Genomic DNA, 72089 nt, shown 5'->3' with positions numbered 1-72089 from the left:
TCGCCGCTTATTTAACTCCCGTAGCATACAACGTTTGCTAGGTTCCACAAACGCTTTCAATCAATCCTTCCTCCCCATCACCATAGAGGAATAGAACATACTTCCCGAAAGCGTAGTTGCCGAGTCTAATCCCTCTAAATTTAGGCAATTACTTACTGATCATTTTGACCTGCCATAGACATCTTGCGGTCCAATTATTAGCAATCCGATTTTCGTGCACTGTTGTGTCAACTGTTGCCACTTTTGTTTATTATAGTTGATTTTACTACATATCGTTATTTTGTTATGCCTTGCTACATGGTTATCTGTATTTTGTGTACACTGTATCGGTTGCCTTCCTTTTCTTCTTCCCTTAGCGTTTTTTTTGTTTGTTTTTAAAATTTGTTAATGTTATGCATTTTTGTATTTTTTTCCATTGTTTTTATGCCAATGTATGACACTTTCTCACCGTTGTCTCCCCCTCCCTTTATGTAATGTCCCTGATAGGGATCTTTAAGGGAATAATAAATGATGATGATCATTTAGTTTCCCCTGCGCTGGCTTGGGGACCTTCCGCGCGCACTATCATCGTGGTTACGGCCTGGCGACGCAAAGCGGGCCCTATACGGTGATGGGGATCTGAACCGATGGCTTGGTGGCGAAATCTCATCACTACAGAAATAGTTGTCGATTTCTTGCGGTCGTTCACCTGGGTGTGGTCGTGAATCGTCGACTGCAAATCCGCGGAGACCGATTTGTCAGTAAGGGCAGTGGCGCAGAATGTGGCCGGCATCACCGCAGGGGAAGCATAATAGGCGGTTGTTACCAGTCCCCCTGGCGTCGCACTTCCTGGAGCTTGGAGGTCATGGGTCGACGTGGTGGGCGGAAGCCAAGGGGTGGCTTTCAGGAACAGGACGGTACCGTCGAGGGTCTTGAAGTTCACGTCGGGATGCAGGAAGACGTGATGCAGCAGCATAATTCATGGTACTTCTGGCACTGGAGCAGTCGGAGCCGGTACCTGTGGACCACCCAGTGCCTGCTTCAGTTATTCACGAACGATATCCGCAGGCGTCGCCACCTGAGGTTGTCGGGATGATGGCAGCAATCAGCGGAGCTCCTCTCGCCTATTTTCCGGGATGAGGTCCCGAAGGCTCTCTCCGCTCGCAGAAGCGCTGATTTAGGGTCTTGCGTAGACCGGTTCGAGTGGTCATTCTTAGTGGCACATCCACGTGTCCAACGTCTTCTCAATGGTAGATGCTTCGATTTCAAATTCCGCCACGGTTTTTGGCGAATGCCTGAAAAGCCCTGCAAACAGAGTCTCTTTAACGCCTCGCATTAAAAAGATCACTATCTCAACTCATGTCATATTAGGATCGGCTTCATCTCCTCAACGTACGCCAGGGCAGGCTTGTTATCGAGTTGGTCTTGATTTAAGAAGAACCTGGGCGATTTCCTTTCTGACGACACTTGCAAAGGCAGTCAAAAACTCTTTCTTGAAAATCTCCCAATGCTTCAAAGCTGCCTCATGATGTTCAACCCATACTCGGGCAGATGTTTCGTTTCGTCGTTCCAGGAGTTGAAAGTTGCCACGCGTTCCAATGGGTCGAGCCAGTCTTCCGCATCGTCATCCGGTCATTCATGGAGCAGGAGGGCTCATGGGGTTGGAGGAAAACAACCCGTGCTGTAGGCTGGGCTATTGTCAGCGCTGATGCCTTTCGAGATCGAACGGGGTCCGGCATCAGACCGTGTTCGGGTTGGCGCACTTGAAGTCGGCAGCTGGTTCGGTGGCCTGTTGGCTGTTCCTCCACAATAAGAGGAACATCACTGTTGTCTTGTTTAAAGGGCTAAACTGAGACTCGATGGGCAGCATCCCCTCCAGATGTCACCTAGTAGTGACAAGGCCGTAGACACCAAAAAAGGACACAGACGTGATAGCACTGAAATTAACTCATTATAGCGCAAAAGAACTAAGCAACTCGGCGGCGGCGATAGCAACAAACGTGCTCGTCGACCATCGAACTAAGAATGCCTGTCGCACACGTCAACGCTCAATTTAAAGGTGGCTCAGAATCATCTAGATAGCGTCGCAAGCTGCTACTAGCACAACCTCGAACATTGTAGAAACAAACGCCAGTGGCCTTAATCTTTGAGACAGATCTCGACGCATCTTGCTCGACAATGAAACTGAAAAAGGTGTCTCGCGACATCGAGCATTAACTAAAAAAGAAGACAGATTTATATGCGTGACAGAATCACAGCAGCATGCCGACGGATGCTAAATAATAACAAATACAGTTTTGAAGGTTTCGCAGCACTATGAACATAGCATGGAGAAGCTCTCGCCTGTGCCTTTAACAATGAACAGTATTTTAGGTCCCTTAGCCTGCCCTAGGCAATAGTGACTTGCAATGAACTTTTTTGTTACGCATTTGAAAGAAATTGGACTTCTTGACAAACTCTAAATTCACCTTGCATGTTACCCTCAGGCTTCTTTCATACTGTGAACTCTATTTATAAGCACATTTGTCGGATTATGCATTGCATCATTTCATTTTATGCCATTAAACCACGATGCCTCTTACAACGCATTTAATAGCAGCATTTTATCTCCGCTTTCATTTCTTTTTTTTACTCACTATTCTTTTTCAATCTTTCCCTTCCCGATTCCCCTTCCTACGCAGAGTAGCATACCAGCGAAATCTAAACGCCGGCTATATTTTGGTTTTTAATAAAGAGTCTCTCTGTCGATCTCTCTCTTTGAATTCCAAATCTGATATAGGCAGCGCTGAATTAGGGGTGTCCGGCGTTCACACGGGCGAGCTTGCTACCAAATTGTCCATTCTGTGGTTGTAGATAGCATCCTGTGCACATGTTTTGGCAGTGTCTTCTTCATAAAGCGCTTCTTAATCGTATAGCTGACCTCTTCCCTCTCTCGGGTATACCGTACCAGACTGTGCGATACCGAAGTCCATTGCCAGGCGAAGCCGTTAGCCAGTTCGTCCTCCCGCTCGTGGAGTGAACGTACCAAGCATGGCTGGTGCGCTGTGCAGCTGCATACTGCAGCATGGTTCCGGGCCTCCGTGAAGTAACTACAAATGTACGCAAAGAGGTCTGCTTGCACCTGGTTCGGAAACGTCGCATCCTCGGCGAGCGGAGGTTCTCGAAGATTTGATGTAGGCCATCTGTAATTTTCTCGATTACGGATGGAACACATTCTCATTCGATATTCCATCTCAGGAAATGGTCGTCCTCAGTAGAGTTTTAGTTTCACGGACTTCGGAGCTTCGCGTACGTGAAGCGCCTACGTGTGACCAGTGCGCATGCGCAGAACGTGAAGTGTCCGCGTTAGTTTCACAGACGTACGTGAGATTCGGATTTTCCCGTTGGCGTCTTCACGTTGCTGGCGCACGTACAGTTGACACCATGGCGACACCCTGCCCGCCCGCTTCACAGCAATAACAGCTTCGCCGCTAATTCCTCGGCGCGATATCGTGTTCTAAACTGTTGTATTCGCTTTCAGCTTACCCAATCTTACCCTCGCGTAAAGTTTCAAGTGACAAATAGCCTTTGTTTTTAGATAGAAGGACGATTTTTCAGCTGTTAAGCCTGACGCAGAAGCGCTTGTTGTCGTCATAGCAACTATCTCGCGAGATCACACAAGACCAGAGTTGAGCGAGAAGTGGCTAGAGTGCCAGATGCAAGCCGGCAGCCAACCAGAGCCAATTCGTTGTAGGGGGAAGGTTGTGATGTTGTAAGCGTGAGTTCTGTTGGTTCTGTTGTCCAGCGAATTCGCTTTTCCAAAAGCGACGATCTGGATATGCTTCGCGACGTGAAAGAATGCAATCTATTCGAAGACTGCATGCGACACGCAGTGCGGTGGACGCATATAGGTATGCGCCTGTCGGAGGCAAAAAACAAAGCCTTCACTGCCCGCATTGTGCGGGAGCGGACGGATCTACTGCTCTCGCAGTATGCCAGATGTGTGCAGCCCAAATAGTTCCTGCAAGTCACACCACCTGCTCGGGTATGCAAGGCGTCGGAGCAGAAGGCACATTGCATCGCGACTTGGCACGGTCACTTTCTGTGCGCTTACAAACTGATCTGGCAAGCGCAAAGCTCTGACTAGATCATGCAAATATTTTTTGAGCAATCTAAACTGCTGTCTGAACAGAGTACTTTCAATGCTATCAATATCGAGCAGTCCGAAGCGGGGACGATACTTGAAGAGTTCGTGCTCCCTCCGGCGCCTCACATCATACTCGATGTCATCGAGTGTATAGTCTCCTTTCAGAAGCCATCGGTTCCTTCTCGTCAACAACAGGTCGTCAATTTCATCCCATGTCAATCGCGACACGACCTGATGATTGCACTAAATACTCGAAGGCATAGCGCGAACTGCTAATTGCTCACTGTAGAGCAACGACGTTGAGAACAGCAATTTCCAATTCGACCGACTCTTGGCTACGGCCGCAGCGTGGTTCTGCTCAGGGCAGCTCGACTAAACAAAATTAGTTTTGTTCATCTGTACTAGTGGCGCGGCATAACACGTACGCACAGTTTTTCGAGGCTTGTATGAAAGGTCCATACATTTTGCTTCACGTACACCACGTACGTGAAACTAAAAGTAGTCCCGGCGAAATGCGCTCAGCGCACGTAGACATCTCACGTTTGCGTTCGCAACTCTGTACGCACGTGAAACTAAAACTGTCTAGTAACACATGTTGAGTTGTCACGAAGGTCCAACGCCTCGCTTGCCCAATGTCGCGACAGGCCGTCTTCACACTTGATGCAGGCGTTTTGGTGCCATCGCGCGGCGATCCCTTCGCCCGAGTAGGGCTCTCACCTTGACCCCAAAACGCACCCTCAGACCCCAATTGCGCAGGGGGAGCGAGGGCTACCCGAGGTGTTGGAGATGAGCACACTTTCAGATGTCAAGTCCCCTTCCCTATCTAACAATAATACTGTTCTTTCATTGATGATTCAGGCATGATGCCTTGTATGCGTCTCAGAGGCTGCGAAGGTGACAGGTTGAATCCAATCATTGAGCGGACGTTGCTCGCCACCCAGCTGCCTCAGAGACGGTGAGAAGCGAGTCGAGCGGAATGTGGCCCCGTTTTCATTTTCTTGTTTATTTTTAGCAGGGTTAAACATCTACCTATGTTTTGGTATTGTGGTGCTCATCGAAGACGTTAAAACAAATTTGATGACCGCAACCTTCTAAAAAAAAGACATTCGCGGCTTCTCATTTAGCTCCGGAAAAGAGTTTACTTGTAAGAAACATTTTGATGTCATGAACCTCGTCCGGTACGACGAGTTCATAGTGAACGAGAACTTGTGCCCTGCAGTGTAATGTAGAGCTTGCTTAAACTACCGCGGCTCGAAGCGACCTGATTTTGTTCGAATGATCGCAGCCGTGTGAAAGAGCTTCCATATTGTTCCTGATTGCTGTAGTTAATTTTGCTGTCGGTTCTCGATGGTGCTTTGCTACCTATAATTTCAGAGTGGCAGATAGCGGCACATTCTGTTCTTCGTTAATCGCCAAGCACTTCCCTGCTGTCCCCACCGCCGAGTGTATGTACTTTTAAAATTCATTTTGTTTAGCGCAAAAGGCCAGAACACACTGTAAGAAAACACGTACAACACGAGCGCTACTCACAACTGCTTTATTGAAGCCTAAAATGCGCATATATATAATCGTAGGCCTGCGCAAGCACAGCCCAGCAAGTAATTTGAGTGCAGCATGCCGAAAGTTCTACGTGGAGCGAAATAAATTCAATATCTGCATTGTACAGAGCAACTAAGGTGTCATTAACACAATCTTTACCCGCTTTTCTGATAAAAAACGCCTCCAAAGTTTCACGGGCAGTTGTTTTTCTTACTTCCGCTTAGAATCTTAACCCTACGGAAACAACGTCTGCAGTTGGTGCAAGCGGGGCAGTGGTCAACAAGATGCATGACCTCCCTGTTATTCAGATGTTTTGCATGCTCCCTGAGTCGGTCGTTCTCGCAACGCCCCGTCCGGCCAATGTACTATATATTTGCCACAAGGTAAGGGGATCTCGTACACAACGCTGTCCATGCTTCTTTTTACAGCCCTGCTTTTTGTCTTCGCAAGAGATGCGACGGCTCAGCTGAGTGAGCTCTCGTCGGAAGCAGAAAAAATCCATCGGCACGTTCAACCGTTTAGCCACCTTTAAGGCTGTGGGTGACTATATGCATATATGGTACAACTTGTGGCCTCTGGTCGCCCTCGAAAGGCTTTATTGCATGCACCGGGCTTCATTTTCTTCATCTGCGTTTCAGCAACAGAAATAACAACTGACCCAGTGTAGCCGGCGGCAAAGAGCCTCTCCAAGCGGTAATTAAAACTCGCTTGCATCTCGTACAGACACGATCGCCGGAGCGCAGACCCCAAGCAAAGTGAAGCAATGCCTCTCCTTACTACTTTTTAATGGGCCGAGTTGTATGGCAAGAGCTCTTTTTGTGCACGAAGAGAGCGTGACCAGCACACGTGCTTTTACTTGAACTTCAGGCGAAAATCTAGAAACTGTAGCATGTCTTTCTCAGGGAGATCATAAGTAAAGGTTAAGCCTTTTCCACGAAGTTTAAAATCATTTAGTACACTCATTAGTGTAGCCTCATCCGACTTGCTACTTTACGGGTGAAAGTCAGGCCAATAAAGTGTTTCTTTTGAAGCGTTTTGATTTCTTCCTCAATCGTGGACTTCGAAGACGACTGCGTTACAATATATGAATATATTGTTGCGGGCGAGGAAGAAGCGGGCAGTGGGGCGGGTAGGTGCGCTCAAGCTAGGCCCGCTAACATTCATTAAACGTCATGTGTTATTCCACTGACATCTCTCCGTTTTCTTCCTCCCATTTTCGTCGGCTTGCCGCCCTTCAGCATTTGGTGGAGGTGCTGGCTTATTCATCCATCATCCTGGCCCGGATCTTCGGCGCACCACGTCTGTTTCCGTTGTCGATAGCGGGTCACGGGACGCATCGCTTGATTTTTCCCCAGCCTGCTGGACTCGATGCGAACTCGCCGTTCCACCGTCCATTCCCCCATCATGACTTACAAGACCCGATTGGTGACAAGTAGCTCACCGAGAAGACCCCAATGGTCAGAGCCGCCACCAACACTTGAGGACACATCACAAGACACAGCGAATGTAAGGCCCAACAAAAAGATCCGACCGACCCAGGACGCCGACAGCAAGCCATTGCCTTGCTGTTTCCTCTTCTCTCTTCAAGCATCTAGTCACGCCCATAGTCATGCCATGGATCTCACTGATAAACTTCCTCGTCTCGGGATGATCGCTCGTTGGCCGCGGGTAATTTTACGGATGAGGAAGAAGCGGGCAGTGGCACGGGCAGACGCGCTCGCGCTAGGCCCGCCAATATAATAATAATAATTGGTTCACAGGAAGGGAAAGGCGCAGTATTTGTCATGCTTGATATGCCGGGTGGTGCAGTGGTAAGACGCCCGACTACTGTCCGGAGTTCCCGGGTTCGAACCCGACCACGGCGGCTGCGTTTCGATGGAGGCGAAACGAAGTGGCGCTCGTGTGCTGTGCGATGTCAGCGCACGTTAAAGATCCCCAGGTGGTCGAAATTACTCCGCAACCCTCCACTACGGCTCCCCTTTCTCTCTTTCCACTTTCACTCCCGCCCGTCAATATTCATAAACCATCCTCTGTCATTGCCATTGGACGTCTTCTAATGGTTCTCCTATTTTTATCGCCTTGCTGACCGGTAACAATATCCTGCATTCCCTAAAAAGCATTTGCTTTTTTTTTGCGCATGTGCACAATTGATGGCAGTGATAGGTAGTTTTGAAATAATGATGTGCATTAGTATGTTAAATATCATTGCATGCTGTGCCGTAATACGCACTAAATGACGTCAAGATTCAGAACGCTGTTGTTTGATGGGTGTCGCGGCATCTGCAGCGCGTGCATTTTCGCTTTACAAATTGAACCTTGGCGGAGAAAACTAAACCTATGTTCGCCAGGTTGCAAAATTTAAGCTCAGAAGATGAAGACGTGAGAATGCTTTCTGTTGTGCGCTTATCGTGAGCCAAATCGATTGCATCAGTGCTTTAGAGACGCCAATGTCGAGCATATGGGAGCAACCAGCCCGACAACGCGACAGCGACTCGCACAAATCTTTGTTATATCTGACTTAGCTGAGATACCAGCATCGCCATCGTCCTGTGCGGTCGGAAAAATCCTTAAGGTCGATGGGGTTGTGGCGTTAAACCTCGCGCGGTAACTCCAAGCATTCCATGTTCACACAAACCTAACGAATTCGGGAAGCTTCAAAACAAAGCCAAACTTGACGAGGAGCTTCCTCTAACGGAGGTGGCTCAGAAAAATAGAGGCGATTCATATGAATCGCATCTTTTAATATTAAAAGAAATCTGTCTCTTATGCTCTCTATATGTAGGCAGCGGGAATAAAGACGATGGAACAAGCGCAACATACACGGGCGCTAAACGGTCAACTGAATCTTTATTACCAAAGGCACTTATATGTTTTCGCACAAACCTAAACACGCACACAAATACCACTGTATCGTAATTCTCATACAAAGTCTTTTCAAGAAGGACAAACCAATGACAACTTAGTTTTTAGGATGCACACGGAATACCCCTTGCCCTTATCATTATGATACAGTTCTACTAACTATCTTACTGTCTCAATCTTAAATTTGAAAACGACAGACAGCTAATGCAGCAATGGGGTGCACATGGGCTCAAGTTGTCTGCAGTGCTGAGGTAAATTCGAGCTGCTGGCTTTGTACAAACATTGAACCTCATGCGGTCGTTCAAGCAGCTTCTCGTTTGTCCAACATACGCTACGCCTCAAGACAGGGTAGCTCGGTGCACAGCGCTTTTGATGCAGATGGCTCTCATTTCAGTATAGTTAACGGTACACTGAAATCAGCTCTCCTTCCTAGAAGAGACTCACGGCTTCGTTGTACAGCTGGACAAATATTCAATTTTCCTCAAGAGAGAAAACACAACGTCAACTCTCCTCGTATGCCAGGCGGGCACAGATGCATAATCCTGAGGGGTCGATGGTATCCAGCATGTTAGAGTGGCACCTCGTGAACTTGGGGTGCGCATGACTTGTAACCTGTGTGTGGGACGTCGAATGAAAAAGCACTCTCAAAGGCGCTATTGCGTCTACACTTCAGTTGAAGCTTTTAAGCGTCCTCTTAAATTACTTTCCTCAGTGTAAACTATTTCTCCTGTACATGTTTTCTCAAATATCCGTTGCTTAGATATTGAAGTACTCTGATCATAACATGGTAAATATCATCTCCGTTATATGCTGTCTTTCTTCTTGTCATACGATATCCTCAAATTTCAGTTCAGTTCAGTTCATTTGTTCAGTGTTGTCCTTCGTAACCCTATGGACCACTCTTTGTGACCCTATGGACCATCCCTTAGGGAAATGCCATATCTGTACTTATAAAAAAATCCTAATCAGGTATATCAGGAATTGGGCAGATATGGTATATTAGGACAGATCTGAGCCAGATAAGGCATATCTGCCCAATTCCTGATTTCGAGTACCAGATAAGGCATATCTTTCTAGTCAGATATGCCTGATCTACCTAATTCCTGATTTAAAGATCTAGCCCGCAATACATGTAGGTTTTGAACTATAGATCTATATATCTGCATATCAACATAACACTTTATTACAACACACAGAAGACAATTTCAGTATACTAGCTAAACGTCCCGCACGCTCAATCAAGTTTGCCAAGGAGAACCTGAATTTCCCCTTTTATTTCAAAACTTACAGGAAAACAGCTTTCAAACCACAGGTTTTTTTTCCCCTGCCTATATGGAATTGCTCAAAGACGGGCCTGAATTACGTGGGTATGCAAGGGTCAAAGACATGCTCATCCGTTAGCAAATATTGAGATTCTACTCATTTACGCGCGATACTCTAACAAAGTAATGAGGTATGTGAACAGAATAATGGACCTACCTGTTTACACGAGAAGCTAAGGTGAAATACATTAGCCTATTAAATTAGATATTACACTTTTGTTCTACTCTTTTACACACAAAGCTTTCCCCAGTAAATGCTTTTAATTTGAGCTCGCTTACTTGCGAAGCTAAAGAAACTAAATAGAGAACGGCTATTAATTGAACTAGACTATTGAAATCGAATTTAAAGATTTATCGATACCCTGAAAAGGTACCGCTAAAGCGTAGGGCGATAAATCACACACTGCTGGCCTGCTGAAAATAACTAAACCTTAGTAAAGTACATATAGGCTGTCAGGAAGTACTGGTGTTACTGTAAGCAGAGACTGCAGTGCAAAATGAGCGAACGCGCCTAACTCATGGTTGCTTTTGAAATTAAGAGAGAAAACAAATAAAAAAACATATCCGATGGCGTTTGTCATGACAGCGACAGCTCTGCCCTTAAACCAAATCAAGCATGAAGCTACTTAGGTAGTGCAGATAATAATAAACAACGAAGGATCCTATCCACCCACAGAAATTTGTCAAAATTGCTTAAGTGAAAGACAAATTATCAACTACATGTACGAAAAAATATCACATACTGGCAATTAGCATCCAATTTTTGATTGCAAAATTCGTTTTTTATCAAATAATAAAGTGAACAATATCCTGAGGCTGGCAAGTGCTAGTTCCCGACAAGAAGTCTCACACTCACGATTTTGGTGATCGGGCGTGAAGATGAGGCGACACGATGAGGGTGCGATCCGCCTGCAGTTTCTACGCAACGGTGAAGATTTGACCGGGGCCACACAGGGCAGAAGTCCCGAAAAGCTCAATCGACTATCAGGTTCGCTGCCCAGGCTGGAGAGGCAGCTTCCACCCTCAGTGGGACACAGTAATTTCCTCTGTGCCGACAGTCAGACTGACGCTCTTGTAGCTTTGCTGTCGCATTTTTCTCGCATGCACAGAACTAATGGCGAACAGGCTCTGGTACACACACACGCCAGCATACAAAACATATGCAGCACGCCCGCCAACTGCACCGAACTCCGATGTCGGCCACCGAAAAGGAACGAGACACCAAGTGTTTAAGCGCATGCAGTTGAAAGTGGGAGGGGAAAGAAGCAAACACACACAAACTGAGAGCTCGCGGCCTACGCGGTAGAGCGTGGCAGCTAGGAAGAGAGATAAAATGCGAGTCCATGCAAGGACCGCGCCGCTGTCTGAGAGGGAAGAGGGGAACGCGGGAGAGGATAAGTCACTGTCTAGCTAGTGCGGCCCTCGACGCAGCAACCGCCAGCTGTCTCTGAGGGTGAGTCACCATCTAGAAAGCGCGGAGGGGGCCGTATACTGAACTGCCGTCATTTTATTGATATTTTGAATCGCTCAACTTAACCGACCATGCTTTTGTTCACCAGACTGCCGCCGCATTTTAAATGCAAATGCAAGGAAAGAGGAGCATGCAGCCATAACTCAGCGCCCTCCTGGATTAAGGAACACGTGGTATAATATAGTGCAGCGAAATCTGCAGAATATTTGAAATATTAGGAGTCGTAGCAATTTTCTAAATTGGATACAATTAACACTAAGCATGTAGGCCATGCTGAGTGTAGAAAAATTGAAGCTCGACCACATGATGCCAATATGGGATATTTGCAGAAAGTAGACGAAGGCCATACATTGCTAATATACAGTGACTATGGCGCCTACATATTTAAGGCCCCGATGAGGCTATATAAAGTCCTGTTAACGCCAGGCAGATGGCCCTGGTCTGTCTATATAAGGTCATGACGACGTCATATATGCCCTTTATCAGGCCACATAGGGTTGCGAGGACACCATATTTGCCCCTGATCAAGCCATATAAGGTTCCGTTACACGTAAAAATATCGATTATATGTTGCATGATATGGACAAATCTTAGCCATATAGGGCAACATTTTGCACATATCTGCAACATATCTTATATATCTGCTCCAGATATGAAATTTCCGTAAGAGATATCACGCCATGTTTTGCGGTCTCTCACTATGTTCCTAACATCACATGACTTCATCTGCATCGCCTCGAGGATGCCATCTAACCACGCGCTCGCTGCCTACCCCTTTTCCGGTGACTCTCAACCTGTCCTAACATCAAATCTTTCTCCAGCGACTCCTCTCTTCTCATCAGATGACCAAAGTAGCTGAGCTTTAACTTTAGAATTTGACCCTCCAATGAGCAGGCAGGGTTTATGGTCGACAATATCGATTGATTTCATCTTCTGGCAGTGCAAGGACCTCTCAAGAGTCTCCGCCAGCACCACAATGCAAACGCGTCAATTCTTCGGCGGCCAGCCTTCTTCACAGTCCAAGTCTCGCATCCATACATCACAACTGGAAAGACCATATAGCACGAGTTATACGGATCTTGGTTGGCAGACTAATGTCTGCTCTTTACTAGGCGGTGAAGGCTCGTCATTGTTCTCTTTCCCAGAAGCAGGCATCGCCTAATTTCATGGCTGCAGTCTCCTTCCGGGGTAACCTTGGAGCCCAAGAAGAGAAAATATATAACAGCTTCCACTTCTTGTCTCTTGATGCACCAGGACTTGATATGCAAAACGCCATGATATTTATCTTTTTAATGTTCAGTTTAAGCCCAAACTTCTCACTCTCTTCTTGTACACGCATCCGAAGTCTCTTGAGTTCCACTTCACTTTCTGCCATTAAAGTGATATCATCCGCATATCTAAGGTTGTTGATACGTTTTCCAGCAATCTTCCCTCCAGCTGAACATTCGTCCAGACCGGCCTTCCTCATGATGCACTCCGCATATAGGTTAAATAGGCAGGGCGACAGTATGCAGCCACGTCTAACTCCTTTCTCAATCGGAAACCAATTAGCAAGACCATGCCCAGTTCTGACTGTGGCCTCTTGCCCTTCATACAGGTTCCTGAGGAGACAGATGAGGTGAACTGGAACTCCCATCTCTTGGAGAGCTTGCCCCAATCTGCTGTGATCTACACAGTCAAACGCTTACGCATAGTCAATAAAGCAGAAGTAGATGGGTTTCTGGAACTCTCTTGCTTTCTCCATGATTCATAGAAGGTTGGCAATCTGGTCTCTAGTTCCTCTGCCCTTGCGAAACCCAGCTTGCACGTCCGGAAGCTCCCGATCCATATACTGCTGCAGCCTAGCTTGGAGGATTTTCAACATCACCTTTCTAGCATGCGAAATAAGCGCGATCGTGCGGTGATTGAAACAATCTTTGGCACTGCCTTTCTTTGGAATGGGGATGTAAACTGACCTCCTCCAATCCTGTGGCCACTGCAGGGTTGTCCAAATCTTTGACATAATGTATGCAGGATGTTTACAGCGTCATAGTTGAGGTTTTGAAGCAACTCACCTGGAATGCCATCAATTTCGCTAGCTTTGATCTTAGCAAGGCTGGCTAAGGCCCATTCAACCTCACTCTTCAGGATACCCGGCTCGAGATCAGTAATCACAACCGTCTTACCTTGGGTTTGCACATACAGTTCTTATACAGTTCTTCGGTGTATTCCGGCCACCTCTTCTTTATCTCTGAGGCTTCAGTGAGGTCCTTGTCTCGTTTGTCCTTTATGACGCCCAGCTTAGCACAGAAGCTTCTTTTGATATCTTTGATTGTCTTATACATAGCTCTTGTGTTCCTTAATTGGCTGTTGTCCTCAACAGCTTGGCACTGTATGTTCAGGAAGGCATTCTTATCTCTTCTTGCTATTTTCTGAAAACCCGCATTGAGAACCTTGTATCTTTGTCTTTCCCCCACAACTTTTGCCATCCTACTTTCCTCAGCTATTTGCAAAACCTCTTCAGATACCCAGTTTGCTCTCTTGCATTTCTTTTGCTTTAGAACTACCTTAGTAGCAACTTCTTGGATTCCGAACACCAGTCCCATCTCTACAGGCTTTCTGTCTTCTAGATCTAATTCTTGAAATCGATTCCTCACTTCCACAGCATATGCTGATGGAATTTGATCCAGATCATACCTGAAAGGCTTTCTAGTTTTCTGCGTTTTCCTCAATCGAAGCTTAAATTTGGCAACAAGAAGCTAATGATCGGTGCCACAAACGGCCCCAGGCCTTGTTTTTACTGCTTGTATAGCGCTTCTCCATCTCTACCGGGAAAGAATATAATCGATCTGATTCCTGTACAGACCGTCTGGTGAAGTCCATGTGTATAGGCGCCTCTTGTGCTGTTGAAAATGAGTATTCGCTATAGTCAGGTTGCTTTTTTGACAAAACTCTACTAGCCTCTGCCCAGCTTCATTTGGCTCATCAATACCAAACTTGCCTGTAATTCCGGATATTTCTTCACTCCCCACCTTAGCATTCGAGTCGCCTCTGAGCAAACGTAAGCCTATTAATGAAGTGCGGTCTAAAAGGCATTGCAGGTCCTCATAAAATCTCTCAACATCAGCTTCTTCAGCAGTAGTGGTTGGTGCATACATTTGGATAACTGTTATGTTGAAAGGGTGACCTTGGATCCGAAGTTAAATCGTTCGGTCGTTTTTGGAGTTGCACCCTAGCACTGCTTTGCCCATTCTTCTGTTCACTATGAGAGCGACCCCATTCCTTCTCCTGGATTCGTGCCCACAATAAAAGACATAATGGTCACCAGAATTAAGTTCTCCCATTCTGGTCCACTTGAGCTCGCTGATACCCAAGATATCAATGTTCAATCTGTCCATTTCTCGCTTGATGACATCCAGTTTACCTTGCGTCATATATCTTACATTCCATGTTCCTATGTGATATATCTCTTTGCAACGTCGGACGTTCCGGTCGCTTCCCGACACATCCACAACTGAGCGTCCTTTTGGCTTTAGCCCAGCCGCTTCCTTCATCCTGGAGCTACTAGGAATCGCCCTTTGTTCATCCTCAGTAACATGTGGGACGCCTTCCAACCTGGGGGGCTCATCTTCCGGCACCATATCAATAATGCTATTGTGACTGGCCCTAGGGTTTTCTTGGCAGGAAATACTGGAGTGGGTTGCCATTACGTTCTCCAGTGAATTACATTTTGTCAGAACTCTCTGCCGCGACCTTTCTATCTTGGGTGGCCCTACATAGCAGAGCTCACGACTTCATCGAGTTTCGCAAGCTCCTCCGCCACGACAAGGCAGTGATCCATGAAGATTATCCTCAAATTTAGCCATGGAATGTGTAATTGTATCATTCATTTTAATTTCAAGTAAAAGTACGAGATGTTTGGTAGTTCAATACTCGATTACAACCATTGCAAAAGCAACTATGACAAGGGTCATAACTGTTTTTGCAAGTTTTCACAAGGTAAATTAAATATATGGCATATATCGAGGAGACAAGTAGGGTCTCAAGTAAAACCCCTTCAGGTACACCCGAGTAGTACACGACAAATGCTAGAGTTCGCATCATTATCTTTAATAAATTGCAACAGGGTTCAGCTGGGTTTCAACCAAGCCGCGCTCATAATCACAAAGAATTGGCGAGCGCAAATTCGCCCATTTAGCTAGCGTTACTTCCACCATCCGTTTAGACCGAAATCATGAAATTAACGAGTGTCATGTGCATGACAGCCGAGTCCCCAGCTATGCGTTCTTTCTCTCGTGGAAGGGCGCCTACGTAGCCGCTTCAGCCGGGGTGGCACTTATTTGGCGTCGCCTTCCTTCGGGGTCTTGGGTTTTCTTTTGTCTTTCTTGGACACTCCTTCCATAGGGGCTTTGGATTTTTCGTCGGCTTCCATGGCGTCCCCTCCCTTTGATGCTTCAGATATTGTTTCAGCTTTCTTAGAGCCCCCTTCCATCGAGACTTTGGATTTGTATTCGGCCTCTATGACGTCGCCTCCCTTTGGTGCTTCTGATTTGCTTTCGGCCTCAGTGCCTTCGCGGCTCGCCTCTCCCTTCTTGCCGCTGCTATCGCCAGTAGTCTCAACCCCTGACTGCGCGGCGCTGACCTTGCTCTTCTTGCTAGAGTTGCTAGAGCTGCCGTCCGCATTGTTATGAGTCTTGGCGCCGTCCTCGGTCTTAAAGATTTTAGCACCTTCCTCATTCTTGGAGTTTTGGGTCCCAGCTTCTTCCTTGGAAGTTTTGCCTCCTCCCTGCGCGCCGGAGAAATGACACATCGACTACCGTTACCAGGAATGCTCGTTGCCGTCTCACCGAACACTTCTTCGTTATGGGCGTTTTAGTAATTTTCTCGCGCATTAACACCGCTTTGCACAGAACTGCGGTACAGGATAATCCAGGGAGCAGCAAAAGAACTTGTAATGCACTGCAGTATTTTGTCTGCCAGTTTTGCAAAAGGAGGGCTGCTCCAATTGTCCAGCTCTGACCATAAAGCTCGCAAGGGAAATAGTCCTCTAGAAATGAACACAATATGCCCAGTTCAACTATTTCTGACCAAGTTAGCAGGGCCTCGCACGTTAATTATACGGGATATTCGGGCAGGTTGAATTGCAAAAGGTTTGTCGTCTGTGGGGTTTAACGTCGCGATGAAACTCAGGCTACGAGGGAAACCAGAGAGAAGTTGCTAGTTGTGGATGCTAGCAGTGCCTCTGCTTTGCTAGACGTTTTCTGAGCTAAACGTTTAGTAAAATTCTGACGAATTCATATTAAATGTGAGAACAAAAACACCTTTCTAAGTTGTTTAGCAAGGGATCATTGTCTCGAAAGGTGCTCAAGCAGTGAGCCCTCTTGCAACCTATTTACCAGTGCATCTGGTTGACGTGTACGATGCCATTTTTCACAGTCTGATATATATATATACACATATATACCGGGTGTCCCAGCTAACTTGAACCAAGGGTTACAAAATAATATATTTGAGGTAGGTCAGTGAAACCAGTTGCATACAACTACCAGCCTGCTTGCGCACTACAGACAATTTTTTGTTTTGCAATTAGTTAATTGGCTAATTATGTTAATTTTTCTAATTTAATAAATATTCACCTTAGACCAAAAATGTGAATTGGAAAGTTGTAGAGCACCTTCAGAAACCCCCATTCCATTAATTGCGATAAAGTCTCACGTGTATCTTTTTTTTCCGGGCTCAAAAGAAAGCCCGCGAAATACAAATAATACCACGTGACTAGCACATTTGAGCGCAGCGATCGTGGTGCTCTCAGTCCTGGTTTGAGCGAACGAAATCGGCTGCAGCCGTGACCCGATGGTCCCGTTGCGGCAGGCAGAAATTTTGGCGATGGTTGGAGCGAGCTCGAGCTCGCCCGTCGTCACCGCGATCTTGGCCAGGCTTGTGCACTGCAACAGCCTACATCACGACAGGCGGATGACGATAAAGAACCGGCAAATGAAGGTGCAGCGCTAATTTTAGCCGAGTCACATGTCATCTCGCCCCTTTACCCAAGCCTGTATGCGCAGATTCAGTGGCTGATACCTTATCGCTCATCCGTTTGCCGTAAAGTCCGCTGATGGGAGGCGAGAAGGAGGGTTTGTTAGAATCCCGGTGGTGTCGGCTCGCCGCTCTCGGTGCTACTTGCACCATCACGTGGGCGGGCTGTCGGACGCGGGCGAAGAAGCCATCGCAGGCATATCGGCCTGCCGCTTTAACGGGGCAAAGTAGACACGGCCGCAGCTAATTTCGTTCGCTCAAACCACGACTGAGAGCACCACAATCGCGGCGCACAAATGCACTAGTCACGTGGTATTATTTGTATTTCGCGGGCTTTCTTCTGAGCCCAGAAAAAAAGATACACGTGAGACTTTCTTTATCGCAATTAATGGAATGGGGTTTTCTTAAGGGGCTCTACAAGTTTCCAATTCACATGTTTGGTCTAAAGTCGATATTTAATCAATTAGAAAAATTAACATAATTAGCTAATTAAGTAACTGCAAAACAAAAAATCACCTGTAGTGCGCAAGGAGGCTGGCAGTTGAATGCAATTAGTTTCACTGACCTTACCTCAAATATATTATTTTGTATCCCTTGGTTCAAGTTAGTTGGGACACCCGGTATATATATATATATATATATATATATATATATATATATATACAGGGTGTTTCATTTAAGATTTTACCTATTTTTTAAAAATAGGAAAATTAAGTTTTATTGTCGATTCTTCTTTTAGCTGTTGTATTAAAAGTAGAGAAAAATCAGGAGCCTTAAAGGGTACTAATTAGCTTAAAAATTAACTAAGAATAACTAATTAACTTTTTCTTTATACGAGCTAGAAGCTACTTTTAAACTGCAACAGTGAGCTACCGGTGTGAGAATGCCAAATGGTATTTTAAACGACAAGAAACGTGCATTTCTTAAGGTCTGCAGCACTGGCAATTCTGGCCACTTTCGACGCACGAAAACGAAACCTAGCAGACGAAGCGCGGAATTGTACGCGCCCATGAGTGACGCAGTCGTGACGTCGCCGGGCGAATCAAGCCGTCTGAAGGCGGCTGCTGCCGCTCGTGAAGTACTCGTCTGGCGCTGCGTCATCACATCCAGTGGTGCGATATCTGTGCATGTACTGATTTTCTTTTTATTTCACCCTCTGGGAGCCAAAGCTTGTAGTCGAAAGGGAGGGCTGATTTGCCCACACCATCAGCGCTACGCCCGCACCATGACAAGCTTCGCCCGCAATGCGTTGGTGATATCTCAAGATCCTACCAGACCATGACGCTGCTCCAGGCGCGTATTTCTAGGGCGGCTGCGGCCGCCTCCAGACGGCTGGTTTCTCTTGGTGACGTCACGGCTGCGTCACTCATGGGCGTGCATAAGTGCGCGCCCCGACTGCTAGGTTTCGTTTTCGTGCGTCGAAAGCGGCCAGAATTGCCAGCGCTGCAGTCCTTAAGAAATGCGCGTTTCTTGTCGTTTAAAATACTATTTGGCGTTCTCACACCGGTAGCTCACTGTTGCAATTTGAAAGCAGCTCCTAGCTGGTATAAAGAAAAAGTTAATTAGGTAATCTTGGTTAATTAATAAGCTAATTAGTACCCTTTAAGGCTCCTGATTTTTCTCTACTTTTAATACAACAGCTAAAAGAAGAATCGACAATAAAACTTAATTTTCCTATTTTTAAAAAATAGGTAAAATCTTAAATAAAACACCCTGTATATATATATTTCAAAGGCAGACTGACACATCATTTCTCGACTGCGACCAAGCTTTTTCTTACATCCCGCTAACCTGTTTGGGTACAGCCATTTTCACGGAGCTATATTCTGCGCTCACAAAGACGTAGATGAAAATTAGCTCTCTAGAACCTTGCTGCACGTTGAAGCACTGCTTCATAAAAAATTATTATTCCAACGTGAGCAGTATGTGTGTGAGGCAAACCTGTGTCTCCTGCGAGGGCTCATCCTTGATAGAGACGTCCTCCTTCGCACCCTGCCGCACAGGATCGCGAAGGCTGCTGCCGCTTTGTTCCGAGCTGCCCTGAAACCAAGAATATTTGCTACTTAAGGCTACATGTAATCAACTGGTTCAACATTGGACTAGCATATGCTGCATATTCGTCGTCGCTAGCATATATACTTTAAGCTTCACATTGCGGACAGCTAGCGTCAGTACCAATCACGATTATCTTTAGGTAGTCGTCAGCATGAAAGGGAGCAAGTGGGCGAGATGGCTAGAGTGGTTGCGCCATCCTGATCATCTGTCTGCTTTTTGAAGATCCTTGACACCCTGTGGACCCCGATCTCGGGAATGACTCGGCGCCTCACATGGCGTTGCCTATACTTCACATTTCTGGCGCGTGGCTGGCGCGGTCACCTCACAGCAAACGCCATTATTTACTCTCTTGTGTGCATGGCATACCAGCAAACGTCTGATTTAATGCTCCAGAACCCGCATGCTTTGGCTCTGTCACCTGGCCTCGTACCCGACAAGCCCTTCTCTATGACATGGCCATCCATGAAATAATGGCTCACCTAACAAGGCAGTTGGAAATTTGGTAGTTGCGCTTGTGCCATGTTTATATGTAGCTTGCTTTTTGCGATAAGTTATCGTGATGATGCACCTTGATTCCGTTCAGATGATTATTTTACTGCTGATTCCTCCCACCATTCGTTTTTTCGCATTCGTGTCTGCACTTTGATTTAGCAAATTGTCTTAGTAGCCAATATAGGTGTTCTTGTCCTGTCATCTTTTAATGTCCGGGTAATTGTTTATAACAATAGAATCCTAAAATGTACATGAAAGCAAGGTATATTCGACATCGGCATCCTTGAAAACTTCTCGGCTTAATATCTGCTCCTTTCTTAAAAAGCAATGTGATCCTTCTTTTCACATTCTTAACAAACGTGGCGCGACAGCTCGGCATTTGATCATAGCTTTAGCGATAAGGTACATTATAATTGGTCTGACGCAGCTAACGTTATGTTGCAAAATTCCGATGCTAGGTCCTGATATCCAACTTCAAGGTCTTCAGAGAATTTTGTTGATCCGTCGTAGTCCTCCTGCTAATCTTGGTAATTTTAGCGTCATGAACAAAACCGCTTGAAGCCTCGCAAACTAGGTTCTAATTCAATTTTCTCACATTTTATCGCATTCTCCACCCATTGTTGGCTTCACTGAAATGAGGCTTCAGTATGAAAGACGCCGACACAACCCCGCTAGGTTTGCACGTAGTTCAGGCAAACCGGTGTTTCGATAAAGGTTGCCAAGTTACCTTTTTTATTCACTCCTGTGTAACCTTTTCCTTCATCCCTGCCCTATTTGACATGATATGAGTATGGTGCAGGGTGTATGCTGAAAAATAGGTTGATAATGATCAGTGCACTGTGTCCTCCTCTTGACGTTTTCATTAATCATTTATACAACCCTAGCAAATTCATGCGCCAGCAGAATATTTGTTCCCCTAATGTTATTCTGCTGTAGGATTTCAGCGCATCCCGTATCAATTGCCAGCCCTATCCTGTAGTGGAGATGAGATAGCGGTGGCCGCATCACTATATGACTTATCTTGAATATTGGGGCTAAAATTGGGCATTACCAATTACACACCGGGAACTCTAATTTCAAACGTTGTCGTTATCGATGCTACCGTGCTTGATGGTAACGTCGAATGCGAAGTCATTGACGGCTAAAGCTGTCGTGGTCTCAATTTATGCCGCTTCGCAAAAACTGTCTGTACTCTGCTTCATACGATATTCTACGCCACAACGATTGCCTATTATTGGTTTACCAGGTGACGCATATGACAGACTTGAGAAATTCAGCTTCGGTTCTGACGCCAGGGCTTTGTTCACTTTATTTTAATGTATATAGTCCGGGAACGCACATAACACACAGTTATTCGCGGAAGAGAACGAATAATACAAATGTCAGAGAACCATAGCCTACGAAAGACTTGATAATTGACTTGCCATGTCCACTAGCTGCGACCGTCGAAACAAATGACTTATATTTTTGTGCCACATTGCAGAACTTAAAAAAGTAACAATAGCAAATTTTGAAAATCCATTCCGCTGAATGTAACTTTTCAAATATCGATTACGTTACAAATAGCGCATTTATTGTAGTCAGTGCATTCAGTGCATTCCGCAATTACTTGCAATCTGTATTCGTAGCCGAAAACAATGGCATTCTTCATTTCGCTACAACATCTTGTATCTCAGTCAGCAACGTTTATGTACTCTCAATCCGAGATATTTATAGCGCGACATAGAAACACCAGGGACAAGCGCTCCCGTTCTGCTTGTCCCTTGTGTTTCTTTGTGGCGCTATAAATTTATATCTCGGATTGAGCAGTATGAAACAACTCGCCCAACAAAAAGTTTTCTTAAACGTTTATGTAACCGCGCAGAGAACCCTCCATTTTATCGTCAAATTAGAAATTAAATAGTGGCCCGATGATGATGACATTAAGAGCTTGGTTTTGTACACTGTCCGGAACAGGGGAGCAAGTACTTACAATCATCTTCAATAACTTTTTATCAAGCACCACCAATCCGACTTCATTGAAGCCTGCAGAGTTTCTCATTTAAACGAATCGGGAACGCACAATCACAAATACCGGCCTCGTTAGCATGCGATCGTTGTGAGCTTTTTAAACACATCATGTACAAATGTATCATCGAATTTCTTCAGCCGAGCAACATTTTGAGTTTGAATTATTTTTAGCGTGCTTTTCGTAGTGCATCGGCTGCACTTCGGCAACACTTCGCAATCAAATTAGCTCCTAATGTCACTCACTAACTGCAGCAGCACCTTCTGACGGACTAATTTAGTACAACACTCAAACAATGACATAAGCTGACATGTCGCCCACAGGAAGCAAAGTGTGAAAGGCGGTAAGAAGGTGCATTTTTTATTTTGTTTTCACGTGACGCTTGACAATACTGGGCTATACCAGCGGACAGCTTATTGAGGCTATGCAGCCAAGGGTACAAGAGCGGGGATTTTAGCAGCGGTCTTATGACACATGTAATGGGCCCGACCGAAAAGAGCTCACGTGACAAAGCGAAGGGGTAGAGGAAGTGGAACCTGAAGCCTGGTAGGGACTTGAAAGCAGGCTCGAGCTACGGTATTAATCACCGCCTACCACCCCGAAGGTCAAATAAATACCTTACACTTATTGTAGACGTCTCGCTCCTCGTAACGGACCTCGTCCTCATCCTGGAACTTTGAAGCCGCACTTTGCGTATTTCGGCCACCATCCAAGACGCTTCTAACCAACCATCGGCGACCATCGCTGCCACCGTCCTCTGTTACAGAGTACAACGGCATTATGACCCATCTTTTTTGAGTGGTACCAACGACCGCAACGTTGACGATTGGCTGAGCTCTTTCCAGCACCTCAGCACTTACAATGTGTGGGACTATTATGTGAAAATAAACGCAGTGTCATCTTCTAACGGATGTTGCCAACCTACGGTTTCGCAACATCGAAGCCGACCTCCCTACGTAGTTCAATTTCAAGAAGTCTTCGGCCGTCCCGTGACGAAATCTCCGCTCGAGAAACGTCTCCGTGTAGTGAATCAGAGTCTGGCCAAAACTTTACCAGCTAACTGAGGACGTGGGTACCTCTTTCTACAAGCTTATCATTGTGTCCACACCCGACACCAAAATAATGAACCATATTCTTAAATGGATCCCTATTAAGCCTTTCCAAATGCTTCTGGCTAGGAATCCTACTTCCGCCGGCGACGTTATAACGCTGTGTCAAAGCTTTGCTGACCTACCGAAGCAGCCAGCGTCTATACGCGGGAGTCTGGCGCTCCTGCCAAAGGCATTGCTGGCTTGGCGCTTACTCCATCACCTGTAAAGCAGTCCCTGTTTATACGGCGCATCAACAACTTCATCCGAGAAGACGTCGCACGCCAGCTAACTGTGTTACATCCCGTTCCGCGCTCTCCGTCGTGTCCGCTATCCCCCATGTTTTTGTGGAAAACCTCGATGAAGCCCTGCCACCAAGTGTTCCGCTTCCTTCTGCACAAGCACATGAGCATAACGCCAAAGAATCGCTAGGACGGGAGGCGCACTTCCGACTCCGTCTTACCAGAGCAGCCCTAATTTTAATCGCCACCCCCCTGCATGCCGCCGCCATCGGATTTCGAAGGCGCACTACGAACATATATATGGTGAACCACTGGCAATACCCCCATCTGCTACGCTTGGGGGCTATAGGGCCACGTCGCCAGTCTTTGACACAGGCATCCGCCTTGTACTAGGGATGATGTGCACTCGTACCAATACGATCCCGTGCCATCCATGTCCAGTGTCATTTCTTTATCGTCTCCATCTAGCGCTCGATAGACCGCACGACGCTCGCCTTCACAAAGGCGACGGGCCGTTTCACCTATGCTCCGGCTATAGGGTCCTACCCGAGATTATAACTGAATGACGCTGTTCCGAAGGAAAGAACTGTGTGTTTTGCGAGCTCATTAAGTCCAGTCTTTTGCCTCCAATGTGACTAAATTATTCGTTTAATGCGTTCCTGCTCTTCTGCTGGTGAACACGGGCCCTGCCTTGTCCATTATCAGTGACATCCTTCGCCACAACAGCCTCAAGGTCGTGACGCTGCTTTCGGAAATTTCGCTTCATACAGCCAGTTCGCAGTGCATCAACCTCATGGCAGCGGGAACGTTACCAGCTTGTATACAAGGCGCTGCGTGTACCATCAAGATGATGGTGTTGTGTGACCGCTCTCATAAAATTGTCTTCCGCTGCGACTTCCTCTCGACCCACAGCGCTGTGATTGATTGTACTCATGCTCAAGTTGCATTTCCCCAGTAAGCAATGTTTGCTTGTGCGACCAACTTGTATACCCCACACCTTTTGAACGATGACACCGACATCTCTCCACTTTACTCTGCTCTCATTCCCTTTAATTCGGCATATGCCCTCTTTGGCCCTATTTTCGACACGCCCACCGGCGCCGGCACCCACAATCACCACCTCCACCTCCCTTTCGCAGTTCTCACGATTTCCGATGGCAGCTATGTCATCTATGAGCCCAACCAGTTTCACTGTCCGACGGCTGTCCGCCGCGGCAGATTCATCGACTGCATTGAGTATCTTGGTCCTGATATTATTAAGGTGTTCTCCGAACTCCGAGCTTTTTCCACGACTGCCATGGCGTCTTGGGGTTATGCTATGACCGATGAGATTCCTGTCGACCTCATTTTCCGAGCCTTCGCTATCTCCTTGCGCCCGCTCAAAACGGCCACGTAGTGCCTTCGTTTCAGCACTGTATTGCGTCCTTTGACATTTCCAGCCTGCCTTGGGACGCGTGTTGGTCGTCTCAGAAAATTTACACAAGTACGCCCGCCTCCTTACGCCACCGACCATACCACGCATAGCCGAATGAGCGCTGCGTCATCCGTGACAATTTGGACGACATGCTTCAACGGGGAGTCACCCTCTCACAGCCCTTGTGTCTCTCCTATTGTCCTTGTGACGGGAACAGATCGCACGATCCACTTTTGGGCTGACTACCGCCATCTGAGTAAGATCACCCGCAATGATGTTTATCCATTACTACGAATGGACGACGCGCTAGATTTCTTGCAGGGAGCGGGGTTCTTTTCTTTGTTAGGTTTAGGCTCCGGCTACACCTAAGTACAGATGGCTTGCGTTGACTAGCCAAAAACAGACTTCATCACCCCCAACGGCCAGTATATTTTTAAAGCGATGTCGTTCGGTCTGTGCAAAGTTGCAGCCACGTTCGAGAGAATGATAGATTTTTATTTTTTTTATTTATTTAGTACATACTGCAGACCCTTTTCAGGGTCCAAGCAGGACAGGCATATATTGTAACAAAACTCAGAAGATACAGGACACAATCAAAAGAAGCATGCATAAAAATGAACAGGCAAATTTTGCGAAACTATGACAGTGCCATAACATGGTTCCAATCGGATATTGTCCGCGGGAAAAATGAATATTTAAAACAATCAGTCTTCGCAAAATACGGTGTCAATGATTGAATGTGATGATGTCGGGTATGCCGTGTGGATAAAGGGGATATGTACTGTGAAGGATCCAAAGCTAACTTATAGTTAAGTAAAGAATAAAGAAACTCAAGGCGATATTTTCCTCTTCGCGTTTCAAGGGATTCAATATTGTTAGTCGCCATGATATCAGTGGGGGAGTCGGTGATTTTAAATTTCGAATAGATAAACCTAACAGCTTTTCTTTGAACCCTTTCTAATTTATAGATGTTAATCTTAGTAAATGGGTCCCATACAACCGAAGCATACTCAAGCTTTGGCTTGATATAAGCGTTATACGTTAGCAGTTTTACGTGAGAAGGAGAATTTCTTAGTTTATGCCTCAGAAAAAATAGCTTTTTAAATGCAGAGGAGCATATGTTATCTATATGTGAGTTCCAGGAAAGATTGCTTGTTATTGTTACACCTAGATATTTGTAACTATTAACCTGCTTTAGTGTTGATGATCCAAGGGTATACGCATGGTTAATCGGGTTCTTTTTATGTGTTATTTGCATCGAAACTGTTTTTTCAGTGTTAAGAACCATGGAGAACTCACTGCACCAGTCAAGAACATTTTCTAGACACCGGTCAAGTTCATTTTGATCGTTAGTACACGTAATTTGACGGAATACAACACAATCATCTGCAAACAAGCGAATATTCGTTCCTGGAGTAACCACATTGACAATATCATTTATATAAATCTGAAAAAGCAAAGGTCCCAAGACGCTTCCCTGGGGCACCCCAGAGGTGACTGGGAGACAACTGGAGCTGCACCCACCGACTGAAACAAATTGCACTCTATTCGTGAGGTAATCTGCAATCCATGATATTAAAATGTCTGGAAGATTAATATTTTTTAGTTTTTGAATGAGCTTTCCGTGGTGAACTTTATCAAATGCTTTGCTAAAATCCATAAATATGGTGTCTATTTGACCATTCATATCCAGTGTTTTAGCAAAAGTATGTACTATTGTAACTAATTGTGTTATTGTAGAATAGCCCTTTCTAAACCCATGCTGACAGTCGCTTAATACGGAGTGTTCTTCAAGAAATTTGTTAATATGTTTAGCAATAATGTGTTCGAGCATTTTACAGCATGCAGAAGTTAAAGAAATAGGACGATAATTTTGTAATAATGTGCAGTCGCCTTTTTTAAAGATCGGAACAACTCGAGCAGTCTTCCATTCAACCGGAAGTTTTGATGACAAGAGAGATTTTTTAAACAACACAAAAAGAAACTTCGCAATTATTTCGGCATAGCGTCGCAAAAATACATTGGGTAAATTATCAGGACCAGAAGAAGTTTTAGGCTTCAATTCTAAAAGCAAAGCAAATACACCAGGGAGGCTAACAAAGTCCACCTCCGATACAGGAAAATATGACGCTCTTTGTACACATTGTGTACCTGCTTCAGAGAATACGCTGTGAAAAAAAGAATTAAAATTACGTGCAATGTCAATCGAATCAGTCAGTGTATCTCCCTCCGATGTTATTTTTGAGATATGTTTCTTGCTATCACTCAGGAAGTTCCAAAATTTACTTGGGTCATTTTTAACAAAATTGGGTAACGTTGTGTTAAAGTACAAATCCTTTGAATCACGAACCGCACGTTCAAGATTATTTTTAAGCGTTTCAATCTGACATAACTGGCGGTTCTTTTTCTTATATCTTTTTAGTTTTCGCTTCAGTTGAATAATCTTCCGCGTCATCCAAGGTGTGCGTTTGTGAACTTTTTTGCATTTATTTGGAACGAAGGTATTTAGACAGTATGGACACATTTCGACGAATCGCTCCCACAGCTTGCAGACTTCATTTTCATCGAAACTAGATAAACAAGTTTCCATATGTTCAATCACTGCGGCATCATCAGCCCTAGAATAATCCTTGAAAGATCGTACGTGACTGACGTTTTTGTTGAGGGAAGGGAACTTAACTAAATCTATCGACACGCTTACCAGGTGATGGTCTGAAATGCCTGTTTCAACTGACACAGTATGCATAGAATATTGACGGCTAGCAAAAACTAGGTCTAGTATAGAGGAAGATGTACCTTGTACACGAGTAGGTTGATTTACAATTTGAGCTAAATCATGAGTAAGCATGATATCAAACATAACGTCTGCACTGCTCCCAGATTTAGTACCGCCCTGGAAACGATCCCAGCACACATCTGGCAGATTGAAGTCACCTATTAATAGTATTTTCCTATTTCGGAAATAAGACAGGTGATGCTGTAGCTTAATAAGATAGTCGGGTGTGGCATCTGGTGGCCTGTAGCAAGCGTACAGGATAAAAGAATGACCCCAGCAAGAAATTTTCATGCAAAGGCATTCAAGGTCAGGAACGTCATATACGAGGTCGCATTCTACAGAGTCTTTCAAGAGAACGGCTACGCCGCCACCCCTTGAGGTCCTATCCTTGCGAACGACTTCATAATGAGGAGGAAATACCAGGTCATCTGCTAAGTCGTCACGTAACCATGTTTCCGTCAGGACTGATATGTGTGGGTCGAACTGCAGCAGTTTAATTTCAAGCGAGTCTTTCTTGTTTGCAACGCTGCGTGCGTTAATGTTAACTATTCTCAAGCATTTTGTACTACATTGGCCCGTGTTACTATGGCAAAACAAGCTATCTGTGTTAGTGAAGAAAGAAGCTGAGTTAAATGAACTGCTCAGTTTTTCGGTGAGCGGTTTCGCAGCTGCGAGCAACTTCGCGTCACGGGCCGATTTGCGGTGACCTCGTCGTTTTTTTGAACCCTCACTTTATCATTTTTTTCGCAGTCCCATACGTAAGGGATATTATTGATATATAACTTATCAAAAACCAAGGAAACCCGTTCTTTTTTATCTCGATTCAGCTTCGCGCTGTCCCATAGTTTCTTTCTTAGTTCACGAACTTTCTTTGAAAAGTCTTCGCCAATTGAATAATCTTTTCCCTTTAGTTTCTTTCCGTTCTTGAGTATCGCAGTTTTATGTCTAATGTCTAAAAGCTTTATGATTACAGGACGTGTTTTGTCAATTGCCGGCTTACCTAACCTATGCATCCGCTCAATAGGGACAGGGTTGAGTCCTAAAATACCATGAAAAATATCTTTGTTTACGGTTTCTTCAAGTGATTCATTTGTTTCCTCTTCAGTTTCCGGGATACCATAAATGATCAAATTTGACCTCCTACTATAATTCTCAAGCTGCTCAACCCTTGCTTCAAGCCTTTCGATCGTTGTACTCATACAACTAACCTGCTCTTGGCAGAACGTTACTTGGCTTTCAAGCCTGGACAGGGCATCTAATTTGTTCTCTATATTCAGTAATCTATTCTCTTTTATATCCTTTATGTCAACTGCGATTTCATTAAGTTGTTGCAAAATTAGGGTCATGTCAGGGCCGGGGTTCGATTCAATGTCACCTGCTAACAATAATAATTTCCTCAGACAAAATGTAAAAACCTCTAGCAAGCAGCAAAGCCGAGGGCACGGCAGCACCAACAGGAATAGGTCATTAGAACGGAAGCATTTTCCGTACTTTTTGCTCACCTGCACAAGGTAGACAAACGGATTAGTGCTCCGCATTCTGTCGATGCTGCCATGCCCAGTGGCTGCGAAACAAGCGGGAGTCCCATTTATAGCTTGAGTGCACTGTGATGCCCCCTGCAGTCCAGGTTCCTGGCAATCAGCACGTGTTGCCGAAAAACGATGATACAGACACCAAGATTCCAATGCTGGTGGGCGTATTTCTTGATCGATGTCTTGATGCGTTGAAAGATGGACATGCGCAGAGAGGTTCAGCACGCTGATGTCCGGACAGCCACCGTTGAAACATCCGAGAAGGCCACATAGCTGCACAAGGTAGACAAACGGATTAGTGCTCCGCATTCTGTCGATGCTGCCATGCCCAGTGGCTGCGAAACAAGCGGGAGTCCCATTTATAGCTTGAGTGCACTGTGATGCCCCCTGCAGTCCAGGTTCCTGGCAATCAGCACGTGTTGCCGAAAAACGATGATACAGACACCAAGATTCCAATGCTGGTGGGCGTATTTCTTGATCGATGTCTTGATGCGTTGAAAGATGGACATGCGCAGAGAGGTTCAGCACGCTGATGTCCGGACAGCCACCGTTGAAACATCCGAGAAGGCCACATAGCTGCACAAGGTAGACAAACGGATTAGTGCTCCGCATTCTGTCGATGCTGCCATGCCCAGTGGCTGCGAAACAAGCGGGAGTCCCATTTATAGCTTGAGTGCACTGTGATGCCCCCTGCAGTCCAGGTTCCTGGCAATCAGCACGTGTTGCCGAAAAACGATGATACAGACACCAAGATTCCAATGCTGGTGGGCGTATTTCTTGATCGATGTCTTGATGCGTTGAAAGATGGACATGCGCAAAGAGGTTCAGCACGCTGATGTCCGGACAGCCACCGTTGAAACATCCGAGAAGGCCACATAGCTGCACAAGGTAGACAAACGGATTAGGGCTCCGCATTCTGTCGATGCTGCCATGCCCAGTAGATAATATACTCAGCGGGCTAACATGGGAAATGTGTCTCTTAGCTTGATGACATAGTGATTTTATTAACAGATATCCCTACCCACCTCCTGCGCCTTCGACGTGTACGCAGGCGTCAAATTGAAACTGTCCTACAACTGAACTTGAAAAAATGTTACTTTGCTGCTACCAATGCAACGATACTAGGTCATGTCATCTCCAGGGATGGCGTTCTACCGGACCGTAGAAACTTCGTGCCGTCGCAGACTTCACCAAGCCGACCACCTTGAAAGAACGTTGCAGTTTCATAGGCTTCTGCTCATATTGTGACGAAGAATTGAGCGATTGTGATAAGGGACGATGACTTTGAAGTGCGTGTGTGCGTTTAACCGGGCACCACTGTCCTAACTGTGCTGTGCTGCATTAACTGGTCATATCAAGGCCCCTGTAACATCTTGGTGGAGGCTGCAGTTTGATTCCCGTGTCCCACGCTGGACCTCCGCAGCGGGCGTCACATTGCGCCCATGCATGTCCACTGTCGCTGACTCAACATGATCCAGCCACGCCACCCTGATCCATTCTGTGGCACTGGCGACAAGGTCGACGTAGACGTGCCTATGGTGCAAGTTGTCCGTCGCACATGAGCCAAACGTAACTTTAGGGCAAGTCTGCAAGAAAAAAATGCATGTTTTGTTTGGAAAGCCCATCGGAAGCCTGCTCGCCGCTGAGAAAGACCTGAAACCACACGCACAAACGGCCACAGAACCGTACGTTTTCTACATACACGACGTTCTCGCTTTGTGCGGTAAGGTCGACAAGGACATGGCTGAAGACGAGAGTCGGCCATATAACTAGAGGTATTGCCGACGACACCTTCAATCGTTTACTATGCAAAGCCTGTGCCACCGTCGGTGCTGTCTTACAGACCTGTCGCCTGTTCGAACAAGCTAAACTTCTTGACATATCGCCTTGTTTTGACCGCCTGCCAGAAACCGCTGCTAGTTCCGCCTACGCTGAATCAGCGACTTTACAGCAGCCGTCTACACAAGTCAATTTCACCCGCATCGTGCGCCGAAAATTAGAGACTGTGGCACTTGTGGTCCCCAGTGTTCCTCAATTACCTGCCAACTACGCTACTACAGTTTCCTTGATAAAAGAAGTCGTCCGTCAGGAGGTTGCGAACATGGAGATATCCACAGGCCACACCAACGACGAACACCGCCCTCTTCCAAAAACCCCTGTTATTATCGCTATCACTCCCCGGACTGGTTTCCACCCCCGGTACGGCTATAGAAATGACGCGGAATGGCTCACTTCTGACGACCGTCCCATATGCTCTTTATGTTATTGTGTGGAATATATCTCCCGCCACTGGCGTACCGCAAGCAGTTGGTACACAGCACCCCGCTTATTCAACAACCGGTACAACTATTACCCACCACGCCCACAGGCACCGCGTTTTACGACTCGAGCACCCCACCACGTCCCTTCCGCGCTGACCCGAAGCCGCTCACCTTCCCCGCAATCCCGGCGCCTTCCTACACCGGGCTCATCGCGGGAAACTAGGAAATGCAGCTCCCGGAGGTGACGTTGCATTGTCGAACAGCACTGCCAATCCTCTGCCGATTCTTGCTGTACCAAGTAGCGTAATCGTTATTTATGTGCATGGTGTTTCCGTTCCTGCCCTTATTCACACTGGTGACCAAGTGTCTGTTATGAGCTCCTCTTTCTGCTGTCATCTAAAGAAAGTTTTTGACCCCAGCAGCGACATCCACCGTCCGCGTAGCCGACGACAGTTGTGTTACTGTAGCCGGCATGTGTACTGCTCGTGTCAGTGTTGGCGATCACCATACTTCTGTTCTTTTCACCGTTCTGCCCAGCGGTTCCCAAGACATAATTCTTGACCTCGACTCTTTATCTGCTCAATCCGCCCTCATTGACTGCTCTGCCGGTCTTCTGCGCCTCAACCTGCCTATCTGCTCTGAGGACCAATCAAGCCCACCTCGCCTTCGCTACGCCACATTCTGTCGCCTGCCACCGGAAGCTGCCGTCTGTGTATCTTTAGTGCCGTATCCAGCCGTTCCTGACGGGGACTATCTGCCTGCCCTGTCATCGATGTCGTTCTGTAGCGCAATGTTGCACGTCCTCCACTCATCGTCCATGTCCGTCAAAATTAAGCCACTCTGCCGGTCCTCAACTTCAGTTTATTGCCACAAGTTGGTTCTCCTCAAAGGAATAGGACTTGCAGCACTGCCCTCGCGGAGCAAATGCACCATCTCTGTTCTCACGCACGAGTCTCCGTCGGAAGTTCCTATAGTGCCCCGTCCAGCCCAGCTTCAGTTCTTGTACTCTCTTTGGGTGATTGCGGCAGATCTACCACACGATCTCGCACAAGATCTGCACAAGCTTCTGCTTATGTACAGCGACATATTCGACATTGGTCGCCATCCACTCAGTCAGACAACAGCCGTTACTCATCACACAGATACCGGTTACGCCAGTCCTTTCCGCCGGCGCCCATACCCTGTGTCCCATTCAGAACGTCAGGTATTACAAAGCGATGTTAATAAGATGCTGGTAAACAATATCATCGAGACTTCGAGTAGCCCATGGGCATCTTCTGTGGTTCTCGTCAAAAAGAAGGACAACACATGGCGTTTTTGAGTTGATTACCACCGCCTCAACAGGATAACAAAGAAAGATGTCTATCCTCTTCCTCGAATAGACTATGCCTTTGACTGCTTACACTAAGCTAAATATTTTTCATCGACTGACATGCGTTCGGGCTATTGGCAGATTACCGTCGATAAACGCGACCGAGAAAAAACAGCGTTCATCGCACGTGATGCCCTCTACATGTTTCAGGTGGTGCCGTTCAGCCTTTGTAATGCTTCCGCGACCTTCAAACGGATGGTGTACTCGTTGTTCCAGTGTTTTAAGCGGTCTTGTCTGTGTTATTTAGACGGCGTTATTGTTTTTTCGTCCACCTTCGAAAGTCATCTGGACCCTCTTTTCACAATTCTCGCAATTTTCCGCCAAGCTGGCCTTCAGCTCAACGCCAAGAAAGGCCGCTTCGAACACCGCAGAATTAGGATTTATGGCCATATGCTTAATGCTGATGGTGCCCAGCGCGACCCAGACAACGTACACGCATTCAGTTCCTTCCCAGCTCCTAGATCTGCGCTTGATGTCTGAAGTTTCATCGAATTACGCTCCTATTTTCGTCGGCTTGTGCACACCTTTCCCGTCACCGCCCGTTCTCTCACGAACCTGTTGAAAAAGGACGGGCCCTTCTATTGGGGCCCGAACTAGGCAGACGGTTTCTCAGCGCTTAGTGCCGCACTCACTACACCACCAGTTTTAGGCCATTTCTGTCAGTCGGGTCCGACAGAACTTCGCACCGACGTGAGTGGTCAGGGGATTAGAGAAATCCTTGCTCAGCGACAGAGTGGTCACTACCGAGTTAGCGCTTATGCAAGTCGTCTTCTATCCGAACCAAAACAAAATTATTCGATTGTCAAGCGTGAATACCTTGCTCTAGTGTGGCCGGTTGCCAAATTTTGTGCTTACGTATGCGGCCAACATTTCACCGTTGTTACAGACCACCATGCGCTTTGCTGGCTTGCTTCTCTTAAAGACCCTACTAGCTGTCTGGGACGCTGGGTGTTAAGATTCCAGTACACCTTCTCGATAACTAACATATCCAGGCGACACCATCGTGATGCCCTGTCCCGCTATCAATTTGATTCCCCTCCTTCCGAGTGTGGTGTTGACAACTGTGTCCTCTCCATTTCCGATTTTTCTAATATCGTCCATGGATAGCGCTCGGATATCTCCCTTGGCGGAATAATCAGCCAGCTCACCAACAACCCAACGCATCGTTCTGTAGCTCAGTTGGTGCTCCAAGGGGATATTCATCTACCGCCGCAATCTGCGCTCGGATGGCTCAGTTTTGTTAGTTATGCCTCCCCACCTTCGCTCTACCGTTCTCGAACAGCTGCATGACACACCCACAGCTGGCCACCTGGATGTTCCCCGTGCCTACAACAAGGTACGTCGACGTTTCTTCTGGCCTGGACTGGATCTAAGCGGCGCTATATAGTATAAATAAAACAGCTCACAACACGAGGAAGAGAATAACACACCTCAAGCGCTTACTCTCAACCAACGTTTATTCACCGGAAACGCGACATATAACGAAACGCAACAAACACAAAGAAAAGAACGTGTAGCTATGTATTGTCAAGATACGCCACTTCACTAACACGCTGTAACTGAGATGGTTTCCCGACAAGCAACCTCAGTGTTTTCTTTATTTCAAAGGCTTCAACGACTTCACGTCTCAGCTACACCGGTTATTTGCACAAAATGTAAATATAGTGGAATAGAGGGATCATGGTTGGCATTCTTGGCAATGATCGGCTAATTTCGAGGAACGGGCAGATTCCAGTGAGCTGTTATGTACACTGAGATATGTATTAATGCAACATCACGTTTGGCCAACATAAACTTGGCCACAGGCAAAGGGAATTTATACACCACACCTGGGCAACAAGGAACGTACTCCAAATCACGTTTTTTTCCCACATATCTATTTTAGTAGCGAAGCATTATTATCCAGTATTCATTATCCATTATCCCCCATAGAACAGATCTTTTCGAGTTTATTTGGTGCCGAAAAATAACTCGAACCCAAACCTGCGGGCCACATTTTTAACGTTATGAGACAGTCAGAGTGTACATGGAAATATTACAAAGGTTCAACGCTGCTGAACCAAATATTGAGCGAAAGCATTAGCTGCGGGTGACCGAGCGTTCTTCTTCTTTTTGTCTTTCTCCTTAGCCCACATACAAAGCCCCGCTTTAACCAACCCATGTGAACGTGCCTTAGTGGCCTATACGAGTAACGTGAATGCCAGGGTCCTAGCAGGCTGATTCTGACATAACCGTCCCATGTGAAACGAGAGACCAAAGTTGGCAGCTCCTGCCAGCCCGTGTGTTACATGGGGTGTGACGTCACAGCGTCCCGTGGGTAAGACGTAACTGCGGCTGGGTCAAGCGAAAGCTTGAAAGTGCGATTAGTATTGTTTTCGCAATAATAACTGCGATTATCTGCCTTTCACGATCTTTTTGAGGAGTTGGCAAGGTCTTTCTTCTGATTATTTTGCACCCAAGGGTGATCACCTCATCCGATATTTCTGCCTCTCTGAGCCTCCGTAATTGATCAAGAAAGCTTTCATCCATCTTATCCATCCCTCTTAGCTTAGAGTCACCGCTTGCGGTGTGTTATTCGCTCAGCTATTCTGGTGCTATATAGCAGCTTGCGGCCTGTGTCAACGCAGAAGCCCCCCTACTTCCCTCCGGAACTCTTCAAACCATCCACTTTACGTTCCTGCGTTGGAGTTGGCTTGCTCGGACTATCTCCAGTTTCTGTATCAAGAAACAAATGGATTGCAGTTGCGACAGAATATACGACGCGATACGCCATCACCCCAACCATACCAACAAGTTGTGATACAGACGTCACCGACTTCCTGCAGAATGATGTCATACTGCAACATCGAAATCCCCGACAACTGATAACCGACTGCGGGGCCTGCTTCCTGGCAAGAGTGGTATACGAAGTTCATTTATGCTCTGTCCATCATACGGCACAGCTTATGACCCCCAGACTAATGGTCTCACGGAACGCTTCAACCGTACGCTCACGAAGATGCTTTCTATGCACGTCTCAGATGATCATCGTGATTAGGGTGACCTTGGGGTGACCTTTGTGACCTTCACATATACCTCCACCCGTCACGACACCGCTGGATAGTCTCCTTTCTATCTTCCTTTTAGACGAGATCCAGTGCTTCTCTTCGACACTGTCTTCCCTGTTTCCGGTGCGTCCGCAGTTGCGCCCAAGACACGATTGCACAAGCTACGCCGCCCGTCAATTTGCCCGCAGCCGACGTTCTGCCTCTCAGGAAGCTTAGAAACGCCGTTATTACGGCCAACATTTTGACATCTAATATTCACCCGGCTCCCTTATTTTATTGTGGCTCCCGTTCCGTCGTGTCGGCCTAAGTGCCAAGCTCTTGCCGCGGTACAAAGGACTTTACCGCGTTGTTCGCCAAGTGACAAATGCTACTTACGAGATCAAGCCCATGGTACCCAGTTCTTTGCCACCCGCACCACTGTCTGAAATCGCCCATGCGTCCCATCTCGAGCCTTACCAGCCGCCTTCTTTTTTCCCGCCGTACTCATTTCTACTCATTTTCTTCCTACTCATTTTTCTTCGCAGATTCCCTCCAATGCGGCTAAGCAAGTGTACTAAAAACGACATGTCTGCGAAACTCCACTCTGTCTGCGATAATACTGGCGAGTCATGTACAGGTTCATTCGACAATACATCCGGTCGTGTACCACCTGCCAATGGCACAAGAGCCTACCACGGAGCCGCTCAGTTACAGCCATTGCCTTAATTCAGCTGCCCTTTTGGCTGCGTCCACACCGATCTATATGTCCCACTTTCGACTACTTCGACTAACAACCTCCGGGTCATCGTTACAGTTGGCCATCTAACAGACTGCGTGGAAATATCGGCCTTGAAATATGCACTGCGCTGAATGTTGCTTCGTTCATCCTGAATCATTCGCCTTTTAACCGCGGATACGTGTTTATCTCCGACATCATGGCAGCCATCCTTAAGCAGTACTTGATCAGTCACCAGTGAACCACAACCTATCAACCCCAAACCAAACGCATGGCTGAGCGATTTACCCTCACTCTTTGTGACATGCAGAGCCATCTAGCTCAGCGCTCTAAGTTAGCGCTCGTGTGTGTCCTTGCTTGTTCCTTGTTCTGTCTCTGCGCTATTTTCGTTACATGTGTTAAAAAACAAGCCCGAAGTACCACCTTAATAGTGTAAAAGTCTCGCCGCAAGCATTCTGATGCTGGCTTCGGAGCAAAAGTGCGTAAAGGCAAGGAACCAAGAACCAAGAAGAAGAAATTGTGCATTTGCTTCCAATTACGTTGTTGGATGTTAGCGTTGGTGTGTCTACTTGTTCTTGGTCCCCCGACTTTTTGCAATTTTGCTCCGAAGTATGAACCAAAAAGCCCAAATTTCAACGTTGCTGACGCAGAATTCTTATCCCGAGCTCCCGTTGACCGCACACCTTCTTGCTGTGCCTGCAAACCTCAGAGCTGAAATTCTAAAGATGTTACATGATGAGCCAACGGCAGGACATCTCGGCCTTGCACGCACGTTGCATCGAATATGGGAGTATTGGTCACGGTTGGCTGCCGACGTAAACCATTACGTCAATACGCGCCGTGAGGCCCAGCAATGCAAGATATCCCCCACGAGACCTATTGGCTACTGAACCCCATGACAGCCCCCCTAAGCCCTCTCAACAAAATGAATGGACCTCATCGGAGCCTTCCCATCGTCATCGACGGGAAACAAGGGGCTCATCATCGCCACTGACCTGACGCGCTACGCTGAAGCAAAAGCTATGCCTAACGGTTCCGCGGCGGAAGTGGCCACGTTATCTGTGGAATAAATTCTCCTCCGGCACGGTGCCTCGGAAGTGCTTATCACCGACAGCTGAACAGCATTTAGAGGATAGCTGACGCCGTCCATCTTGACCTATAGTCATACAAACTACCGCAGTACAACGGCGCACCATTCCCAGACAAACCGTCTTACGGAGCGTCTAAGCAAAACGATTGCAAACAAAATGTACGCTGATGCCGAACACAGGATACGGGACTCATCTGCCTTACGTGACTTTTGCGTATAATAGCGCTGTCCATGAGACAACCAGGGCGACCCCGTCCCAGCTTGTGTATGACAGGGAACCCACGACCACGCGCGATGCAATCCTGCTGCATGTAACCGACGAGTAGACCCTGGACGTCGCCGCCTACCTTTTAGGAGCAACGGAATTAAGCTCGACGGCTTTCACGGCTGTGCATTAAAGACCAAAAAGGTACCGTCGCCTGACCATACAACTTGCGAAAACACTACGCAGTGTACAAGCCGGTATGGACGCCGATGAACGGAAGCAGTGTATGGACGCCGATTCGCCACCGCAGAATAAGTGAAACTTTGTTACGTCGATACATTGGGCCATGAAAAATCCTTCGCCACGTCGAAAAACGACACACTGAAGTCATTCCCTACAGTACAGCAGCGCAACTTTGACGCGAACGCCGAGAAATCGTACATGTTGAACGTCTGAAGCCGTATTACGCGTGTTAAAAAAATCCGTGCTGTTTAAGCTTTCTAATGTTTGTCTACCTTTCTTTCTGGGATTTGGAACATCGAGGCGATGATGCTTTTTGAGGGGGGAGTAATACTGCGAACCATTGAAAGCTATATCTGTTGTTCTTTCAGCAGCTGCCGGCTTGTGGCCTTATGATTGTAGCGCGTGGATCGATTATGTGTTCTTTATTTTTTCAGATCCGTTGTCCCCAGACGCGGCTTTATCATTTCCTTCGTTGAAGAAAATGCTTTGAGACGTACTCAGAAAAATTCCAGCCATGCGCGTGTTCAACTACAATGTTCAAGGGTATGCTAGTCACCGTTTGCGGTTTTATCTAGATCTTCCGTCGCCGCCTTTAAATTGAGCGCTGACGGGTGAAACTGGAAATCGTACTCAGACGACCGACGAGTGCGCTTCTTGCTATCACCGTTGACGAATTGGTTAGTTTTTTTGCAGGCGCGTCAGCTCCACAAGGGGTTCATTCCAATGCTACTCCTACCTGTCTGTTCATTTGTGGCCTAAATCATCATCATCATCATCAGCCTGATTATACCCACTGCAGGGCGAAGGCCTCTCCCATACCTCTCCACTTAACCCGGTTCTGTGCCAGCTGCATCCACGTGACCCCTGCTAACTTCTTAATCTCATCCGCCCACCTAACTTTCTGCCGCCCCCCGCTACGCTTTCCTTCCCTAGGAATCCAGTTTGTTACCCTCAGCGACCATCGGTTACCCTCTCTTCGCACTACATGTCCTGCCCATGTCCATTTCTCCTTCCTAATTTCCACTAGAATGTCGGTAACTTGAGTTATTTCTCTGACCCACTCTGCACGCTTTCTATCTCTTAATGTTACCCCTACCATTTTTCGTTCCATAGCCCTCCGGGCTGTCCTCAACTTAAGTAGAACTCTCTTGGTTAGCCTCCACGTTTCAGCCCCATAGGTGAGCACAGGCAAGATGCAACTGTTGTATACTTTCCTCTTGAGCGATACCGGTAAGCTGCTAGTCATAATCTGCGAGTGCTTGCCAAATGCGCTCCATCCCAATCTTATTGTTCTTGTTATTTCCTTTTCATGGTCCGGATCTGCGGTTACTACCTGTCCTAAGCAGACATATTCGCCGACTACTTCCAGTATTTCGCTATCTAATGTAAACTGCTGTTCCTTCCCGAGGCTGTTCAACATTATCTTAGTCTTCTGCATATTGATTTTCAAGCCTACCTTTCTACTTTTCCTGTCTAGGTCATCAATCATTATTTGCAGTTCATCCCCCGAGTTGCTTAGCAAGGCAATGTCATCAGCAAATCGCAGATTACTGAGGTATTCTCCATCTACCCTGACCGCTCCCATTCGAAGTCTCTGAATACTTCCTCTAAACAAGCTGTGAATAGTACTTGGGAGATTGTGTCTGCTTGCCTAACACCTTTCTTTATGAAAATTTTGTTACCTTCTTTATGTAGAACTATGGTTGCTGTGCAGCCACTATATATATCTTCCAGCACTTTCAACTACGGCTCGTCTACCCCCTGATTTTGCAATGCCTGCATCACCGCCGAGGTTTCAACTGAGTCAAATGCTTTTTCGTAATCAATGAATGCTATGTATAAGGGCTGGTTATATTCCGAGAATTTTTCTATCACCTGATTGATGGTATGGATATGATCGATAGTAGAGTACCGTTTCCTTTGCTTGATTGCAGTCTAAGGTTGTCCTGATTCTATTAGCGATTACCTTAGTAAATACCTTATAGGTAACAGACAGTAAGCTGATTAGTCTGTAATGTTTAAGCTCCTTATAGTCCCCTTTCTTGTGAAGGAGAATAATGTTTGCATTCTTCCATGGTTCCGGTACCGTCGATGACACCAGGCACTGCGCATGCAGGGTGCCCAGTTTTTCTAGCACGATATCGCCCCCCCCCCCCCGTCCTTCAGAAAATCTGTAGTTATCTGATCCTCTCCAGCTGATTTCCCCCTTTTCATAGTTTCTAGTGCTTTCTTGACCTCGTCCTTTGTCACTGGTGGAACGTCTGACTGTTTTTCCCTACCGCCAATCTCATTACGGTTTTGACTACTTTGGCTACTGTAGAGACCTGTATAGAACTCCTCGGCTACTTTTGCTATCTTGTCCATATTAGTGATGACGCTGCCCGCCTTGTCCCTTATCGCATACATCTGGTTTTTGCCTATGCCAAATTTCTTCTTTACCGCTTTAAGGCTTCCCCCGTTCTTTACAGCATGCTCAATTTTCTCCGTGTTATACTTCCTTATATCAGCCACCTTGCGCTTATTGATTAGCTTTGATATCTCGGCCAATTCGATCTGGTCTGTTGGATTGGAAGCTTTCATACTCTGGCGTTTCTTAACCAAATCTTTCATTTCCTTGGACAACTTACCGGTATCTTCTCTAACTATCCTACCACCTACTTCTACCGCGCACTCAGTAAGGATGTCTCTGAAATTACTGTTCCTTTCCTCTAGGGTAATGTCGCCGTCCTCAGTTAGAGCTGAATACCTATTCTGTAGTGAGATCCTGAACTCTTCTGCCCTTCCCCTCACCGCTAGTTCGTTGGTGGGTTTCTTTTTTACTAATCTGTTGCGTTCCTTCTTCATATTTAGGTTAATTCGGGACCTCACCATCCTGTGGTCGCTGCATCGGAATTTCCCGATTACCTCTACATCTTGCATAATGGCAGGGGTTGAACACATTATGAAGCCGATTTCATTTTTAGTCTCTCCGTTAGGACTTTTTCATGTCCATTTCCGGTTCTTCCGTTTGCTGAAGAAGGTATTCATGATTTGTAAGTTATTGCGCTTTGCAAACTCAAGTAGTAACTCCCCCCTGCTATTCCTAGAACCAATGCCATAGTCACCTACTGCCTTGTCTCCTGCCTGCTTTTTCCCTACCTTGGCATTGAAGTCGCCCAGTACAGTATACTGCATCTGTACTTTTCGCATTGCCGATTCTACATCTTCATAGAAGCTTTCGACTGCCTGGTCATCATAACTACATGTAGGTGCATAGGCCTGTACAACCTGCAGTTTATACCGCTTATTAAGCCTAATTACGATGCCTGCAACCCTCTCATCAATACTATAGAATCCATCTATATTACACGCTATATACTTATTGACAAGGAAACCTACACCTAGTTGTCGCCTCTCTGGTAAACCTCGATAGCACAGTGCATGCCCATTCTTCAGTACAGTATATGCCTCATTCGGCCTCCTAACCTCACTAAGCCCTATGACATCCCATTTCATGCCCTCTAGTTCTTCTAACAGCACTGCTAAACTAGCTTCACTAGCTAGGGTTCTAGCATTAAACGTTGCCAGGGTCAGTTTCCAATGGCGGCCTGTCCAGCGGAGCCAGGCTTTCTTAGCACCCCCTGCTGCGTCACAGGTCTGACCGCCGCCGTGGTCAGTTGTTCCGCAGCCGCTGGTGACTGAGGGCCGGGGTTTAATGGAGCTTATCATAAGAGGTTGTGGCCAATTACTGCACCAGGGTGGCCAACTCCTGTTCTGGTGAGGGAGTGCTTTGCCGGAGGTGTTCACCGGCATCAGGTCGCACCCCAAACCTGTGTATGCAATTCCATCGACGCGCGGATTTTTTTTTTTTCATCCGGTGAAGAATTGCGCGGCACCGGCATTTGAACCCCGGTCCTCTTGCATGCGAGGCGGATGTTCTACCGTTACGCCACCGCTGCAAGTCATTGTCACTGCAACCTAAATCAGGATACGAATTGCGAAGAATGCTCGATGACCTAGGCAGAAAGTACAGAAAGGTAGGCCTGAAAATTAATATGCAAAAATCTAAGGTAATGTTCAGCAGCCTCTGAAAGGAAAAGCAATTTACAATACGTATCAAAGCGCTGGAACTGGTTATTGATATGCCTACTTACGACAGGTGATAACTGCAGATCCGGACCATTAACATCCTCATCAGCCGAACTTACATCCTCTGAAGGGCGAAGGCTTATCCCATATTCCTCCATTAAAGCTGTCGCTGTGCTTGCTGCATTCATTTGACCACTGCGAATTTCGTTGCCTCATACTCCCACCTGACTTTCTGCCACCCATCGCTTCACTTTCCCACCATTTGAATCCGTTTGGTACCTTAAGCGACCGTCGGTTATCCTCTTTTCGCACTACAGGCCTATGCCTATGTCCATTTATTCTTGATTTCCACTAGAATGCCAATAAATTGAATTATTTTTCTGACCATGCACGCTTCCTATCTCATAACGTTGATCTGGACTCGCACATTACGGCTACCATAGCTTGCTGGTGTCTCAAGAGCAGTGTTATCAAATGGGAATCCGCGGACCCAGGGAGGTGGGTGGGGGGCCTCCACTAAAGGCTTTTCTGGGCCCGCGAGTGCACCCCCACTCCCCCCAAAAAAATAAAACTAAGGTCGCATGACAGCTATGGCTAAGTCTGCACTGTTTTACTGTGTTAAAAGCACTTGGTTTCTAAGCCGACTTTAGTTCTGTAATTTTCTTACATGTCGACGCCACTGCTTTGTCTAGCACTTTGTAAGGGTTCTCCGGGCCCCTTTAAGTTGCAAAAGCAGCTTTGTTCCAAGAGATCCCTCCAGGTGTACTGGTGAAATAAATAAATGAAAAAAAAAATGTTTCTGAAATTTAAAGAAACGCAAGATTGTGGACAGGGAGAGCGGTAGTAAGATTCAGGGGGGAGAGAAAAAGCGCCTACTGCATTTGTTGATGCCGGCATCGGTGAAATTATAGCTCTGGTTGCACTGCTGGACGAGACTGCATTGCAAAGCGCCTCCGGTGTCCGCGTAGTCACGGCATGGTGTTGGGAGGAATCGAATCCCTTCTAGCCACATGCATCGGCGTCTACGCATTGCCACTTCCCCATGTCCTCTATAGGTAGGCAGTGGCGCGCTGGCTTATCAAGTGGGCATTTTAGGTGACATTTTACGCTTGGCTCAATTCCGATTCCGCAACCTGCTGCAGGAACTGCGGCAACAGTCCCAGAAGATCGTGCCCCCCCCCCCCCCCCCCTTCAGCAGTTCCCCAGCACTTCCACTCGCCTCCGAGGGATCCTGATCCACACAACCATGGCAGAGACCTACAGCTCAAGAGCAAAAGTACCTAACATTTACATTTTACCGGTACTCACCTATAGGGCTGAAACGTGGAGCCTAACGAAAAGGGTTCTACTTAAGTTGAGTACAAAGCAAAGAGCTATGTAATGGATAATGGTAGTTGTATCGTTAAGAGAGGCGAGGCGAGCAGAGTAGGGCAGACAATTAACTCGAGTGAATGGCACTCTAGTTGAAATAATGAAGAAATGGGCATGGGCAGGACATGTAGTTAGAAGAGAGCGTGAGAGGGTAACCGATAGTCAGTGAGGGTAACAATTTGGATTCAAAGTGAAGGAAGTCATAACTGGGGTGGAAGAAAGGTAGACGGATGAGGTTACGAAGCTCGTAGGTTTCAAGTGGATGCAGGCAGCACAGGACCGGGTTATTTTGAAGGAGTAAGGGGCAGGCATTTTCCCTGCAATAGGTATAGTCCGGCTGATGAGGGTGAATAATAACATGGTGATTTCCGTAAATGTGTAGTATTACAGAGCTCGATTCGCGCAATTGTTAGAGTTATTATATTCTACTGCGCAGTGAACTGGTGTGTTCCGGCTTAAAGCTCTGGCTGCTCAGCTCAAAACGTATCCGGGAGTATAGCGCGTAGTGAGTATGATCATCACTTGCACTCATTGTACGGTAACTGTACACGTATATCCCTTCACACTGCATGTATATCCTTTCAGTTAATCCGGTCTTGTGCCAGATACATCCACTTGATTTTTGATCACAGTTCACACGTGGGTAGGCTTCAACGCGACCATTTCTGCTACACTGTATGTATTATCAGGTTCCACAAGAACTCGTTCTAGATTCATTCTATTTTCTTCTATACATAATTGAACTGTCTTGTAACATGTCTACTAAAATTCGCTTATATGATAAGGATTGCATGCTGTGCCATGCCATTATATCTACTGAGAACTGCAATCTTTCAAATACTCCTTTTGCTAGTTTCTATCAATATAGCAATGCGTGGCAAAAGCAACTTAAGGAAAGTAGCCTTTGTGTTTTACTGAATCCTTGTCTCGTTTTCTATTTTGGCGCTCGTTCGAAGTCTTCATCCTAAATTAGACAATCGAATATAATTTTTATTCTATCTATTTTTATTTATCACCTTACTCACTGCGCATTTTGCATTCATTTCTTATTTATTACTTTACCCACAGCGCATGTTCCATCCATTTCTTATTTATCACCTTACCCACAGCGCATTTTGCATCTATTTCTTATTTATCACATAATCCACAGCGTATTTTGCATCCATTCTTTATTTATCACATTACCCACAGCGCACTTTGGCATTACAGTGGAGGGAAAGAATTACAACTTGAACAGTGCTACATACTGGCAGGAAAGAAAAAGAAAAGAACATAACACAGAAAGTATAATACAGCATAATTTTGTACAAGCAAGCACAGGTACACGTATTACTGCAGTGCAGCAAACATTTCATCCCATTTTGGTGAAACAACTTCTTGGGACAGCTTATTCCATTCATTTCTTGTTTTTGAAAAAAAAAACATTTTTAGTAAGTCTGTTCTGCATTTTATTTTTGTTTACTTTGTAAGTCTGGTCCCTTCTTGTTGAAGTATAGTGTGGCGACAATAAATTACGGCCATTGTCAATACATGTTTTAGAATGAAAAATGTTATGAATTTCAGCTTAAATATGCATATACGTTTCTGTAGTGAAAACCCTCCTAATGATTTCTGCGCGCTGTAATTATTTGAAACAAACCGGACAGCTAGGTTTTGAACCTTAGAGGGACAGAACACTGGAATTTAGGTTTCAAATTTTTTTCGGCGCAATGGAAAGATTGATGCTTAAAATGTTCTATCCCTTAACGGTTTTGGTAGAAACGCTGAGGAAAAATTTTAACGAGAATTTTTTGGTAAATGCATGCGCTCATTTTTATGTAGTCCGATGCTGGAAACCAGGAGCAGCGACTACAATGACAACTGGTGGTCGATAAAAAAGACGCACCGAAAACAAATATAAATTTCACTATCAAGACCGTGCATACAGTAACATCCTTTTCAGTTTCACACTCAATGCTGTTACGGTGCACTAACACACGGCTCGTCGACTTAAGTTTTAGTGGGCACTGTCATCGCTTCAATAACGAAATTCCAAACACTGTGGCGCCATCTAGTGGCTAAACCTGAAAGCATGCCTCTCGTGGTGCGAAAGGAGGGGTAATTTTATTTGAGAACGCTATGCAGAGCGCTCAATATAATAAATTGTGAGAATCACTCCTAGAAGAAAAAAGTACAGTGTGCAGTTACGAAAATCAGCGACAGTTTGCTGACATGTAGTCACGTGGGGTACGACACTGAAAGTAATAGGGTTTCTCCGCTAGATAGCACCTCAGTAGTTTTAATGCGGTTTTTAATGGCGAATTAAAATCATAAAGCCTCTTTTCTTTACTATTGTAGTGCTCTATCTGTACTATATGAGGCAAGGTCTTTTCATCACCATAATCGCATGACATATTTTGGCCAGCGTTCTGTCCCTTTAACTAATTTTGCAATATCATATTTAGTTTTAGGGTCCCATACTTTACATGCGTACTCTAGTATAGGCCTTACATTAGTGGTGTATAACCATTATTTAGTTTTTAAAACAAAACACTTGCATTCCTGCGTAGAAAATCTAAAACCATCTGTTTTCGTTGTGTTGTAATTAATGTGCCTATGCCCACAGACAGCACTAGTTAAATAAACACCTAGATATAATTAGTCAGTGACACAACAAATGTACTGAATTAATAAAATAAATAAAATTATATGGTGACCTTCTTAGTAAGACGTATATTGACCCTTTTCCGGATATTAATCGTCATGCCCCATCTATCCCACTAGTCAGCGATTTTGTCCAGGTCAAACTTTACAGCGTCACGATCAGCCGGATTAGTAACAACTCGGTACAAAACACAATCATCAGCGAATAGTATGGATATAACAAACGTGCTCTTAAATCTGACCCGTGCGGAACATCTGAGGTGACAACCACCTCTTCCTAGATTTCACCACTGACCACCACCTTGTACTGCATTTCATTTGCAACATGTCTTAGTCCTGGAAATCATGAAGAAGAAAGGAGGATGAGCAGGACATGTAGTGCGAAGAAAGGATAACCGATGGTCTCTTAGGGCAACAAACTGGATTCCAAGGGTAGGAAAACGCAGCAGGGGGCGGCATAAAATTAGGTAGCGGATGAGGTTAAGACGTTCGAAGGGGTCAAGTGGATGCAGCTTGCATAGGATCGGGTTAATTGGAGGAATATGGGAGAGGCCTTCGCCCTGCAGTGGGTATAGTCAGGCTGAGGATGATGATGTCTTAGTCCAAGCACATGAATTGAAGATATGTGTTAAAGCATGTCAGAGACTCGGGCATCTGCGACAGACGTTGTATTGCGTCATGGGCAGCCTTTAGCTTAGCAAAAGTAATCCTTACTCAGTGGGCCTCAGCCATTTAGAGTACCAAACATCAACTGCACGCTAAAAACGGAATCTCACCAGAAGAAGACAATTCGTTTTATGTACCATCGCTGCAACGCAAAATTTTCTTCCACGTCTAATCTCAGCGCATTATCTATTCCTCCACTTTCAAAGCGCCGGTATACAGAGTACTTTGGTTCTTGCTGTACCGCATCGCAATGTCAATTAGTTATTATTATCTATTCTCAATTAAGCGCACATTAGATGGTAAATATTTCTCTAATTTCTACAATTCCAGTGCCACTCAGTTCTCCAGCGAATTAAACAAATCCACCTGTAGGTCGAATTACACAAACCAGTTATGGGGTGCGACGTGATCTCGGTGGCCTCCTCCAGAAAAGCCCTTCCTCACTCGAACAGAATTCGTCCACCCTGGTTTAGCAACTGGCCACCACATATTATGAATACAACAATAAATCCCGCGGGATTGAGCGGGTGAGGTTAAGGAGTTAGCAGGGGTAATATGGATTCAGCTAGCACAGAACTGGGCTGATATGCAACAATCCCGAATGGGATTAGCAGTATCTGTAAATTAATAAATAAATTTTGGAAGAATATGGAAGAGGCTTCTGCCATGATAATGACAATAATGACACATAGAAGCAGTTTTTTTTCCGCACAGGTAACCTAAGTTGGAAATTCCTGGCCTGTGAAATTGGTTCACTTATCCCGCAATTTACGGACGCCATTGAAAGTAACTGATATCTATGATTTTTCTATTTTTGTACTGTATTCTGTTTGCACTTTACTGCATCTATGAACTCAAGAACGTACAGGGGGGTTCAAAAGTTCCCAGGCCACAGGGTCTGCTTCTGAGCAGTATAGTCACGCAGCTACGACGGCCCCAAATCTCAAAATATATGCCGAGGGTAGAAGAAGCATTATTCTAACCCCTGAGATCTTTCATAGCTTTAATGGGATAATATGCTAACCAGAAGCAAAACCTGCGGCCTGGGAACTTTTGACCCCCCCCCCCCCCCTGTACGTAGACAACTGCTCTACACGAACCTTATATCGACATTCTTTCATAGGCTCGTGGTGGTCTGAAGCATGTAAAAAAAAAGAAAGTAACAAACCTTATAGAAGTTATCGAATTTCAAGTTTAGTCCTAGTCAAGCATATGACGAAAAGCAGTCTGGTGAGACGGAAGCATAGCTGGAAAAGGGACACTCGCTAAAATATTAAAAAGAAAAAGGAAAACATTGACGCTTCGGGCCCTTACGGGTGTCTTGTTCGAAATGAAAGTGGATCAGCGAAGGAACTGGCTGGAGTACACCTTAGGCGGCATAATTAGCGTGCGTAGGTCTCGGGCAGAACACCCCATGTCCCGTTTGAAACATGTGTCGTCGTTTGAATGTGCAGTGACTCAAGAAGTACTCTTGACGACAGACTCCTCTCTGTCGCGATGGCTGAGGCGTTGGTCCAATCCATGGTTTGCTTCGCGATGTCGCAATGTTCATCCTAGGCGTTTTGTTTCGTGTGGACATTGCTGACGTCATTCAGGTGCTGCTTCGAACGCCTGACAAACTTTTCTAATTCGCCGACATATTCAGCTCCGCCACTACGTCCTATGTTAGACTTTACGCGCTCTCCACTACACGCCTTGTCCGGCTATTTTCATCGAGTACTGCGTCCTCTAGCTCAAAGATCGTCTACATATATGAAGCACTCCACGCACTTCGTTCAGAAGTTTAAGGTGATCACTATCGATGACGATGACGTGCTAGTCTCTATGCCTATGTTCACGTCAGTCCCGATCTACTTCGCAGTTTCGGGCTGCAAGAAACTCCTGGAACGCGATGTCTCGCTCCCTTCAAGGACGCCTTTTGAAGTGAGTGGCATTTGCTGTCGGCTGGCCTTCTACTTAAGTAACACATATTTCGTTTTCGGAAAGCAACACTGCAAGCAACTTTTGTTACAGCCATGGGTGCATCCGTCATGGTGGTGTGTGCGAACGTTGCTTTAGAGTATATCGAACCAGAAGCTCTGGGCTAGTCTAATCCACCCCCAAAACTGTCGACGACTGTTTTTTTGTGATTCGCCGAGAATGCATGCCGATTGAACGAACACCTGAAATCCTTCCAACCGAGCATGCAATTCACAATTGAAAGTAATGGCCCCATTCGCTTCAAGGACGTGCTTATCCACAGGATACCCAACAGAATGGCAACTTCCGTGTTCCGAAAGCCGACGCACATTGGTCGATATCTGAGCTTTCGTTTCGCTAACCCTGTCGGGCATAAGCGCTTCGTTGCGTACGCACTTTACAGCCATGCTTTCCGTTTGTGCTCAAGCCCCAAGAAACTCGGCGCTGAACTGCAGATCGTGAGTAATGATCTTTCAAACATCGAGTACCCGCAACATATGCTCAAGACAGCCGAACAACGCTGCTCACGTTCAAACTCGGATGAAAAGGTCACAGAGAAAATCAAGCCGGCAAGTATCCCGTACGATCCAAGAGTCAGCGAGGCAATGACCAGAATATTTAAAGAATACAGTGTTCACATCGCTTACGTGCTATCAAGATAGCTGAAGCAAAACTTGTGAGAGTAAACGACCCAGTCGAACCTGATCGATACCCTGAAGTTATATGCAAGGTTCCGTGTAATGACTAGGGAGCTGCATATATCGGCGAATCCGGTCATTTTGGCACGCTTTTGAAGCAGCATCAATATGACATGGCCAGTGTCTGCACGAATGAAAACCTGACCATTGCGACACTGCAAAGCACAGCATCGATTGGAACAATGCCTCTGTCATCGCGACGGAGAGGAATCTGTCATAACGACTACTTCTTGAGTGACTGCATATTCAAAAGATGACAAACGTTAGAAACCGAACGCGGGGTGTTCTGCATGAGGCTTACGCACGATCATTATGCCACCTAGGCTGTAATAGTCATTTCCTTCGTTCCTCCGCTTTCATTATGAACAAGGAACAGGTACGAACCCCGCAACGTTAAAGTTTTTCCTTTTTTTTAATATTTTGGTGAGTGTTTGTTTTTTTACCAGGTTTATTCCTGTGCGGCAGCAGCGCAGCTGGGCAGGTGTAATAATGTTCCGACGCTAGAAACACGAAAAGCTCAAAACAATGGTCACGTCTACCAGTAGAAACATACGGGCGCAAGCGGCTCGTGTCTTGAAACGCGCTGTGGAAAAAGGATAGGACAGGGTACGCTTCATATGCTGAAAGGGGAGAGATGAGGTTGTGTTGTGTGCACTGGGTTTCCAGAAGGCTTGAACTCAACAAATCTAACCAACCCTGATCTCCTCCTGATGGCCAGGCACGGTGTAACCAAACCTGGACAACAAAGATTAATTGGCTCATTGCGCTTTCGACCTCCACGTTGTTGCACGTGATGGCTCATGCCACCATCCGGCCGCGCATGTCATGGTCTAAACGTGATGCGTCTGCATAGTGGCAAAGACTGCACTTTTGGTACCTTGCTGGCGGCTTCTTCTTCCTTGGTCTTCGCTTCGGTCTCTGCGGCCACCTTGTTCTCGCCGGCAGTCTCCTCATGCTCGTCCTCGGCCCCATCCTCTGCGTGCGCCCGATGTAATTATCATTCGATTCGCAGTGGCCATGACAAGATTTTCTAAATAACGTGAAGCAGTAATGTAAACGTCAAAACTTATAAAGTATACTTTTGAAGTTCAGACATACCGCGCCCAAGGACACAAATTCATCATTAATTTATTGTAACACTGAGATCAGTGCACTAAAGACGACTCCTGGGTTTAACTGCCCTGTTCCCAGATCACGAATCGTGCAACCGGGACCAAAAGTAGTACGCGGAGACCAGGGCGGGCAGGGGTGGTGCCACGCGGGTGCAGCTGACATGAGACATCTAATACCACAGATCATTCCAACAGGAGCCTACATTCCCACAAACAGCGGCGATTATTGCAGGAAGAGTTCAGCATGCAACAGGGAATTGCAAAACATTTATAGGCTATTATTGAGCCCCCTCCTCCCTGCCAAGTATACAAAGCAGGTAAACAAGAAATCCTTCGAACAAAACTGGGCTCTACCTCGTCGGTTATCTTGGTAGTCCTCTTGTTCAGAATGTCCTGGGGGAGCTCGACTGTACAGAAAAGTACCGTGTACTCCTCCCAAAAAAATTGTCGCAACGTGTTTGCATGTGCTTCAGATGGGACATGAAGCAGGAAACGTTTTTTTTTAATTGAAGGCCACAGGTTAAACGAATAGCGCTGTCGTAAACCTAAAGACATCAATTTCATAAAACGCGCACTCTCGACCTTTCACCAGCCTTTCATAAATTTCTTATAGAGTAGCGTAAGCTGCTCTAACTGCTCTTTGTCACCTAAACAAACTGGAATCGCACATGGTATTCGATTACCTGGGATTCCTCGGACTCCGGATGGCCCGCTGCGGACTCCCCACTCACACTTTGAAACTGCCCCGGTGATACTTTACTCTTCAAAAAGGTCGCACCATTTGTGCCCTTCTGCTTTCCGTCCGCTCGGACTGTGCAAACTCTTCCTATCCCCGAATCAGACCCCGCGCTCAGACGAGGGCTGATACCGATACAGACCCAGACTACATCCCTTATATTTCGTCCTAAGCTTGGTTATCTGTACAAAATATTTTTCTCTCTCACATCAATATACACTGGTACGACGGTGCCTTTTATTTTGAAAAGATGTCGGCAATCTGATTCTTGCACCGTCATTTCGCAAAGCTGCCAAGCTGCACCTAATCTCCTCCTCGTCTGGCGAGATAATCGAACGCATGTCCTCAAGGATCCTGTTGGTATTACACATTTCTTTTCCCACAATCGATCGGACTTCACACGCATGTGCCTATCACAGACCACTCCTCCGGAAAAAATTTTTTTCAACCTTTGCATCAAGCTGGTACGCACGCTGCCGTGAACATGTGCAACTCTTTGGTGCGCTCCTCACAATGTTTTCCTTTCGCTCCACCCACATACAGCTGCGGCCTTCATTCCTACTTCAATGATTCTTCTTTCCTCCCTTTTTTGAATACACGGGTACTTAATATACTCGCTATACCATGGACAGGTAACACACATCTGCGTCATGGACAGATTTCAAGTTGACTGTTCTAATGCCATTTCTAACCCAGCCGTTAATAATTATGGTGTCCCCAGGGCCACTCCATTTCCTTATATATATATTATTGACCTCCCAAACTGCGTCACTAATTCTGATTGTATAAACAATACTGATTCGACTATATGTTTCAGTGATATCGATGTTTCTAACTATGCCTCTAAATTAAGCGAAGATCTTCATCAAATTGGACTTTGGTGGGAAAACATTTACTTCAAATTAATCCGCAGAAAACTATATTCACGGAGTTTCATTCTAGCAACAACGATTATCAGCAATCTCACAGATGTATCTTAATACACTTGTTATATCGAATATGGGCGTCAAATCTAAAGTTCGACGCCCATTTTCGATCTCTAAAATCTAATATTTCCGTTAGAATTCGCGTATTAATTAGAACATCTCCTTATTTTCAGCTGCATGTTATACGCTCTCTTGATTACTCTTTCATGCATATCTATCTCATTTGTTGCTTATCATCGTGGAGAAATACAACAGCCACGTTTCTTGCCTTCGTCATTCGCAAACCGAAGCCATCCGATTGATCACTTTTGCCCTATATAGATTGGCTTCCTTAAATGCATATTTTTCCATGGGCACAAGTTCTTTACCAGAACGCTACGTTTTCGATTCCACAGTTTTTTTGTAATTTGTGCCATAACCGGGAGGCTCTGCTCCCTCTTTCGCACGGCGATGCAAGGGGAAACTCATGGGCCTCCCTTGGAACCCGGTGTGTCAGCAGCGGCCGCCCAGAGAAAGCGCCTCTACCCCTTGAGTGGCGCAAGCAGCCAGGGCACCGTGTTGCACTCGACTGCTTGTGATGACTCTTCGGCGGCCGACGATCGGTTCATGCAAGTGCATAGCAAGAAAGCCAAGCGAATACCATGCAGATGAGAATACTTGTCTTCCTCTAGCACGTCTATGGTCATCACAACGCGAGGCCCGACACATTGTCTTATTTGTGCCATTGTCTTATTTGTGCCAGAGACGCTAACCGGCAATCTGAACGTACTCAACAGGCAAGCCACGTCTGTGTTCCTTGAAATCCTCGTCCCAGGTAAGATTAAAGACATCAGAGTGACTCCCTAAAAAAACATAATCGTCAATGATGTCATAGAGCCCAGCACACTAGAGAGAATGCCCGCCATCAACAAACTCGGCGACATCAATGTGCTTTCCTATATTCTTCAGGACAACGGTACTATGGCCGGCGTAATTTACAATGTCGACGTGCCCATCGCTGACAACCACTTATCTGTTATAATCAGGCCAGCATCAAACAGCATCTCCAACTACACGTGCAACATCTCGGGAGATTGAAATGCCTCAAGCTCACTTTCAAGCGCGACTGCATACCATGGCATGTGAAGGTTGGACATTTCGACTACCAGTCCGGCCTTTCGTGCCCAAGCCACTGCAATGCAGGAAGTGCATGAAGATCTGGCACATGAGTGGCATCTGCAAAAATTCCATCATGTGTCCTAGATGCTCTGTGTCACATAGCGGCGACATTTGCCCCGCGGCTGTTCTGAAGTACGCCAACTACCGTGGCACTCATCATTCCGCCTCTGAGGACTGCCCCCGCTAAAGATCGAACGGGGAGTGCTGAAGCAAATGGTGCGTGATCACTCTACCCTCAAAAAGGCTACTGTTAAGGTGCAATGACATTGCTGCCATTGCCGCAGACCATCTAAGAAACAGTTAATTTGATAGCACGTCCTCGAGCTCTCCAGCATATTGTCGTACTAAATCCTGCTGTACTAAGCCAAGAGGCCTCAACGGGTGGTGAAGCTGGAGGTCCTGCCTCAGATGTTAACTGAATACCAATACCAAAACATTCCACGTCCACTGGGCCAGGAAACTCGCCACGAACCTTGTGTTCTGCAATTACTGCCGAACCAGAGAAAAATCAGGCTCTGGAAAATGGGCAAGACCTACAGGTTATTGCTATTCTCACGTCCATGATGAATGCAGTCGGCGCTATGCTATTTAGCGTGCGCACGCCAGCAGCACAGAATGTACTACAGGTGCCGGACGCGCTAACGCCAGTTCTCGCCGCTCTATAGCAGAAAGGAACAATGGCGCACCCAGCATTAATGATTGAAAAAAAGAAAACTCAAGGAGGCCTCTATTTTGCAATGGAAGCCCCGTGGGTTCCAGTCCGAATTTAAGATATTCGGCAATCTCTTCATAAAGATCACATCTCTATCTTTGTTATTTGTCAACCGAATGCACCAAAGATCTTGCGACTGTCAGGCTGCGAAGCATTTGCATCTCCCGCGCACCATGGAACCAGCAAGGTCGTCGTCTATATTCGACCTCAACTCACTTATATTCTCCATTCGGTTCCTCCCAATAACGATAACCAGTACGTTTGCCTGACCACAAACAGGCGCATCCTCACATTTATGCTTGTGGTTACATATATGCCGTCATCGAGTTGTTTTGACACTACACAATTGAATGACCTGATGGCTATTACACCTGGCCCTTGGATCATCATAGGGAACTTTAAAGGTCAACTCCGGTGGTTTTTCCATCATTTTGTGTTTTTGGTTGAATTGCATCCCTCGTCACGTCCTGACTCGAACACAAAAAACCGTTTTTCGAAATTCCAATTAGAAGTATTTTAAAAAGAAAAAAAAAACAGCAAATGGAAACCGAAACTGCTTTCACGGCCAGAAACGACGTCCCAGGTGACGAAATGGTGACGTCACACTCAGTATTAGAGAAACACTCGTACGTGCGTTGGATGGTGAACATAAAGTATGGAAATCATGAAGCATTGCATAAAATGTCTGAGGTAGTTCAATATAAGCCTCACAATTTCATAATCATGCGGGAAGTGGACAGTAACGCCGGTATATTGTTTGTGACGTCAGAAACTCAGTGTTGCCGGCAGATATAGTCTCAACTTAAAACATGAAAAGAGCATATTATAAAGTGTCTTGTACGCCGAACTTTAAGCGGGGCAACTTACAGCAGCTGTCTTGCTTTGGCTTTCGCATCTCGATGCCTTACCAGCAGCGTCAAGTGGTTTGCGGATATAGAAATGCACGGCAACTACCATATTCCTACATATCTGATCATTATTGAACATTCCACATATACTTCTGCCATACGTATGCACCACATCGATTGGTCAGCGTTTCAAGCATTTATGGAAGATGCTTGTAGATCAGGCCTCTATGCAGATTTTGAAGAGAAAGTTAGAGGCCATTAAACGTGACATCTTTCTACACAGAGTTTGATATGGGATTATAGCACCTGCGATCACTTTGACGGAGGGCAAAAAGTAGATACTGACGACCTCAGAGATGCCAGGCGCGTGAAAAAGAAAATTCAGCGCACGCAGAATTCAAGCCCTCAAGGCAAAACTGTGGAGGTCATTCTGTCAAACGCTTGATCTACGGAAGCAATTATCACGCATATGGAATGTCATTCGTGGCCTTTGAACATTCTCTCAACAGCTCTACCCATTCAAATCTCTCGAACTTAACCAAAGACGGGATGAGGTCGAGGTAGCTGAAGATTTCTTAGCTAGGGTAGCAGGCCAATCGACCCCGACGACAACGCTACATTTCAACGATATGCTCGCTTCTCGGGATTCACGAATGGACTTTCTCTATGGAAGAACGTGACGCTGCACTGGCTTGTTGCAGGGGGTCATTTTCGCGGGGTTCTGGCGGTGGCATACTCTACGCTTGGAAAACTTAGGCAAGAAGCTAGACGTGTTCTTATGGAATATTACAACAAATCCTGGAATGAGGCTGCAGTTCTAAAAGAGAGGGAATGCAGTCGTTTAGTTTAGTGCTGAAACCTTGCAAATTTCCTCTTGACTTGACATCATACAGTCCGATTGCACTGGCTAGTTGTGTCTGTAAAGTACTGGAAAGAACGCTGCTTACACGTATTAAGTGGTACCTGGAGCGCTACTCTATATATCCGGATTTCATGCCCGGGTTTCGACATGGACGCTCTTCAGTTGACAATGTGGTGGACCTCGTATCATCTGTACAGTGTGAACAAACTTTGAAGCGCTTACCTGTGTCGTTGTTCCTGAATATGATGAGAGCATATGACAACGTCACTCACTAAGCCTTTTTGGACGCTCTGGAAGCTGCCGAGCTTGGCGGTCGTGTCTTTTTTTTGCTGGATAAAGAGTTAATTATCCATTTTCTCTTTGTGCAGAATAAGGATGGCCGAACATATCATTTCACTTCCGGTGGAGTCCCACAGGGTGGTGTACTGAGCCCAACGCTTTTCAATCATACTGTTGTCGGGCGTGTCGACTTAATATCACAGCCACCGCAACTTTCAACACATTGTTATCTGGTGCCCCATGCTGGCATTCTGCGAGTGAAGAAGTGTCTGGTTGTGTAAACGAAGACGATGTTGAGGGTTGAGTTGAGCCGTTAGGCAGTGCGCATCGATTCCGGAGTTGTGTTGCCCACTGGTGCGCGGTTTCCACTTGTAACATCTTTGTTGGAGGTGAAATAATCGATTCTGTACAAGCTGGATCTAGGCAGTGGACGCCACGTCGGTACCGTCACCATGTCCACAGACGCCACCCCAGCTATCGCCATGGCTCAAACCCGGGACCCGGGCAACTTCTGTTGGACCGACGACGTTGATGTGGACGACTGGTTAGCACACTACGAGTGAGTAAGCAAGCACAACCACTGGGATGCAACACTCATGCAGGCCAATGTCCTATTTTATTTGACCGGAACCGCGCGCGTCTGGTTCAAAACGCACGAAGACAAGAGGACGTCTTGGGACGTCTGCAAAGAAGCGTTTCACGATCTCTTCGACAAGCCTATTGCACGCCACCTTGCTGCCAAAAAGACCTGGCATCTCGCACTCAAACTTCGTCCGAATCTTATAATTCTTACATACACGACGTCCTATCCCTGTGCCGAAACGTCGATTCGGCCATTACTGAGGAAGACAAAGTGGTCCACATACTAAAGGGAATAGCCGACGACGCTTTCTACCTCCTCTTCTGCAGGGACTGTTCTACTGTGGACTGTTCTTCAGGTGTGCCGGCGTTTCGAGCAGGCGAAACAAAAACGCATAAATCACCGTTTTGGCCGCCTGCCGGACACACCTGCTAGCTTGTCCTGAACTGACTTGCCTACTGTCCGTCAGCGTTCCAACCAGACTAACTTAACCCGTCTCGTCAGCCGCGAAGTCAATGCCATTGATCCCGCGGTTTCCTCATCGCAGCTGACGGACAACACTTTGCCTACTGTATCCTTCATTCAGGCTGTTGTTCGTCAGGAGGTTGCTAATATGGGCATCTCTACTGGCCACGTCTCGGACATCATCAACTCCAACTCAGCCCCACCTGTGATTTCTGCTGCCTTTAACCTCAGCTTTATGCCTCGATACCGCTGCCGCAACCCTAATGACTGGCGTACCGCTGACGATCGCCCAATCTGCTTCAACTGTTCCCGTGTTGGTCATATCTCCCGTCAATGCCGGAACCGCTTGTACATGCCGCCACGCCCATTCTACTGAGTCAATCGCAGTGCAGTCTCTGCAACACGCCGTTCCTCACCTCAATCTGACCCGCCCCGTGCAGATCCTGTTCCACCTGTTCGTGTTTCCAGCCGCTCGCCTTCCCCGCAAACCCGACGTTCCCACTCTACTCTTCTTCGTCGAAATTCTTCACCATCCTATGCCGGTCGCTTCTCGGAAACCTAGACAATGCAGCTCCCGGAGGTGATGCTGCATTTGCGACCCGGACTGAAAAGCCTCTGTTGACATTAGCTCCGCAATCTAACCTCATCGAAGTCCTTGTTGATGCTGTTCCGGTTTCTTCCCTTATTGACGCCGGTGACCAACTCTCTTCTCAGTACCTCGTTTCATCTTCGCCTGAGGAAAGTCCTGAAGCCGGCAGTTTGGCCCACTGTTCGTGTCGCCAATGGCAGCCCTGCTACCGTACTTGGCATGTGTACAGCCTGCGTAACCATTGCGTAACCAAGTCTTATTCTTTGTCCTTCAAGAATGCCCCCATGACCTGATCCTTGTCCTTGACTTCTTGACCTCTCACTTATCCCTTATTGACTGCTCAACCGGTATTCTACGCCTGTCCCTTCACCTCTGCTCTGAAGACCTTCTCCACGCCACCTCGCGTCCGCTCACCAAAGTATTCCCGTCGCCTTCCTGAAGCTGTTGTTTACAATTATATTGTAACAGTACAGACGAAGATGAAGCTTACAACAAAAGTGAAGGAGAAAGACGTTGGAAAAGGACTCTCGTGCCAGACGCGCTGCCGTTGACCAGCTGAACTTCCTGCCCTATCGTCTTGATGTTCAGCGCCCCGACGTCTTACCCCTGTCGTAACAAATCAGTGGCCAGGTGCTGGGTACGACTACCCTCAAGACGCATCCTCAACCGCTGGAGCTTCGTCGGCGCCGTCGCCTCGCTGGTCTCCCACCCTTTTCAACAAGAATGCATCAGACTACCGAGCAGCCCCGAACATCCACACGGGACCCTCTACACCCGTCTCGCGATGTGCCGCCGACCACCACGAATGCGACGCTACCGTTTCGCAAGCCTCGTTCCTAGATGTTGATGACTGGCTCACTCATTATGAACGTGTGAGCCGCTATAACCGCTGGGATTCAGTGGCTAAACTAGCCAATGTTCTGTTTTTCTTTACGCAAACCGCCTTGATGGGGTATGAGATCCACGAGGACTCCCTGACAACTTGGGAAAAATTTGTCGAAGCAATCAAGGAATGTTTCGGTGACCTACTTCCAAAGAAGAAACAAGCCGAGCAGACACTTGCTCAGAGGGACCAGGCAGCCGGAGAAACCTACACAGAGGCCATACTCAAGTTGTGCAAAACCGTAGACAGCAGGATGACTGAAGACGATAAAGTAGGCCATCTGTTTAAGGGCTTTGCGGAAGATGTCTACCACTTCCTCATTGCCAAGGAAAACCTGAGTTCGGTCTCTGACGTTCTGCGGCACTGCCGAACATTCAAGGCCTAAAGACTCGCCGTATTACACCGAAATTTGGACGGCTCGCAAATGTCGCGGAAGTGACTAGTATTGAAGAATCGCCATCTCAGAGCCTCCTATGCGCCATACGTGAAATTGTTCGAGATGAGATGTCACGGCGTGAGCAGCTTGCCCGGTCCAATGGCTTCGGAGAGGACGTATATGCTCTTCCAACCTATGGGGGTGCGTGCCCGCTGATGTCCGCGAATGTCAACGAGTTTGCCTGCCACGAAGACCTATATACTCCGCGACTAAGACTGGAAGAGGGTTACCAACAATTCTCTCATCAGCGTAAAGATCCTCGCCCTTACTCCAGTCATACGTCGCGCCGATCGCCGCACAGCTACATCGTCCCGGAACCACCATCTAGATATTCGTCGCGGCCTACCATGCAGGAATCAGCTGACACGCCACTTTTTGAGCGACCTCTTCCGATGTGCTACCGGTGTGGTGTCGCGGGTCACATTTCTCACTACTGCAACCGGCGCGCATCGTTCAGGAGGCCTCCGACGGCATCGAACCGGCGCACCGTCCAGCCCTACATCGACAGCTATCGGCCAGAACATCCCCCCCGGAGGGGCCGTTTTCAAAACGAAGGGCTCCGCAGCCATTCACCAGCGTCTGACAGTAGTGTGACACCACCTCCGTCATTTCGTGTGCGCCGCTCCTCGTCTCCACGGCGCCGATCTCCGCTACCAATGACGGAAAACTAGCCAGCGCGGCCAATGGAGGTGAGGTCGCTGGACAATGTGCGCTGCTCCCTATTATTCCTTCTTCTGTGTGCATGTTAAAGAACAAGGTTAATGTGATTGTTGATGATTTGCCAAAGATGGCGTTGGTAGACAATGGTGCTACAGTTTCAGTAATGAGTTTAAGTTTTAAGAACCTTTTGAAGAACAAAATTATGTTTGTTTGGGACAAAATTGCAATTTTTTATGGAGCAAGTGGAGAGTTATTGTATCCGGTTGGGGTATGCAGCGTTAAAGTTTCTTGGGAGGACACAGTATTTCTGGCGGAGTTTGCAGTACTGTCCCGATCTACACACGACGTAATCTTGGGAATTGACTTCCTGCGTATGTGCGGCGCTACAGTTGATTGTCGAACGGGAGAGCTAAGTGTTAGTGGTTCTCTTCCTCGTGAACTTTTGGAAGAGACGTCAAATTACGAAGACGTTTTGTGTGTGTGTGATGAAGTCGTCATACCGTCACATTCTGCAGTGTGTGTCCAGGTCTCCTGCTGCCGGGCTAGCAACGACTCTTTTGTGGCTACTGTGGCGCCTCTTAATTTACAGTGCGTAAAGAAAAATGCGTTAGTGCCGCATTGTTTGGTTCGCGTGAAAGAGGGCCGTACCGGACTGCTGCTCATCGGAACCAGTTATTTTTCCAGTGGGCTCCAAACTAGCTTCATGTAGCGCATCTCTCCCGAATTGTGTAGCTGTCGTTACTCCTTCCCTAGACAACCCCGCTACTAACTCACCTGCTGACGAAAAGCTTCTTCCGACGATCAGCGCATCATTGAACGCCTTACAACGGCATATATTGAAGAAGCTTTTGTCCCAACACCTATTCGTCTTTGATTTCGCGCAGTCCGACGGCTCGCAACGTCTTCCGCTATCGCGCGCACGCCACAGGATTGACACGGGATCTGCCAATCCGATCCGTCAAAAGCTGTACCGTGTGTCGCCATCAGAGCGCAAGATCATCACCGAGCAAGTCCAAGACATGTTGAACAAGGGCGTATATACAGGAATCCTCCAGTCCTTAGGCTGCTTCCGTGATATTGGTAAAGAAAAAAGACGGAACATGGAAGTTCTGCATTGACTATCGTCGCCTCAACTCCATCCCTAAAAAGGATGTGTATCCTCTGTCGCTCATCGACGATGCCATAGATTGCCTTTTCTCCGCGTCTTATTTCTCTTCAGTTGATTTGAGATCAGGGTATTGGAAGATTGCGATGGACCCTGCTGACAAGGAAAAACCTGCATTTGTTATGACGGACGGCCTATTTGAATTTAACGTGCTGCCCTTCGGCCTATGTAATGCGCCGGCCACATTTGAAAGATTTATGGACACAATACTTCGTCGCCTCAAGTTGGAAATCTGCATGTGCTATTTAGACGATGTTGTTATTTTTGTTCGGATTTTACTGAACATAACACGCGACTCGCTATTGTTTTAGATTGCCTGCAGAAGGCCGGCCTTTTCCTGAATTCCAAAAAGTGCCGTCTTGGTGAGCGTTAAGCGCTGGTACTCGGACATCTCGTCGACCGCGATGGAGTTCGGCCAGATCCACAGAATACTGCAGCAGTTGCAGCATTCCAATGACCACATACTCAAAAGGAGCTCCACAGTTTTCTGGGGCTGTGTTCCTACTTTCAACTATTCATCCTAAGGTTTGGCGACGTCGCCTACCCTCTGACATTCCTTCTACAAAAGGACGTCCCTTTCGACTGGACCTGAGATTGTGACGCGTCTTATCGCCAACAAAAGTTTCTGCTTATGTCACATCCCATACTACGGCCCTCCAAGCCCTCCGCTCCGACTGAAGTCCACACTGATGCAAGTGGGATTGGTGTTGGCGCTGTGCTTGTGCAACGTTCGGCAACAGGCGAGCATGTAATTGCGTATGCAAGCCGTTCCTTCAGCAAGCCTGAGCGTAACTTCATTGTTACGGAGCAGGAGTGTCTCGCTGTAGTTTTCTCTGTTCAGCGGTTTCAGTGCTACCTATATGGACGCCATTTTACGGTTGTGACGGACCATCATGCCCTGTGTTGGCTCGCAACCTTCGTGATTCATCTGGTCGTCTGGCACGCTGGGCCCTTTGTCTGCAGGAGTACGACTTCACTGTTTCGTACAAGAGTGGCCGCAAACACGCCGATGCAGACTGTCTTTCTCGTCTTCCTCTTCCTACGACCGAATGGGACTATGGTGATTTCGATCATTACATCGCCTCCATCGTGCCCGAGTTTCCCGACGCCCCGGCTCGGCGGACTGCGCAAGAAACCGACATAAGCCTCGAGCCACTGCTCGCGGAGGCGCGGAATTCCACTGCTTCCAGCCAAGTTTGTCTCCATGATGGCCTTTTGTACAAAAAGGCTTGCTCAAGCACCGGCACGAATTTTCTACTTGTGGTTCCCGAGAGCTACCGCTCGTGCATCTTGCGTGGCATGCACGACGACCCCACTTCCGGTCACCTGGGCTCTGCACGACCGCTCCATCATGCCCGCGACCGGTTTTATTGGCCAAAGATGCGCCAGACGACTGAACGATATGTGGCGAGCTGCACTGAGTGCCAACGACACAAGCGTCCTACGTCCACGCCACAGGGCCGGTTGCATCCTGTGGCTCCACCACGTGGCGCATTTGAGAAAATCAGAATTGACCTTTTGGGTCCCTTCCCGAAGTCATCCGACGGAAATCGTTGGATCGTGGTTTGTGCCTACCATCTCACCCGCTACTGCGAAACGGCAGCTCTTCCTTCAGCCACCGCTCACCACGTGTCCCTGTTCTTGCTCCATTCTGTGATCCTCCGCCATGGACCTCCGCGAGTGATCATCAGGGATCGAGGTCGCCAGTTTATGGCAGATGTGGAAGAGCTTCTTCCTTTGTGTTTGTCGCATTTTCGGCATTCCACACCATATCACCTTCAAACAAACGGCTTGACGGAGCGCACAAAGCGCACACTCACAAACATGCTATCTACGTACATCGCTTCTGACCACAAGAATTGAGATACTATGCTGCCATTTATAACGTTTGCATTCAACACTGCAACACATGAGACTACTGGCTACAGCCCGTTCTTCCTGCTACATGCCCGTCCTCCTCGGTATTGTCTAGACACCATTCTTCCTTACTCCGTCCATGATGAACCGTGCGTCGCGGAAACTCTTTGTCGAGCCGAAGAAGCTCGCCGTCTCGCCCATTTGCGAATTCTCGCTTCGCAAGAACGTTCAAAAGCTCGGTATGACAGCCGGCATAACCATGTGTCTTACGCCCCTGGAGACATAGTGTGGCTTTGGTGACCTCTCCGAAAGCGTGGTTTAGCCCAGAAAATGTTGGCGCATTACGCTGGCCCTTACGTTGTACGTACGGGGAAAGTAGGCGCAAAAAAAGGAGACAAACACAAGAGAGGAGACAGGACAACGCGCTACTGGCAACTGATTCGTTTATTGAAATCCACACACAATATATAGGGACATCGTCACACCACCTATCGGCTCCCTCCACGTCAGAAGGCAATATTATCTAACCATAGATTCCATGTTCAACCTAGGTTGATCTGAACCGATAAAAACACCTTACTCTTTAAAAACAACAAATTGACACGTGGTAGGTAAAGGGCCAAAGAAACATAAAAAATAAAACAATAAACAATAAATTGCTTGTTTAACGTAGGGTGGAATAAAACCGATAACAACACCGATGACTTTAAAAACAAAATGACACGTGGTGTAAAGGGCCAAAGTAACGTGATGGAATGAAAAAGAAGTGAGCGGAACTTAAAAAACCAACCCCAAGAAATCATGTAACATCCTAAACCTTCTTCAATGTTTTAAGCACTATAATCACCTTGTGCCACCAAAAACAGGCGAACAAAACTTCTATGATGATGGGACCCAGTGAAATGCTGATAAGTGAAGACGACATAAAAAGCACGCGAAAACATAAAAACCAGAACAGACACATGTACCAGAGATGAGTACTCTTCGTGTCACAGTTAGTAGTATCAGTGAGAAGAGTCCCCAGCAGTGGCCTATTTTCGGAGGTTAGCAGCCGTGCAAGCCTTAGAGGCGGCTGTTCGCCGTGGAGCAGATGAGAAACACGTCGCGAAAATACGAGAACTTCATCACTGTGCCATCAATAAGGCACGACATTATCTACCAATGGTTTCCAGGACACAGTAGCATAGGGGGCAATCTCCGTGCGGACAAGGTCGCGCGAACCTCCCTGCATGACGGCGATTGTGTGTTGATTCCCTTTTCCAGAGCAGATGCAGCGGGCATGCTTTGCGCACTTGCGCGGGAGCTTGCGGTCGCATTGCGGAATTCTGGCCAGTTTGTGAACTCCTCCTTAGAATTCCTGAACCCTGACCTGAAGCTCCGACTTCCACCCGGCCTGCCCCGACGTGAAGCAACTTTGTTGTGCCATCTATGGATTTGGGCAGCATTTACAATCTCTTATTCGTTTGTGATAGGTATGAATAATAAATAGCCCTGCATGTGCAACCTGCGGGTCTGATTTTTATGAGTTCCCCGTATGCAGTGCGGAACGGCAGTGTCACAGTGTCTCTGCCGTGCTCTGGAGCGTCTAGATGTACCCCCACCAACAAAAATCGAGATTCTAGACCAGTGGCCACGGCGATCGTCTGCGGTGACGGCCTCCCAGGCATTGCTCTGTTTCGATAGGCTGTGATTTTGCTGTGATGTGAAACGATGTGATGTGAAGTGATGTGGCTGTGATGTGACTATACAGACTTCATTTATTTACTGGCTTCATATTTCTGTAACCCTCTTTTACCCATCACTTTTATATCGACTCACGCCCTTCCCCCAGTGCAGGGTAGCAAACCTATATCTTTTTCAGGGTAGCCTCCCTGCCTTTTTCTCCTCCTTACTGTCAACGTTCAATTTAAGCTTAATTTAGCCCTACGTACATATCTCGCTTGTAATTATGAATTTAAATAAATTTTTGGACACCCTTCACCTGTCAAACAATAACATAACAAGGTATCCAAAAAATAACCTACTTCTTTCAAAAATCCTCACTCATTATGGTAAGTGCTCTTTTCATCGGTATTCGTTTGGAATCTCTCATCCATTCACTTGAAATTATTACGCACCTCACGCTCATTCCATTAGTCATTGAAACGCTATTTACTAACTACATTATCATAGTGAATATTGTCCTACCTACCGCTAGTTCTTCATTTCATTTCTTTATTTGCCCAGAAAACATCCTGGACGGGTTCCGCGACTAAAAGCTGTTATAACAGCTTGACGAGGCCGTGGAACCATATGACTTGGCAGATGGCGGTACAACTACTAATGGACAACAGCAAAGCTGAAGCGAAAATATGGCAGGTGAGAGCAATAATAGAGTTAAGGAGTACAAAAAACAATGCAAAACAGAAATGAAATGGCATACCAGTGCATATAGAAAAAAGAAAAAAAAAAGAAAGCGAAGTCACAACAACGAAGAGTTTGGCAGATTAAAGTATTTACAATGTGTGAGAGAAATATAAAATAGTGTAAATTATCTGGAACACAATCTTCATGTACATATAGAAAGTATAAAACAAAGTTAATACAAAATCCTATTTCCTACTAAGAAAAAGTAATCGGACATCTCTTAGAGTTATGATATATTACTCCTTTTCTTGATGAATTCGGCCTCATGTGAAGTTTACATTCTAATTTTGACGACGGAGTGAGTGAGTTGTCCAGTGCCTCGTTATAAAAATTAGCAGACGTTCGCCCGTGACTGCGCTAGCTAAGGTCCTGATGGCTCATTTCTACAAAAAACGCGTACCGACTGCGGTCGGGCTCTTTTAAATGAGGTCAGTTGAAAAACCATCATCATCATCAACCGGGCTATACCCACTGCTAATGCAGAGAGAAGGCCTCTCCCACATTCCCCTAATTAACCCGGTTTTATGCTAGCTGCATCCACTTGACCCCTGCGAACTTAACCTCAAAAGAACAGAAAGCTGGGCAAGTTGGTTTCGATCCACATTAAAACTGCGCAAAAAATGAGGACACAACAAAGAAGGGACAGCCCGAGCGCACGTGTTGTCTCTTCTTTGTTGTGTCCTCGATTTTTTACGCTCTTTTGATATGAACTCAACCTCATCCTCCCACCTAACTTTCTGCCGCCCCCTGCTTCGCTTTAATTCCCTTGGACTCCAGTTTGTTACCCTAAGCAACCATCGCTTATCCTCTCTTCGCACTACATTCACTGCCCATGCCCATTTCTTCTTGATTTGAAAACCAGTCTGGTGTTAAGGCCAACTCGCGAAGCTTGCATATGCTTTCGGAACAAAGGGGGAAAATGTTTGAGTCAGTGGGCTACGTCACACAAATCCGCGGGCCGTATGTTCGAGACCCCTGGCTTACCTGCAACAATAAACCCTAGATGCGCTTGCAAGTTTTTCACTCATCCATCAGGCAGGAATACTTTGGGCACTCGAGATTCTTCACGTCGGTTAAAATTTTAGCACTGGTTCAACTTGGTTAAACCGATGCTCGACTGATACCTGTTCATTGCTATTTTACAGGTTTTGCTGTGGCGACATTGCGAGAGAGAGGCTCGGCCGCCAAATTTTACAATGGAATCACGCGATCTCTTGACGTCCTGAATCACGCGATTATTTGGCGTAGCGTTTATTTTGATAGCGTAACATAATTTTAAAACCAACGGTCATGATCAACACTGATGTTGCAATGGTTTGTCTTTCAAGGTTTGATCTTATGTATGGCTGAAAGTCAAATGGCTGCACAGAATTGAAGCTCTCGTTTTACATTGAGTAGAAGCACCAGTCTAAAATGCTCTGGATGCCTGCAGCAGTCGTGTACGGTTCAGCTTCCAAGCCTGTCGCTTGCAGACACAGGCCACCAATCTCCTGCTTTTAATCGGTTCTTGCTTTCACAAGGGCTGATATAAAGCATTCAATAGGTGCGCATGATCCATAATACAACGTGATTTATTCGTACTGTGCAGAAATGTTCTTACTCTGCCCACGCTGATTACAGACGGACTCTTTCTCGCAGTTTCTATCTGGCTCGACTGTGGTACCAACAGCTGCCCCAGAAAATCGCCATTACATGATTGTAAATTATCTATGTTTCCCTGTAGAGTCAATAAATTTTACTGTATCGGTACTGGAGCTCTTAGTAACAGCAGATAAATGTTGACGCCAGCACGTTGAGACCGATGTAGCCCTGCTGTTTAAATCATTGTATGCCCATAAATCTGGATGACTGCTTAATTTATGTTCTTGTACCTCCCATATGACCACATTACAATTAGCTAAACTTTCGAAGTCTTCAAGTTTGTCACTGAAAACGGGAGCCAAAAGTCTATTGTTATATCTTCTAATAAAATATGAGCATTTTATTATCAGTATAGTATTGAAGATGAATGATGTATTTGTAATATATACACCGCGGTACATATTTTTTTTGATGACAGATTGCTGCAAGCACGTAAGAAGTGTATGGCCCGTCCCATGAGCGATTTCATATTATCAGCTTATAAATATTTTACGTTTTTGTCCAGAACTTTTAATCAATATTCTGGTCTCTCCATCAACCCGCACGATGGTTCCTGAAGTATATGATGTTGTACAGTATAATACGGCGTGGCATTTATTATGGTGCGATGCCACGCGGGCATTATCGTAGGTGGGGTTGTGCGTCACGCAGGGTGCACACGGCCTTTAAAAACACCATAACTCAGAACTCTAGAATATCTGATATCTCACAGCGCGAAATTGTATTCATGTTGTCACCATTGAACGCGGAGCTACCGTGGTCAGCATTCGTTCCCAAAAGCTTTGGCTAAGCTTCCGAACCGCCTAGTCAGAAGACACAACGGAAAACGTTAATATAACTGTTGTCCCAAATGCATAACAGCGCCCTGATCGTGGCGCATATTTTCACATTGACAAGGTACACCTTCACAATGTAATCGTATGCTCATCGATAAGGGTGCCTCATTTAGTTATCATTTAGCGATTCTGCCTTCCATGCCCCAAACAGCACTTCGCCCGTTTGTTCTTTGCATAAGTGCCACGCTACAATCTGACATTGCGCATATTTTAGTAGCGTCTTTTCTGATTCATCCGATCTTCAACGTGAGAGTTCATCACATGTTCCTGATCTTCATATCTCATATCAGGGCGTTCTAAATATGATTCTGCGACTAAAGGTTAAATCTTCGCCAGGGCCTGATAATATTCCAAATGCCTTCCTTCGTCGTTATGCTGAGCCCATAACCAGATTCCTCGTTATCATCTTTCAAGCGTCAATAACATCAGCAACATTGCCCCTAGACTGGAAATTGGCTAGAGTCGTACCAGTATTTAAAAAGGGGGACCGCCGTTCTGTTCTTAACTATCGGCCCATTTCGATTGTTTCATCTTCCTGCAAGCTCCTGGGGCACATATTGACCAATTACATTAATGACTTTCTGGAAAGACACCACATTTTATCCCCTTTCCAGCATGGCTTCCGGAAAGGGTATTCCACCGTTACTCAATTAGCTACAGTAACTCATCATACTGCTTCGATTCTCGATAAAGGTGGTCAAGTTGACATGATTTTTCTAGATTTTAGTAAGGCATTTGACCGCGTTCCGCATGACAAATTAATCTATAAATTACAAATCATTGATCTTCCTAGTTTCATAATTGCTTGGGTATCTGAATATCTAGCTGGCCGTAATCAATATGTGGAGATAAAAAGCCATACTTCTAACGTCCTACCAGTTACTTCCGGTGTACCCCAAGGTAGTGTGCTTGGCCCCTTACTTTTCCTGATTTTTGTAATGATATTGTAAATGTCATTAACGAGCCTACTAAAATCCGCTTATTTGCAGACGATTGCATCCTTTTCAACAGAGTATCTCTGACCAACATGCCCTAAGCTCTAATCTTACCAATATTGTAACCTGGTGTAATGAGTGGGGAATGAAAATGAACACCGAAAAATCTGTCCTACTTTGCGTTACCAACAAGAAAAAACCGTTTATATTTTCTTATTCTATAGAGGGCGTGCTGTTAACTGAGGTCACTAAATTTAAGTATCTGGGTGTGACGCTAACGAACAACTGGAAGTGGAATTCCCATATTAGCGACATCTGCTCATCCGCGTTTCGCAGGCTTTGTTTACTGCGACATAAGCTTAAAGATGCCCCTTCACAGATTAAAAAACTAGCTTATACAGCCTTAATAAGATCCAAACTCGAGTACACATGCGTCATCTGGGACCCACATACAAAGTTAAACATAGATGCGCTTGGAAAAAATTCAGCGAAGATCAGTTCGTTTTATCTTCTCAAAGTACAGTCACACTGACTCTGTTTCAAAACTTATGCGTGGTGATGGTATCAGAACTCTACAGTCCAGACGCAAGTTTTTGCGTCTGAAATTTTTATTTTTATTAATAAACCGCAAACTTGCTCTTGATCCTTACCCGTATCTATCCCCTCTTGCAACGCGCATAACCCGCCATACCCATCCCCAAATTTCTCTTACACCTTATTTTGCTAGGACAAACTTATTCAAATTTTCGCTCTTTCCCCGGACTGTTCATGACTGGAATGATTTACCTGCGTATTGCCTTCACTCGCTTGACTCCATTGACAGCGTGCTGCAATCAAATGGTTGATGTTATCCTTATGTATTTTGTTTTTGTAGCACCGCATCAATTCATAAATTAGTTTTTTTGTTTTTGCTTTTTTGTGTGCCCTGATCACGTACCATTGATTCAGTTTATGCATCTTGTGCTTGTATTTCATCGTTCTCTACATCTTGTATGCCCCTCCTGCCTGGGCTTTTCGCCTGCAGTATCATATAAATAAAATAAATAAATATGCCAGTAACTATTGCTAGAAATGTGCTACAATTCGCCACCGTCATGTGGGACCGCCGAAGTGGCCGCAACAACTTGCAGCAACGGGAGCAACGGGTGGAGCAATGGGAATTTCGGCAATTTCAGCGCCGTGCATTCGGACTCCCAAAACTTCCTCCCGCTAGCGCGTTCCCTCGTGTCCGAGCTACACGTGTCGTTATGTTGTGCGTACGTGTGTGTGCAAACGCTAGCCAATCTCGGCGCTCGAGAAAAAGAGCGTCGCCCCCGGCTGGTAACAGGAGATTCCTCCACGCCGCCGTGAGCGAAGCTTACTGTAGCATGAATACTCTCCCTTTCGCTCTGAACTGCCGAGTGCATAAAAAGCAGCGGCTGCTTCCACTGGGGAGGGGCGGGGGAGGAGCTGAAGGGTGGAATTTTCTGGCCCTACAAGGCTGGGACGGTAGGACAACGCCGCTTGCGGCGAGACGCATTGCTGTTCCCCGAAAACTGCAGCAACGGAAGTGCCGGAAGCGTCACTCAAAAATAAAACACAACTTCACGTTTATTTCGTGCATGAAGCGCAGTACGGAAATAAAATGTAGTATTAATAAAATAGTTTTTTGGAGTAAAATTGCTTACTGTATAGAGCATAATCCATCGGTAGCGTCCGTTGCGCCATCTTTGTGACGTTGAATAAGTTAACTTGAACAATCGTCGCTGCGTAAATCCGTAAAAAAGAGTTTAAAGCATGTTAAAAGGCAATTTTTGCTGTCAGCTGTCTGTGAACGCAACCTAATGGTATACCATACACTCACTGATGATTAGAATTGATTGCGGTGAAGGTAATTAAATTTGTACGTGCTGTCATACCGTCACAACCTGGTTGCGTTCGCGGCTGGTTTTGCTGCTGTTAAGAACAAATAAACATGGTAATATGCAACCTAAAGGGGAACATACCCGGGATAGATGGTCGTAATTTATTGGATTGTTGTGAAAATAAAAAATTGTACCCACAGGAATCGAACACGTTTTACAATAGGGAGCATGATCAGGTACGTGGTGCTAATCTATTGTGCAACAGAAGCTTTTTTCTTTATTGCCTGACTTTTGCAAAACAATACAAACACACACAAGACAATTATATAATAAGCCTGCCAGCGGCTGGCTTCGTTGCTCTAAAATTCCTTTAGACCCATTAAAGGTTCCACCTTTGGCAACCACTCAGGATTATCATCGACAAACTTCACAATCTCGATAAACCAATGGAGAGCCAAGCGGAAAAAATTCGTGCAGGACGCGCACAGGATCCCGGTGATATCCTGTCATGCGTGAACGCCATATACTGTGGAGGCCCATTAGCATGATTTAATCATATGGAACACCTTCCTCAGTTTGTGTGGGTAAGTACCGTGTTTCGTAAGAATTAATAAGTAAATCTTTCTTTATGGTTCTTTGAATTACGTCCCAAAAATAAACCCCGCCCCAACAGTGAATAAACACACGATCTATCGTTTCTGTCGGTTTACAAATTAAGCAATGTGCACCCCACGGAAGAAATAAACCTTTTTCTTGCAAAAACACTTTTACTGGCAACGTTTTAAAAAAGAAAGTTTTAGCCGTTGCCGGCACTTGCGTTCTCTTTACCCTCTTCAGTACATTCCTGCCAGGACCTCCCCTGTATATGGCCCTATAGATGGGCACCGGAAGAACAACGTCGCGAAAATATTTCTACAACTTCTTTTTCACAGTTGATAAATATTATTTTCAAAAAATCTTGCAGAAAGAAATCGCACGCTTTGAACCACTTCTCTAAAGTCCCCAAAAATAACTCCCGTTTAACATTCGGTTGGCACAAAAAAAACTGGCAGTCTACGTCCAAGCCTAATTTGGCAGACAGTCTGTCCTTCTCTGTACGTTGTGAAGTTTGCGCTGTTTTGCTCTGTGATGAACCAACTAGCTCGAGATGTTTTCTTCAAGTGAACAAAAATGGATCATGCACGTCACGCACGAACAGAAATCTGCTGACAATCTCCCGCAAAAAAAAGATGCCCTAAACCAACGTCGCCATCCTTGACACTTCTAAATAAATTCGTGCGGCTGCATCTTTCCCATTTTGAAGCCCACACATAAACCGCGAATATCCTATGCAGCTTCTGCACACTCAATATTGCACAGTGTAAAACTTGCATCACATACCACAGCCTAGAAATGAAGAAGAGGTTGCACACTGTGGCTCTGGCAAAAATTGATAAGCCAGTTCCTTTCGTCTTATCTGCCCTTTCCCGCATGTCATCTGTGCATGCTCTCCAATATGTCTGGCTAGTAGGATAGCATTCTACTGGCACGCCAAGCATAGAGAAAGAGATTGGTAAAGAGCGGAGACTCGGCGAAACCTGTCCCCAGGAAATGACGCGCGACTTGTTGCGCTGCCGCCGATTGATGGACGGCGGCACCAGCACGGACATGCGCGGACGCGCGCGCGACGGCACTCGCTGCAGCGGTAGCCCCATAGAGAAAGAGATTGGTAAAGAGCGGTCACTCGGCGAAAACTGGCCCCAGAAAATGACGCGCGACTTTTTGCGCTGCCGCCGATAGATGGATGGCGGCACCAGCACGGACATGCGCGTACGCGCGCGCGACGGCATTCGCTGCAGCGGTAGCCCCATAGAGAAAGAGATTGGTAAAGAGCGGTCACTCGGCGAAACCTGTCCCCAGA

The 72089-nt window shown here is 46.3% G+C and overlaps 2 protein-coding genes across 2 annotated transcripts; both read right to left on the bottom strand.

Annotated features, from left to right (window-relative positions):
* Positions 1–15614: 15614 nt before the first annotated feature.
* Positions 15615–27773, bottom strand: LOC146194325 (uncharacterized). The gene is made up of 4 exons (XM_084596526.1): positions 26138–27773; positions 22487–22626; positions 19256–19354; positions 15615–16064 (listed from the first exon to the last, which is right to left on the bottom strand). Exons 1-4 carry the CDS (start codon positions 27678–27680, stop codon positions 15615–15617), a joined length of 2232 nt encoding a protein of 743 aa, XP_084452652.1. The 5' UTR covers positions 27681–27773.
* Positions 27774–27941: 168 nt separating this feature from the next.
* Positions 27942–29827, bottom strand: LOC146194324 (uncharacterized). Its single transcript, XM_084597349.1, has one exon. It carries the CDS (start codon positions 29531–29533, stop codon positions 28031–28033), a length of 1503 nt encoding a protein of 500 aa, XP_084453475.1. The 5' UTR covers positions 29534–29827; the 3' UTR covers positions 27942–28030.
* Between the last annotated feature and the right edge of the window lie 42262 nt (positions 29828–72089).

This window comes from Amblyomma maculatum, chromosome 3 (assembly GCF_055883805.1).
Source record: "Amblyomma maculatum isolate TAMU_Amacu chromosome 3, ASM5588380v1, whole genome shotgun sequence".
NCBI lineage: Eukaryota > Metazoa > Arthropoda > Arachnida > Ixodida > Ixodidae > Amblyomma > Amblyomma maculatum.
This window is presented reverse-complemented; position numbering and strand designations above follow the sequence as displayed.

Bases quoted from the DNA above. Each gene is read 5' to 3' on its own strand.
- LOC146194325 (XM_084596526.1), bottom strand. From the start codon at position 27,680: ATGAAAATTTCTTGCTGGGGTCATTCTTTTATCCTGTACGCTTGCTAC. The intron at 22,627-26,137 runs GTGGGTGCAGCT...ACTCTGTAACAG, and splicing joins AGTGCAATTTGTTTCAGTCG to AGGACGGTGGCAGCGATGGT. The intron at 19,355-22,486 runs GTATTTATTTGA...TCTTGGTTTCAG, and splicing joins ACGTCTACAATAAGTGTAAG to GGCAGCTCGGAACAAAGCGG.
- LOC146194324 (XM_084597349.1), bottom strand. From the start codon at position 29,533: ATGCGGAGCACTAATCCGTTTGTCTACCTTGTGCAGCTATGTGGCCTT.